The sequence below is a fragment of the Anopheles arabiensis genome, chromosome X (genome assembly GCF_016920715.1).
Source record: "Anopheles arabiensis isolate DONGOLA chromosome X, AaraD3, whole genome shotgun sequence".
Taxonomy (NCBI): Eukaryota; Metazoa; Arthropoda; class Insecta; order Diptera; family Culicidae; genus Anopheles; species Anopheles arabiensis.
In genome coordinates, this window is record NC_053519.1 from 21,872,296 (window position 1) to 21,944,384 (window position 72,089).

Genomic DNA, 72,089 nt, shown 5'->3' on the forward strand with positions numbered 1-72,089 from the left:
GAAGAGATCCGTGAATCGTCGTCGTCCTAGGAAAACCCCTGTGAAGGCTACGCCTCCTAAGGAGAAGAAAGCTTCTCAACGTTATGAGAAGAAAAACTCTCCTCCCCAGGCACCACTTCGTCTAGCACGTGCCCCTCGCCCCAGAAAACCTAACAATCCTTCGCTGGACGAGGATCTTCCATCACTCCCTTCTCCTTCCCTCCTCCGAAATATCCAGCCCAAGCCAGAGCCAAAAAAGAAACCTCGACGAAAGGTTCAGTCAGCTATCCATTGTTATGTTCTTTCTAATTAAATAAACACGATATGTTTGGTTGGAGCTTGGACGCTAAATCATGCGCAGCGCGGGCTGCGCATTCCTTTTTATTCGAAACTGACAGCATGTCAAAACGGATCGTTATCGCTTAATCCGTGCACAACGGTTTCTGATCATGGCAATATTGGTCATAATGCCATAACACCACATCAGAAATGATTGACTCAATGATTACAGCGCTGGCTTTTCCAGAACCATTGAAAAGCATAATTGCTATGACACGACCAATGTTGGTCAGCGCAATAAAGCAATGGCTTGGGCAATGGCCTGCTTTGAGTTCGTTGGTACAATTGGAACATTAACCCGTCCATGGCTAACATACTCCAATGGAATTGTAGAAGCTTTCTAGGAAAAATAGATATGTTTAAAGTACAGGTAAACAAACACAACATAGATGTATTTGTCCTATCAGAAACTTGGCTTTCCCCTGATAAAAAAGTCACCTTCCACGGATATAACATTATACGCCAAGATCGAAACACTATAGATAGGGTTAGGCGTGGTGGGGGAGTACTCATAGGAGTACGAAAAAACATACAATTCTTTCGAATACCCCTCCCCTCACTACTAATTATTGAATGTGTCGCAATCCAGGCAAAGATAGGCGATCTTGATTTATCCTTTGCATCTGTATATATCCCACCGGAAGCCGAGATTGAACTTGAGAAGATCAAAAAGGATCTTGAAATAATAGCATCTGCAATGAAAACACCATTTCTCATCCTGGGAGATTTCAAATCTCATGGATACGACTGGGGATGCACACGAGACGACTCACGTGCTCCAGTCATTAGGGACTTTTGCGACAACCATAGATTGATAATATTAAACTCCGGCGATGCTACTAGAGTGGCGGGGCTTCGGCGCGTGACAGTGCAATAGACCTGTCTCTATGCTCAGTGTCGCTTGCTCTGAATACTTTGTGGAAGGTTATCCAGGACCCTAATGGCAGCGATCACTTACTGATTGAAATTAAAATCACTACTGGAAGGCGCCCAATCAATAGCATACCGGTCAACTACGACATGACAAGGAATATTGATTGGACGAGATACAACGCACTCATGTCAGTGAGGCTGCCATCTGTGACATCCATTTTTGACCCACTAGTGGAATACAAAAATCTCGTAGACTGTGTAAACGAGTGCGCTCTTGCAGCCCAAACAAGAGAGCCCCGCCAAATAAGGACGCATACCAAGCCTCCCACTCCTTGGTGGGACAGAGACTGCCAAACTGCATACGTAGCGAAGCGAAAAGCATTTGGACAATATAAACTCCATGACTCCATTGCCTTATACGAAAAGTATAAGGCACTGGAGAGAACATGTAAAAACTTACTTAAAGCGAAAAAGAGAGGATTTTGGCGCAAATTTGTCAAAAACCTCCCGCCTGACACTTCGCTACGTGCGTTGTGGACAATGGGTAGAAGGATGCGAAACAGCACAATTACAAATGAGAGCGAAAGATTTTCAGGTGACTGGCTTTTTCAGTTCGCTGAAAGAGGCTGTCCAGATTTCGTTCCAGCGCAGAAATTTGAACAACATGCGCCTTGCAGTGATCCCAGCTTGGATGCACCTTTCTCCATGGTCGAGCTATCCCTAGCTCTCCTTTCTTGCAATAATTCTTCCCCCGGACTGTATAAGATTAGGAGTAGTCTTCTCCGAAATCTTCCAGACGTGGCGAAGAAGCGGGTATTGATGATATTTAACAAAATGATAGATCTCAATATAGTCCCGCAAGAATGGAGAGAGGTGAAAGTAGTCGCCATCTTGAAACCCGGCAAACCGTCATCAGAGCACGGGTCTTATAGACCTATATCCCTACTATCGTGCTTGCGCAAATTGTTCGAGAGGATGATTCTTGTTCGATTGGACAACTGGTTGGAGTCTAACAACTTGTTGTCCAGTACCCAATTTGGTTTTCGAAAAGGTAAGGGTACAAACGATTGCTTAGCGCTTCTTGTTTCAGAAATAGAGCTGGCACATACTCGTAAAGAGATGTTGGCCTCTGTATTTCTAGATATAAAGGGGCATTTGACTCAGTATCGATTAGCATACTAGGTCAAAAACTTCAAAACGCGGGGTTAAGTCCTAAACTAAACACTTACCTTTGCAACCTCCTTTCTGAAAAAGCAATGAATTTCGATAATGGTCTCGCTCAAACAAGACGGATCAGTTATTTTGTACTACCACAAGGGTCCTGTTTGAGCCCCATTTTATACAACTTTTATGTAAATGATATCGATTCATGTCTTGCCCCAAACTGCTACCTAAGGCAATTGGCAGACGACGGTGTTGTGTCAGTCGCTAGCAACGACATCGTAGGTCTTCAAAATCCTTTGCAAACCACGCTGAACAATCTGGAAATGTGGTCAAACAACCTAGGTAACGAGTTTTCCCCAGAAAAAACTGAAATGCTTATTTTTTCATTCCACTACGATACACCAAAAAATAGGCGTGAGAACGTGTACAAACCAAAGTTTGACATATATTTATATGGAGAAAAAATCGCGATTGCCCAAACTTTTAGATACCTAGGGGTTTGGTTTGGCAGCAAAAATGTGTGGAGGTCACATATAGAACAACTGGCAAGAAAATGTGCCAAAAGAATTAATTTCCTCCGAACAGTCACGGGATTCTGGTGGGGTGCACACCCACTAGATCTCCTAAGACTGTATAAGACAACGATTTTATCCGTCTTGGAATATGGTTGCATATGCTTCCATTGGGCATCCAAGACGCATTTAATAAAACTAGAACGCATACAATATCGTTGTCTTAGAATTGCGCTGGGATGTATGAAATCCACCCATAATATGTCCCTAGAAGTGATGTCTGGAGTGATGCCGCTAAAACTACGTTTTGAACAATTATCGCTTCGCCTTCTACTTCGTTCCACAGTATCTAATCCACTAGTGATTGATGATTTCAAATCTCTACAAGAGGCAGGTTCTAATTGCAAAATCATGAAGATATATCAGGATTTTGTATCTTTACAGGCTAACCCTAGTTCTTCACAAGCAATCAGCTGCGCCAATCTACCGGAGTCCTACAATTCCCTTTTGGTAACTGATTCCTCTTTGCAAGAGGAAACAAAGAACATACCAAACGATCTTCGCTGGAGGACAATTCCCAGCATTTTTGTGAACAAGTATGGCCATCCCAACGAAAAACAATATTTTACGGACGGATCCTTCTCAGACGTGGGCACGGGCTTTGGTGTATATAATACATCCAAACAAGCCTTCTTCAAATTGAGACAGCCATGCTCAATATTTGTCGCAGAGTTGGCTGCCATATTTTACGCGTTGCTTCTAACAAGCGCGAGCCCTCCGGATCAATATTATATATTCACTGACAGTCTCAGTGCAGTCGAAACGAAATCCGTGGAGGCAATAAAGAGCTCTGATTAGTTTGTTAAAAAAAATCTAGAAACACTAACCTCTTTGTTCAATAAAGCGTTTCGAATATCGCTTGCCTGGCTACCTGCTCATTGCGGAATCCCTGGCAATGAGAGGGCACATCTCTTGGCCAAACGAGGCGCCTCTGAGGGCGTTTCCTTTGAACGATCGATTCAGCCTCACGAATTCCTCCGCTTCCCACACCAATTATGCATGGCTCGTTGGCAGAGCATGTGGGATGCCGATGATCTCGGGAGATTTCTTTACTCCATTTCTCCTAGGGTGACACAACGTTCATGGTTTCAAATAGGCTTGGGCAATTTGATTCTTTTCAGTGAACGCGTGCGATGTAGTTCGTTCAGTATGATGAACTGAACGCGTGCGGTAGGTCAGTCGCTCAATTGGAGCTAAGTACCATTTAAAAAAAAAAATCATGTTTAATTTTATTGAGATTTTAATGCAAGAACTAAAAGTTATTGCTTTTAAGGCAGCATTTTCAATTATAAATACCGTCAGTCCGAGATACGAGGTTCATACATAACTAGGTAACTAGGTTTTTACATTAAACCATTTATGTATCACAATTCATGCAGAAAATTTGAAAATTTCTGGTTTTTAAGAGTCTCTCAAATTTTTGGTAAAACAGTAATTTATCTTGCATTTGAGAATCCTTTGAGCCAATTATATTAATTGCACACAAGAACTTAGAAAACATAGCTCGAGAACAAACTGTATATACTTAAGTTGATTTGTAACGAAAGCTAATCTAAACGAGTAAAATCTACAAGCTTTCTCTTTTATGTTGCTGTGCGCTTAACGAGTTCTTTTTGTGCGACTGAACTAACTGAACGCGCGTGCGGCAGTGTGCGACAAGAGTTCTTTTTGTGCGACTGAACTAACTGAACGCGCGTGCGACAGCGAGCGACAAGAGTTCTTTTTGTTCGGTAGTGTGCGACTGACCCCACTGAATACGAGTGCGGCAGTGTGCGACTGAACTAACTGAACGCGCGTGCGGCAGTGTGCGACAAGAGTTCTTTTTGTGCGGTAGTGTGCGACTGACCCCACTGAATACGCGTGCAGCAGTGAGCGACCGAACTAACAGAACGCGCGTGCGGTAGTGTGCGACTGACCCAACTGAACACGCGTGCGGCTGTGTGCGAATGACCCATTGGCTATGAATGTTCTTTCTCACTCAGTATCGGGTCAGTGTGCGGCAGGAGTTCTTTTTGTGCGGCTGTGTGAGATTGATCAATCTGACCACGCTAGCAATACAGGGTTTCGAATCATATTGAACGATAGCTCATAAACTACTGTGATATTTTTGTGGTTTCCAAAAAGTATGTTGCCGAGTCGACTGTCTGATTGCTACTAATCCTTTTATATTTTCGTCATAACCCTGACAGTCCTGCTAACACTAATACTAACGTAATCCTATGTACCCTTTTCCTATAATCTTACAATCTATAAATTTGCAGCCATTTAGGCGCCAACATTTCCGGTCACCAAAAACGAATGTTTTTCATATTCAGTAATGATTGAATTCATTTTCATATTCCTATTTGATTTCTTAAATTCCTCATCTTAATTCAACATAATTCAAATTATTGATTTCAATTTACGATTCTATAGGTAAAGGAGCTATTCTATGAATTGGCCTACGAATTTCCTTGCCATTTGCGCATTTCAACGTTACTACTCGTGTAACACCATCTTTTCCTGGATGTAAATCCACTACTCTTGCCATCGGCCATTTAGATACTGCAACATTGTCTTCTTGTAGAATTACTAATCTTCCTGGCTCAATCGATATCGCATTTTTGTTCCACTTTGCTCGCTTCTGCAATGTACTTAAATATTCGCGATGCCAACGATTCCAAATGTGTTGCATGTGTTTTTGTATCAGTCTCCAATGGTTTAATCTGTTTGTTGGCACATCTGCGATGTCTACCTCCGGGACCGTTTGTAAGTGATTCCCTACCAAAAATGCCCTGGGGTAAGTGCTTCCATATCATTTGGGTCTTCTGATATTGCCGTAATTGGTCGAGAATTTAGACATGCTTCTATTTCGGCTAATAAGGTTGATAAATCTTCAAATGTTAAATGCCCTGTACCTAACACGCGCTTTAAATGAAATTTCATAGATTTCACCGCGGCCTCCCACAGACCTCCAAAATGTGGTGCAGCTGGGGGTGTAAACTTCCACTTCATGTCTCGTTCGGCGCACCATCCTACAACCTCGTCTTGGTGTGTATCAGAATTTAGTAATTTGTACAGTTCGCGCAACTTATTGTTCGCACCTCGGAAGTTTGTGCCGTTATCCGAATGCAATTCCGTAACATGCCCTCTCCTCGCAACGAATCGACGCAGTGCAGCTAAAAATGCAGAAGAGGATAGATTTGATACAAGTTCGATATGAACTGCTTTTGTTACGAAACAAACAAATATTGAAATATAGCCTTTTGTGGGCACCGCCCGTCGGTGTGTGCCCTTTACCATTATCGGTCCTGCGTAGTCCACACCGCTAATTGAGAACGGTCTAGCTTGTCTCACCCTCTGCTCTGGAAGATCAGCCATTGGCTGCTGAATCAGTTTTGGTCTACAACGAGTACATTTCACACAGTTGAAAACTGTACGTTTCGCTACATTGCGCGCTCCCACTATCCAAAACCTTAACTGCATAGTGTTTATCATCAGTTGAGCCCCAGCATGACGAAGTATCTTATGGTACTTGTCGGCAATCAACTCTGCAATCCTGTGCTTTCCTGGAATAATAACAGGATGTTTTTGTTCGTCTTTTATGTCGGCGTTTGACAACCGACCTCCTAATCTCATGACATTATCTTTGTCCAGTATTGGTCTAATTGCTCTCAATGGTGATTTTCGCACTACTTGTTGCCCTTGTTTGATACACTCGTATTCAGTTGCATAGACTTCATTTTGAACCAATCGAATGATTGTCTTTTCAGCTCGTTTTAGTTCCCTCAACTCAAAATAAGATTTGCGATGGATTCGCTTACGATCGAAGAAACGATGACAATATGCGACAATCCTTTTTAGTTTTGTGAATGAACCTACTCTCTCGCATAGTTTGTTTATAAAACTTTCCTCTTTCACCATACATGTTAATGTAGTTTTCGTTTGTTTTTCTTCTTTCGCTGTCTCACAAGTGTTTCCTGACTCTATATTTTTAGGCCAATGTTCTGGGTCTTTGTTTAGCCAATCTGGTCCATGCCACCAAAGCTTATCCTCAACAACCTCTGCCGGATTTCTACCTCTCGAAACCGCATCTGCTGGATTATGAATCCCAGGCACATGCCTCCATTCAAATTCTTTTGTTGCATTTTGTATTTGTGATACTCTATTCGCCACGAATGTTTTCCAACGACTTGGAGACGATTTCAACCAATAAATTACTGTGCTAGAGTCTGTCCAACAAAATGTTTCGTATGGATCTTCTGTGGCCCTTTTGAGTTTCACCAATAGCTTTCCTAATAAATGAGCTGCGCATAGTTCTAATCTAGCTATTGTGTGTTTTGTAGCTAATGGGGTGACCTTTGATTTCGATACAAATAATCGCGAAACTATTTCCTCTCCATTCGTGCTTCTCACATATACGCAAGCTCCATAACCCTCTTCAGAAGCATCACAAAATCCGTGTATTTGAATATTACGTGCTCCTACTATCGTTACGCATCTCGGTACTTGTACTTCTTGTAAATGTGTTAACTGACTCTCAAACAATTCCCACTCTTGTCTAATTTGCTGTGGAATTTCTTCATCCCACCCGTATGAGTCACCATTTTCTCTTTTAATGACCAAACTCGTTGCATGAATTGTTTTGCTTTTGCTTTAACTGTATCCACAATCCCCAATGGATCATAGATTTTTGCGATTGTTCTTATAATCGATCTTTTTGTATATATCTCACAAGTTTCTGGTTTACTAATTTTTACACCTAGAGTGTCTAAGATCGGATTCCACACAAGTCCTAATGTTGTTACTGCACCCTCTCTTGACTTCAATTCAATTACCCTTTGTACATTATCTAATTCGGTTTCAGATGGTAATATATGGGGACAATTAGAAGCCCATTTGCGTAAAGGAAACCCACCCATTGCTAACGCTGCCTTGGTTTCTTCGCACAATTGTTTTGCTTCATTCTCTGAATCCGCACCAGAAATAAAATCATCCACGTAAAAGTCATTTATACGCGATGCTGCTAGTGGGTATTTTTTCTTATTGTCTTCTAGCACCTGGTTTAGGGTTCGTATCGCAAGAAATGGCGCTGATGCCGTTCCGTAGGTTATTGTATTAAGCTCATATGTTTTTATTTTTTCGCTTGAATGTGATCTCCAAAGTATTCGTTGGAACTTTCGATCCTCCTCATGAACCCACACTTGTCGGTACATTTTTCAACATCACCGACCACTGCTATGGCTCTACGTCGCCATCTTAATAAAATATCCGTAGTGTCTTGCTGTATTGTTGGACCTACTTTTAATATATCATTGAGAGATCGACCATTTGACGTTTTGCTCGATCCATCAAAAACTACACGACACTTTGTCGTTGTGCTATCTTGCTTGAAAACAGCGTGGTGCGGCATATAGTAACCGTCACTACTATTTTCATTTTCTCTGACACTCATGTGCCCCAAAGTGATATATTCTTGCATAAATGCGTCATATGCTTCCTTCACCTTCGGTTCCCTCTCAAATCTTCTCTCAAGTCCAATCAGCCGCCGTAAGGCTACTTCCTTGGACTCTCCCAATTCCCTCTCCGCCTTGAGTGGTAATCGCACCACGTATCTTCCATTCTCATCACGCCTTGTTGTTGCTTGAAAATGATCTTCGCATTCTCGTTCCTCAACGTTCCACAAATTCTGATCTTGAACTTCTTCGATATTAAAAAATGTGTTCATCAAAGAAGCTATGTCGTTTTCTCCCCCTTGACTAACAATTGTGCATGCCATTGATTGATTTAAATTATTATGCTTATATGCACCACTCACAATCCAACCTAATTCTGTTTCAAGTAGTGTTGGTAGCTCATGATCAAGCTTTATCTTTTTTGCCTTTATCATTTCAACAAAGGTGTCTGCTTTTCCTATAATCTTACAATCTATAAATTTGCAGCCATTTAGGCGCCAACATTTCCGGTCACCAAAAACGAATGTTTTTCATATTCAGTAATGATTGAATTCATTTTCATATTCCTATTTGATTTCTTAAATTCCTCATCTTAATTCAACATAATTCAAATTATTGATTTCAATTTACGATTCTATAGGTAAAGGAGCTATTCTATGAATTGGCCTACGAATTTCCTTGCCATTTGCGCATTTCAACGTTACTACTCGTGTAACACCATCTTTTCCTGGATGTAAATCCACTACTCTTGCCATCGGCCATTTAGATACTGCAACATTGTCTTCTTGTAGAATTACTAATCTTCCTGGCTCAATCGATATCGCATTTTTGTTCCACTTTGCTCGCTTCTGCAATGTACTTAAATATTCGCGATGCCAACGATTCCAAATGTGTTGCATGTGTTTTTGTATCAGTCTCCAATGGTTTAATCTGTTTGTTGGCACATCTGCGATGTCTACCTCCGGGACCGTTTGTAAGTGATTCCCTACCAAAAAATGCCCTGGGGTAAGTGCTTCCATATCATTTGGGTCTTCTGATATTGCCGTAATTGGTCGAGAATTTAGACATGCTTCTATTTCGGCTAATAAGGTTGATAAATCTTCAAATGTTAAATGCCCTGTACCTAACACGCGCTTTAAATGAAATTTCATAGATTTCACCGCGGCCTCCCACAGACCTCCAAAATGTGGTGCAGCTGGGGTGTAAACTTCCACTTCATGTCTCGTTCGGCGCACCATCCTACAACCTCGTCTTGGTGTGTATCAGAATTTAGTAATTTGTACAGTTCGCGCAACTTATTGTTCGCACCTCGGAAGTTTGTGCCGTTATCCGAATGCAATTCCGTAACATGCCCTCTCCTCGCAACGAATCGACGCAGTGCAGCTAAAAATGCAGAAGAGGATAGATTTGATACAAGTTCGATATGAACTGCTTTTGTTACGAAACAAACAAATATTGAAATATAGCCTTTTGTGGGCACCGCCCGTCGGTGTGTGCCCTTTACCATTATCGGTCCTGCGTAGTCCACACCGCTAATTGAGAACGGTCTAGCTTGTCTCACCCTCTGCTCTGGAAGATCAGCCATTGGCTGCTGAATCAGTTTTGGCCTACAACGAGTACATTTCACACAGTTGAAAACTGTACGTTTCGCTACATTGCGCGCTCCCACTATCCAAAACCTTAACTGCATAGTGTTTATCATCAGTTGAGCCCCAGCATGACGAAGTATCTTATGGTACTTGTCGGCAATCAACTCTGCAATCCTGTGCTTTCCTGGAATAATAACAGGATGTTTTTGTTCGTCTTTTATGTCGGCGTTTGACAACCGACCTCCTAATCTCATGACATTATCTTTGTCCAGTATTGGTCTAATTGCTCTCAATGGTGATTTTCGCACTACTTGTTGCCCTTGTTTGATACACTCGTATTCAGTTGCATAGACTTCATTTTGAACCAATCGAATGATTGTCTTTTCAGCTCGTTTTAGTTCCCTCAACTCAAAATAAGATTTGCGATGGATTCGCTTACGATCGAAGAAACGATGACAATATGCGACAATCCTTTTAGTTTTGTGAATGAACCTACTCTCTCGCATAGTTTGTTTATAAAACTTTCCTCTTTCACCATACATGTTAATGTAGTTTTCGTTTGTTTTTCTTCTTTCGCTGTCTCACAAGTGTTTCCTGACTCTATATTTTTAGGCCAATGTTCTGGGTCTTTGTTTAGCCAATCTGGTCCATGCCACCAAAGCTTATCCTCAACAACCTCTGCCGGATTTCTACCTCTCGAAACCGCATCTGCTGGATTATGAATCCCAGGCACATGCCTCCATTCAAATTCTTTTGTTGCATTTTGTATTTGTGATACTCTATTCGCCACGAATGTTTTCCAACGACTTGGAGACGATTTCAACCAATAAATTACTGTGCTAGAGTCTGTCCAACAAAATGTTTCGTATGGATCTTCTGTGGCCCTTTTGAGTTTCACCAATAGCTTTCCTAATAAATGAGCTGCGCATAGTTCTAATCTAGCTATTGTGTGTTTTGTAGCTAATGGGGTGACCTTTGATTTCGATACAAATAATCGCGAAACTATTTCCTCTCCATTCGTGCTTCTCACATATACGCAAGCTCCATAACCCTCTTCAGAAGCATCACAAAATCCGTGTATTTGAATATTACGTGCTCCTACTATCGTTACGCATCTCGGTACTTGTACTTCTTGTAAATGTGTTAACTGACTCTCAAACAATTCCCACTCTTGTCTAATTTGCTGTGGAATTTCTTCATCCCACCCGTATGAGTCACCATTTTCTCTTTTTAATGACCAAACTCGTTGCATGAATTGTTTTGCTTTTGCTTTAACTGTATCCACAATCCCCAATGGATCATAGATTTTTGCGATTGTTCTTATAATCGATCTTTTTGTATATATCTCACAAGTTTCTGGTTTACTAATTTTTACACCTAGAGTGTCTAAGATCGGATTCCACACAAGTCCTAATGTTGTTACTGCACCCTCTCTTGACTTCAATTCAATTACCCTTTGTACATTATCTAATTCGGTTTCAGATGGTAATATATGGGGACAATTAGAAGCCCATTTGCGTAAAGGAAACCCACCCATTGCTAACGCTGCCTTGGTTTCTTCGCACAATTGTTTTGCTTCATTCTCTGAATCCGCACCAGAAATAAAATCATCCACGTAAAAGTCATTTATACGCGATGCTGCTAGTGGGTATTTTTTCTTATTGTCTTCTAGCACCTGGTTTAGGGTTCGTATCGCAAGAAATGGCGCTGATGCCGTTCCGTAGGTTATTGTATTAAGCTCATATGTTTTTATTTTTCGCTTGAATGTGATCTCCAAAGTATTCGTTGGAACTTTCGATCCTCCTCATGAACCCACACTTGTCGGTACATTTTTTCAACATCACCGACCACTGCTATGGCTCTACGTCGCCATCTTAATAAAATATCCGTAGTGTCTTGCTGTATTGTTGGACCTACTTTTAATATATCATTGAGAGATCGACCATTTGACGTTTTGCTCGATCCATCAAAAACTACACGACACTTTGTCGTTGTGCTATCTTGCTTGAAAACAGCGTGGTGCGGCATATAGTAACCGTCACTACTATTTTCATTTTCTCTGACACTCATGTGCCCCAAAGTGATATATTCTTGCATAAATGCGTCATATGCTTCCTTCACCTTCGGTTCCCTCTCAAATCTTCTCTCAAGTCCAATCAGCCGCCGTAAGGCTACTTCCTTGGACTCTCCCAATTCCCTCTCCGCCTTGAGTGGTAATCGCACCACGTATCTTCCATTCTCATCACGCCTTGTTGTTGCTTGAAAATGATCTTCGCATTCTCGTTCCTCAACGTTCCACAAATTCTGATCTTGAACTTCTTCGATATTAAAAATGTGTTCATCAAAGAAGCTATGTCGTTTTCTCCCCTTGACTAACAATTGTGCATGCCATTGATTGATTTAAATTATTATGCTTATATGCACCACTCACAATCCAACCTAATTCTGTTTCAAGTAGTGTTGGTAGCTCATGATCAAGCTTTATCTTTTTTGCCTTTATCATTTCAACAAAGGTGTCTGCCCCGATCAACATATCTATTGAGCCCCTTTCATAGAATGTGGGGTCCGCTAATCGAACATCTTTTGGTAACTTCCAACCTCGTACGTCCATTGTTTCGGATGGTAAATCGGTAGCAATTTTTGGCAAAATTAAAAATTCTAAGCATGTTGTGTACTCAGTGGTGAGAGATCGAATGGTACCCACAACTGATCCTGCAACTCTCATAATAGCTCCACCCACACCAGCTATCTGTTCACTCACGCGGGCTCTCTTCAATCTGAGTTCTTGTGCCACTCTCTCCGTGATGAAATTTAATTGAGAGCCGTTATCGAGTAATGCTCTCACTTTGTATGGCTGATCGTTAACATCTAGAATTATAATTTGCGCGGTAGACAATATAACTGTTTTCTTCGAACAATTTGCTTGAGCCGTAGCAGTTAATCTTGACGTTGACGGAACCACTTCCACTTCAGATAATCTTCCTATCTTACACAGTTTCGAATGGTGCTTTCTTTTACACTGCTGGCACACATACGTCGATCTACACTCACGTGATGAGTGTCCCTTTCGCAAGCAATTAAAACATAAGCCATGTTTTCTTACTATCTCCTCTCGATTTATCACTGACGCTCTTTCGAATCTCTCACACACATACAAAGGATGCTGTTCGTTGCACAGTGGACACTTGAGATACCCTTTAAATGTATTGTTCGTTTGCTGTACTGGTAATGCCACATTCCTACCATCTCTTCTCGCCTGCCTGCCGGTCACCATGATCGAATTAGCCGAATATTGATTGCAAATATTTTGCGCAGAGCTCTTTAAAATGTTCACTCGCTGTTCCAAAAATTCCACTAGATTTGTGAATTCATCTGTTTTGAAATCCACCGAGTACTGCTCCCACGCCACTAAAGTTTTACTGTCCAATTTGTAAAACAATAAACTTGTTAACGGAGTGTCCCACTTGTCGACAGGCTCGTTCAAACGTTCTAACCCTCTGACTAATCTACTTGCTTCGTTCACGATACGTGCCAATTCTTCCGTCGAGTCGGTTTTCATTTTTTCTAGAGAATAAAATGCCTTGAAATATTCCCTTTTTAACACCTTAGAATTATCATAACGTTTTAACAAAGCTTCCCATGTCACATAATAATTATCGGCCGTTATTTGCATGTGTTCAAATTGATGCGCAGCATCACCCTTAAGCGCCGATAATAAATATTGCAATTTTAACACTTCAGGCATTTCTGTCGAGTCATGCACCATAGATGAAAATCTGTCTTTGAACGTAAGCCATTTTGTTATTTCACCATCAAAGCTTGGAAGGTCAACCTTAGGAAGGCGCAGATGATTTTGAGTTCCTGTACTAATAGTTGTGTTAACCTGAGTAGTGTTCAACCCACTCGACGCCCCAGAATGGGAACTATTTTTTAATAAAAATGCCCTTACTTCGTGAGACCGTTTGTTAAATTCACGCCGATCTTTTTGCATGATATCGAACGCTTCCGAATCATCTACCGTTTCGTTGAATGCTTTACGTAATTCCGTGAACTCACTAACCAACTCTTCTAACTGTTCCAACCGACTAGGTATCTGATATGCATCGATGGTTGCATCAAAGGATTTCGTAAACTCTTCGAAATCTTGCAAAGTGTTCATAATTTCTACCCTCTTTAAATTGAACATTTTCACTCGTTTATCTGCTGCTGGCATTTTGCTCCCAATAATTGTTCTTTAGGCACTTCTTAACACAATTTTTAATAAAACGCACAGCAATGAGTTCCGTACCCCTGGAAGTTGTCGACACCTGAACTAATACGCGCGCAGCTTTGGGTGCCAAGTATGGCGCTAGGATAGTCACTCACGCACACCCACTCCACTACTACGGTTGAACGACACTCACGCGTTCAAAAATGTTCTGCGCTGACACTAATTATCCACAAATATGTTATTAATGGAAAGTTCACGCACGCACTAAATTCAGCTATTCACCGTATTACAATTTCGCACCTTTCGTCGTCGCACAGTTCGTCTTTTGCTGTTTACCGACAGCCTACAGATACGCAGCTCCTTTCGTGGCTTCACGTCCTCTCTCTCTCACACACACAAACCAACGATGAGTGTCCGGCTCCTGCAGCAGTAGCATCAACACGAATGGAGTGGAGAACACACCGTTCTGCTAAGAAATCCAATATTTCTTTGCACTCCCACTTGTCGCTCGGTAACCAAATAGCATAAACCACAAAAATAGCAAATAATATCCGTAATTCGGATCCGGTTCGAAGGACCAATGAACGATAGCTCATAAACTACTGTGATATTTTTGTGGTTTCCAAAAGTATGTTGCCGAGTCGACTGTCTGATTGCTACTAATCCTTTTATATTTTCGTCATAACCCTGACAGTCCTGCTAACACTAATACTAACGTAATCCTATGTACCCTTTTCCTATAATCTTACAATCTATAAATTTGCAGCCATTTAGGCGCCAACACATATAATGGACTACTTGATCCACTCGGTGGAATGTTTGAAATGGTTAGGGGATGTATGCAACGTTGCTATGGAGGTTTGCAAGCATATAGGGGAATATGTCAAACACTTAGGAGAAGTGTGCAAACCAGTTATGGAGTTTTGCATCCAGCTATGGAGCGCTCGGATGTAGCGCTGTAGAAATTATTCATATTCATATTCTAGATTTTTTTAGAAAAACACCGCGTGATGATTTAAATGTTTGGGGTAATTAAACACATGTTTTGGTATTGTCAAGCAACATAATTGTTTATTTTTTAATAAAATTTGCTATTTAAACAATGTTCTTTGTAAAATTCTCTTCTCTACTATTTTACACTCTACTATTACTATTTTTATTGTGGCAACATTTTTCCTCATATTTAAACACACATATTCAAATAATGTTCATCATAGTCCTCCTACCTAGTAATCAAATTACCCCCTTTCTTTAATCACCCGCGTTAAATTTAGAACCAACTAAGAACCAGCCTGAAATACCAGAAAATATTAAAGCCTGTGTCAAACGATTTATAACAATACTTTGAACACACCCTTCAAAATCTTCATATTTAAATACGTCAGGAAATGTTGATGATGTGAAGAAATAGTAGAATTTAATGTTGAATCGGATTGGACGTAGGAAACAGTTACATAGTGAATAGTTATTGCGAATAAATTTTATTACGGATTAACCACTATTTCCTTCTGATGATCCTAAAACATGTGCTTAATCACCCCAAACATTTAAATCATCACGCGGTGCTTTTTAAAAAAATCTAGGATTAATTTCTACAGCGCTACATCCGAGCGCTCCATAGCTGGATGCAAAACTCCATAGCTGTTTTGCACACTTCTCCTAAGCGTTTGACATATTCCCCTATATGCTTGCAAACCTCCATAGCAACGTTGCATATATCCCTTAACCATTTCAAACATTCCACCGAGTGGATCAAGTAGTCCATTATATGATTCGAAACCCTGTATGTACATTCTTTCTCGCACAAAGTGCGATCGATCTTCTTGTGTCGTTGTGTGTGACAAATTCTGCCGACCCAAAACGAATGTTTTTTTTCGTTCAGTCTATGACACCGACATATATCTTGCATCTCTTTCAGACCACATTTTAGTTGGTTCTGTATGCGTGCGGAAGACCTACCCGTTCACTTTTTCGCGTGCGGCGATCAACCGCACACTATAATGAACTGAGTGTGCGGCATAGGTCTCGCACAATTGTCCCATGCCTAGTTTCAAAGCCTACAAGCAGATCGTGGATTCATTCGCATGACATCAAGACTCATGTCAAACCACTATGCGATGAATGCACATCTACAACGCATAGGGATCGTCGATACAAATGTATGTAGCTGTGGTAAAGGATTCCACGACATCGACCACGTCATATGGTCATGTGTGGAGTTTGAAACAACAAGACCCGCACTACTTTCGACGGTTCAAGCAATAGGGAGAAACCCTGAGGTCCCAATACGTGACATCTTTGGTCAAAGGGACTACGAATACGCGAGAATTATGCACAAATATACTAAAGAGGTTGGCATCACCTTATAATCACGTACCGAACTTATATGTTTAGAGACCCAATAAATGTATTGGTATGATCATGTATGGCTTAGGGTGTATGGGCGTTCGTGTGAATGGGTGGGTGTCTGCATGGGTGTGCGTGTGTGCATGTGGATTTTCTTTATATCCGCATAGCCATGTGGACACTTATTAATGTTCTCGCGCGTACATATTTATCCGGTTATGTATTATTGTACCTATTAGCGTATTTGTTAGTAGTAACTTTAGTTTGTAGTATATAGTCTACGTTGTATGTTAAATTATGTTTAGTGATCCTCGGGCAATCTGAACACATAACCGACGGTTGGGTCAGAAGCTCACCACCATGACGAGCTCAGAGTGGTGATTTAGAGCAACCATCCCATCGCGGAGCACTAGACAACTCGGATGCTGGAACCCATCGCTCACCTAACACCTGTAAAATACGGTGTCGATGCCAGATACACCGAATCCCTGCTCCTTTGGTTGGGAATATTGGAATTCCCCATAGACATTATGGAAAGAGAACGGCTGGCATACAACAGAATCCGAGCACACCCGGAATAAGGTGCACAAAGCCGAGCAAGGAAATGTGCTCCGGCCAGCCCATAGATATTAAGAAATACAATAGAACCAAACATTTTGTTAGATTTAAGTCTAGTCCATAATGATACGGCCAACCAGGCCGTCCTTACGAGAAATAAAAAAAAAACAATAAAGTCAAAAACAATTGTTTGCTCTGTATATATATATAGGGAAAAACTATGAATCAAACTATTATTGATCTTTATTTTCATAAAAGATGGACGGATGATTGATAGTTATATTCTTTGTCTTGTCCATGTGCCATGATGTTATTCGGCAAAAAACAAGTGCGGCCTAAACCTCCTAATTTGATTCATTTTTTTCCTATATATATATATATATATATATATATATATATATATATATATATATATATATATATATATATATATATATATATATATATATATATATATATATATATATAATAATTAATAATTAAATATATATATATATATAATCGCCACCTATATATATATATATAGGTGGTATATAATCGCCACCAATATATATATATATATATATGTTTTTGAAAAAAAACACACACAAAAAAACTTCATATCAATACATGAAGAAGACTCTTTTTTTTTACTCGTAAGCTGTTTTTTTTTTACAATAAAATTACATTAAAATTAATATTACAACTACTCCGGCGGCTCCAACTGGCTCCAACTGGCTCCGTCGGTTTCGACGGCCCCAACGGCTCCAACCGGCTCCGTCGGCTCCAACCGGCTTCAACCGGCTCCAACCAGCTCCGTCGGCTCCAACTGCTACGACGGCTCCGACCGGCTCCGGCTGCCGACTAGCGGCTCCGGACGGCTCCGCACGGCTCCAAACGGCTCCAGACGGCTTCGAAGTCGGCGTTTTGCACCTACCTTCCGGAACCGCTTCCAATTTTGGCGGAGTCATTCGGAAGCGATTTTGCTAGGTCTAGACTAGTTTAGTTAGGCTTAGTTTTTCATGAATTATTTTGTTTATTTGTTAGGGTTTATTTAGTTTTAAGTCTGCCTTATTTAGCCTTGATGGCGGATATTGTATTAATAAATGAAATGAAATGAAATGAAATGAAATGAAATGAAATGAGTTCCGGATTTTTGTTGAATTTACCCATCACTATTGTACATATGAAGGGTATATAAACTAAAATAATTTTTAGAAATATTTAAACATTTTTCATATTTTTTTTATTTTTTGGACAAAGTTAAAAAAAATTCTGAGGTATTTTTTGAATTTGAAGTCGATACGACTTCTTATTCCAAAGTTATTTTGGAATAAAAATGCGAAACTTATCCGAGAAGGCGGTCCGAAGGTCAAACATGCCGGCTAAAAAATGTGTATAAAAAAATTGGACGTTGTAACGTAAAACATATTTCTCCAGGGATTCTTTAAATTTCAAGACTGTACGACTTTTCTTTCGAAAGAAATCAAGAATTTATAGTGCAAATACTACCCGGGTAGGCGGTCAGTAACACTAGGGTTAACACGTTCAGTCCGATCAGCGAGTATGCGAGTTTCCAGTATGTCAAAAACAGGCGCGAACAACTGTTCTCTACTCACATGAGTAGCAGCGGTGCGAAAGCAAAAGAATAGTATTCTAAAAATGATGGCGGTTGCCAAAAATCTCATCGCACACACAACAGTATTGGTGAACAGGGTAGAGATGAAATTGTTGCAAAAAAAACTCAAAATTAACTGCTTGTGTAGTAGATGCCAGCGGAACGGAAAGTTCATGTTAATTAGCATCGGGCTGAACGTGTTAATCACGATGATATGAAAATAAAGACTAAATGTAAAATCTTTTTTTTTTAAATCTTATAAAATTTTTATTGAAATTTTGTGTTAGAAGTCTGCATAACCAGGCAGAGGGAATTGTTCACTGTACTGTTCCACTTCCTTGCGCAGATTGTTCACTTTTTCACTAAACGTGGAGTCTTCGTGTAATATACGCTTAAAGTCAGACAGTTTCGGACCAGAGACATTGGCGATTTCCTTCGATAGACGTAATCCACGATCGATAAATTCCACTACCTGTTGCATATCTTTCTCAAAAAGACCGCGCGTCGTAAGTGCCGGAGTTCCTAGCCGAATGCCAGATGGATTTAAGGCAGATTTATCACCTGGAACAGTATTTTTGTTGCATGCTATGGAGATTTCCTCTAAGATGTACTCGGCACGGGCACCCGTAATAGCAACTGGGCGTAAATCTACCAACACCAAATGCACATCTGTACCACCCGTCGCTACAGAATATCCTTTCTCAAGCAGTCCAGCACAAAGGGCGCGTGCGTTTTTTATCACCTGTTCCTGGTAGGCGCGGAATTCTGGGCTTTGCGCTTGCAACATACAGGTGGCGATACCTGCGATAGCATGATTGTGCGGACCACCTTGCAGGCCAGGGAACACGGCCTGATTGATACGTGATTCCAAATCATACATTACCTTTTCGCCGTTTGCCTTCACTGTGCGCACGCCTTTCCGGAAGAAGATTACTCCTGCACGGGGGCCACGTAATGTCTTATGCGTTGTGGTACTAACAACATCCGCATATTCGAATGGCGACGGAATCACTCCGGCCGCAACTAGCCCAGAAATATGTGCCATATCTGCGAACAAATATGCACCATTTTGGTTGGCAATTTCCCGGAACCTTTTGTAGTCCAGACAACGCGAGTAGCACGAAATACCAGCAATAATAACTTTCGGTTTGAAGAGGCGCGCTGTCTCCTCCATCTTGTCGTAATCGATCAACCCAGTAACTGGATCGACTTTATATGGCATGCTTTCGAAGAAGATTGATGTAGCAGATATTTTTTTCGTTTGAGTCATGAAACCGTGGGTTAAATGACCACCGTCGGGTAGATCAAGGCCCATGATACGTCCGTGCGGTTCAATAAGAGCAGTGTACACAGCAAAATTTGCTGGTGAACCAGAATACGGTTGAACGTTGCAACCCCATTCCTCGGGGCTTAACCGATAAGCTTCGAGGGCACGTTTTTGAGCCAAAAGCTCTATTTGGTCAATAAATTCATTACCTCCATAGTAACTACAAACATAAAGAAATTAAAAAAATTGAATTATATTTGTTAAAGTTATTACTTTCTAGATTCATTAGAAAAACTAATGGAGCATAGCATGAGGCGAATCTTACCGTTGGCCAGGCAAACCTTCTGAATATTTGTTATGCAAACAGGAGCTGAGACACTGCAGCACAGAGAGAGAAGTAAAGTTTTCGCTTGCAATCATCTCTAAACCTCTGATCTGACGCGTCTTTTCCTTTCTTATCAAATCCATAAGCTCCGGATCTTGATCCCACAAGGTCTCATGCAATAGTTTTGCATTTCCAGCCATCTGAAAGAAATTAAATTGTATTAGTTTTTCGCGTGATTAGGTACTTATTTGCGTTCCTCACGCATTTTGCTTTTTAAAACCAAAACAATATGAATATTTACTGATAGATGTTTGTTCATTGTTGCCAAAGTTTCGAAAAAGTTAAAATTGTAATAAAAAAACACAATGTGAATGAATCGATCTAAATTGCAAATCGTATTCAAATGCAGTCCACCAGAAGATCGGTGTAGCATGTGAGACACAATTCTCTTGAATGATTTGCGTTGTTCGGCGGTGAAACTTATAAGCTCATTTGTAGCTATTTACAAATCGCAGCGCGTCAGAAATAATCAGATTAAATGATGATCTCGCCCTCGTCTTGCACTGTTGCAAAGGGTAAAAAAAACTCTGCGAGAATGTCAGGGTTGTTATGGCCTGATAGGAAACTTTAGATTAAAGCTAAAGACTGGCAATATATGACTGTTGTTAAGAGGATCGTGTAATGCATAGTCTCGGCTAACACCCTTATCTATGTTTTTAAAAGTGAAATGCTTGATTTCTAACCTCATTTTTATACATCTCAAACATGTATAAGACGTCATGCGGTAAAAGAACCTTTTTTTATTTTCTAACATGTCTCACTCGCTCTGCAAAACTTAGCGTCATGCGTAAGTCATACGGTGTCAATAAATGTTTATGGAAAAAGCAACAAAAACATATCATTTTATACCAAACGTAAAAAAAGTATACAGTGGTGGGTATTTAAAATCGGACACTTTTATAGAATGCACCTCGAAGTCTGGCCACTCTTCCTACTATGCGATCCATATATCAAGTTCCTAGAATTATAAATCGTCATGAAAACCGTACAGTGGGCTTTTTTATTACCTTTTTACACTGGAATGTGAAATGAGAATCAAAAATAAACTTTTATGCGGCAATAACGTGGAGTAAATAATGACATTCTTCATGGTAGGAAAAGCGTCCGAATTGGAAGTGCCCGATTTTGAACACCCACAACTGTAGCTATTCGCACGAAAACAACGAAAAACGTCGACCGGTATTATCATTCTACAGGGTTTTCAATGATATTATTGAGATGTTCAATGATATTATTGAGATGTTGTTGATTCGTATGACCATATTGACTCTTACAGCGAAATATTGGATTGTTCGAACGCAGGCGTTGACATGTTCGATCCAGTACTTCGAGACTTTTACGTTAACCATCCATATGTTTTTCAACCAGTCGGCGCCCCAGCGCCAGTAAAACAAACATACCCATGACAGGCATTCCAAAAATGTGATGTATAAAAGATTTAGTTACACTGACCCTCCCACAATTTTTATATATATTCTGTAGAAAATATTAACACTCTAATCGCTGATTCTGCACAGGCTTTCGACGGAGAGCACAAATACAGGTACTCCACGATATACGCTATTGATGCGGACCGGAGGCAATAGCGTATCTCAAATATTAGTTAGTCGAAATTGGAGGTTTTCAATCAAATTATACTTAATTTTCTTATAATTTAGCCACTAGTATAGTTATATGATCTGATTTCAACTGAAGATTACAATTTTGTAACTTTTAAAATGGTTTTGAAAATTCGTCCAAGAGGCAAGAGGAAATTTATTTTACATTAGACATTCGATGTGTTAAATTAGTACAATTTGCTCAAATAACTGTCAAATTTAGAACAAATCATACAGCGAAATCGCGTATATATCGAGTTTGGCGTATATCGGGGAATATCTGAACAAAATACGAGAGCGGTTAGAACGTTTCGTTTGCTTACGATCGTTCTCTCTCATTTTGATCCTCAGAGACAATGCCATTTCTGCAATATACGCTCTCTTTTTCTTCCCGCTGCAATACTTTGCTGATAGTTGCTGAGGGCACAATCACAAAGAAGGAGAATGAAAAAAGCCGTGGATCGAAAACAATCCATGCAGCGCCCAGAGTGTTAAGAGAATTATGATAACAATTGGCATATATATTTACAATTTTCCTATGTACAGCCTGTTCCCGAGGAATTTGCGTAACTCAAACCCTCGCAAGTCAAATTTCACATTTTTTCAGCAAGTAAATACATTTGATTACTCGATATTTATTTTTCAATTTAGTACTATTATATGGTTAATCGTTCACGTGATACGATTCGTGCAGAATTCGTTTTTTTACCATCTTCTATGAGTCAACCCAGATCCTGGCATACGCTGAGGATATAGACATCATTGGTCTGGGGCTCTCCTATGTAACAGAAGCCTACCAAGGGCTCGAGCAGGCGGCAGAGAACCTCGGATTTCAGATAAACGAGGCAAAGACCAAACTGATGGTGGCAACGTCAGCGGGCCTACCAATAAATAATCAGAATCTACGTATCTTGGGTCAAAGGTACCGACAATAGCATGTAAGCTGAGTTGCGCGTAAGGATGATGGCTGCCATCCGGTCATTCTACAGCCTGAAAAATCAGTTCACCTCAAAGAACCTGTACGGTAATATACGGCCTCAGCACAATTTTTCGATCGAAAAAAATTCGATAGGCGCTCACGTAAAACTGACAGTATAACTATTTCTTTTATACCCCTACATGAAGTTGGCCCCCCAGGAAAACAATTTTAAAATATTTTTTTATCACCCAAAATATTGAAAAAGAACCAAAACATTTACCAACTTGCTTTTAAATAATGTTTTTCAAAAACATCAACCTTGATTTATGACATTTTTCTGATATTCGATAATTTCCGCAGCTCAATGTGTCGCGGATTTTTCCCCATACAAAGCGGAACGATCGAATTTTTGTAGCATAGTTCATTTTGCTCGTGAGTGTCATGGTATACCAGTTTTCAAAAAGACCAGTAAAATGAACACCTTGGCGGCGAAATGAGTGTCAAATGACACCAAAATGACAGCCGGATCGATCGAATTTTTTCGATCGAAAAATTGTGCTGAGGCCGATAGTAATACTATATAGTCCTAGCGACGGACGAAGCTGTAATTAATTATTAATATCATTTAAGTTGCATATTTATTTCAATATACATAATATATTATATAAAATATAATATATTTATACATATTCATCCTGGAATCGTTAATAACATTCATTCAGTACACGTAAATTGCAAATAACAGTCTGTTCCAGAGTTAAGCGATTCTTGACTTCCGCGAATTCAGAGATACGTGTTTTTTTTTATTGTTTATTTGACATAACAATTGTCAAATCAGTACTGTTTGCTTCAAGTTCAGTAAAAAATGAATTGTTAATAATAAATTTAATCCACCTTAAAGCGAAAGTTCCGCATAAATGGTATAAAACAAGTGATATAAAAAAGTATACGAAAGTTTAATTGAACATTGAACAAAAAACTACTGAGAAATCAATTATATTTTAATCGAAAACCGCGGAATTGGACTTGCGCTGAATTCGAGTTACTCGAATTCCTCGGGAGCGCACGAACCGCGTAACTCGGGAACATACGTACATACTGTATACGACAATTGGTTAAACGATGGTACATCGAAATGGCCATTCAAAGTGATGGCCGAAATGAGGAAATGATCATGCGGCAGCACAATTGTAAGAAATAAAAACTATTTGTCATTGGATAATCTCCACATTAAGGCAGCTTTGGAAAAATCACTATCGTAACCTTATACTAAAAAACTGTAGTTATATACTACATGTATATATATATATATATATATATATATATATATATATATATATATATATATATATATATATATATATATATATATATATATATATATATATATATATATATATATATATTTACATATACATATTTACATATGTAAAAACATACAATGATAAACATATGTTCCACTCCGCTTCCAACTTAATCAATGCACACACGTGCTTATCCGGCTCTGATTGTTGGTGATGTTGGTGGGTTGAATGATGTTTAATATATCTTTACAACGTAGATCGGGATTATTGAGAACAAGGATCACGAACATAACTTTTACACGTGCTTGTTTTTGCACGAATGTGATCGATTAACTTTGGTGAATCATCACTTAACTCATAATTATAACAATGTAATAACCATAATGATAACCACTTACCTTCGAGGAAGATTTTCGCGATGCCGAACTAAAACAGGACTTATTGCTATATCCCTCACGAGGCGTATTCGACAAAGAACTGGTATAGACGGATGCTTCTGGATAATTTAGATGTGGAGACACTCTTGCTCGCATTATCGTTGACAGGCAACGCACACTGAATGCTGGAGCGAGCGAGAGATATGCTCTCACTGCACTGATCATCATGTTAAACGACTTGTGCGAGAGATCTATTTTATCTTCTCTCGTTACGTGTGCGCCGACACTAATACAAGAGAACTCTGGGTTGAGCTCAATACCACAACCCGTGCACCTGACTTAAGTTTGCCAAAAAGCTTGAAGAACTGGCGGCCTTCTTGAGACGCTGTCAGATGTTTTCTGCACCGCATCGTTACGCACCGAGAAGGCAGGTCGAACACAACATCACTCTCACTTTATCATCGTTGTCATTCGCCGAAACCTTAGCAACCACGAGGTTATCAGTACCGTGATTGGGAGGATGTTCTCGATGTTTAAAAGTAGCCATAGCCTTAGTCGAAACAGCACATCACAGCTTAGGAAGTAAACAGTATGAAAGATTTAGATTCCATCGCATTGCTAGTACCATGAGTAATGGTAATAGTGTAGAAAAACAAATTGTTTTAGCCACTCTTATGTGAAATATGGTATCTATTTACCATTAACAAAACATCCCACTCTATAAGACAAATACGAGAAATAATGTGTTTGTAGGTCGCCCAATTTGACAACGGTTGTCTGTAGAATGCGCATCTTCAGGTTCATAAAACAAAACATATCGGTAACTATCCAATATGCGCCTTTGCGTGGGAACCAAAAAGTAAGCGTATCTCGAGTTTTCGTATACAGTCATTATCCGATATACGCTATCGTACGGGACCGAGCACAATAGCGTATCTCGAGTTTTCGCGTACAGCGGATTCCTATGGAAAAATAGTTTACAATACCGGTTCGAGGGTTAAAAAATATCGCCACAGAATTATGCATTAATGTTTTTTGTTGTAAAACAGGTATCTTTTGCACAAATTTAATGCAAAATGCTTAAGGAACATTAGTATTTGCAAAAAAAAAACATAGAGCTGTAAAATTTAGAGGAATCGCGTACTGCGAATACGCGTATATCGTATCGTAGAGTATCGCGTACTGCGGATAATTGCTGTACAGTCTGTTCCCGAGTTACGCGGTTCTCGACTTACGCGGATTCTAAGATAGGGGCCCTTTCCGTTTGAAGCTCGTAGGCTGAAATTTCAGCCTGTCAGCTGTTTGCATTGTATAGCAGTTTTCGAGCAGCTATCTAAGTGAGTATAATATACAGGTGGGCTTATCCCAAGGTGTATGAATTTAGAAGACTGATTTTTATCGCTTCTGCTTCTTAATGAAGATTTTAAGAGTGTTTTGAGTATTCGTCTAGCCTCCAGAAAGCTCGTTGGAGCAAAAGTTTTCACTCGTTCTGTCAAAAAGTGATATTCAAACTTGGTTATAAAAAAATGCTATGAGACCACCTGGACTACATGCAATTTGATTCCAGATTCGATCACCTGATTTATTTAATGCACCTTGGGATAAATGTAAACAAAACCGTGTTTTCGAGTAGGTACTCGAATCTAATTCTAGCTTTTGGGCTAAAATTTTCTAGACTGAAAATCGCAGGCTAGTTTTTTGTGTGGTTTTGTATGGATTGTTTACATGATTTCAGCCTCCAACTGTCAAACTCCATACAAAAAACTAACTAGAATCGTGAAGGCCCCCATAAACGGTTATCTAAATTTGACAGATCAAATATTAAATCAATACAATTTCCTTCAAGAATTGTTCAATGCAGTGTAAATTGCATTTTTGTTAGTAAATTTAATCCACTTAAAAGTAAAGAATATCAGTAAAAAATTTCAGTATTATACTTTTATACGGACGTCACACGAGGCGTAAACTCAAAAAGTTCCCAAGCGCCACAGATTCAGCTTAAACGACTGGAAAATTGAATATCCATAGAAAAAAAATGAAAGCTCCACAGCTTCATTGGTTTGATCAATAGATGGCGTATTACAACTCATCATTATATTGCTATCCTTTTCTTGCAATGTGTTCCGACAAGTTTCATCTTATCATGACCTACACAGTCTTGTAACTTTCTGAGCAAAAATCTATATGAATTGTCGTGTGGTCAGATACGCGGGTATCAACACCAATGACCATTACTCAAATCTCACTTGCTTCAGTACTGGTGGTTTCGGTTGGAGTTTAGTATTTAAACAATCGTATCGTCGTTCTAGTTCTAGCGATGCATAACTTCAATGCGAAACCATACAATAGTACAGAGGAAATGAGCAAGCTATCCTCCAAGCGATGAAGCTCAACTGGTTGGGGTATCCCACCAACAGAGAGCGCCACCAGCTTTTTCGCTATTTTTAGATTGCATGAGTCATTTGCCGTCTGCTAAACGAAGTCTTTCTATATTCCGTTTAGGTAGAGAACTTGAGTCGTTTAGAAGCCGTTTAGTGGATTTGTGGCACTTGGGTTTACGCTTGATTTGTATGGGAGAGCGTAAACTTCCTGTCAAATTATTATAGGGTTGAATGCCTGAAATCCAGATTACGCGAAAGATTACACTTCGTGTGACATCCGTATTACAGCCAAATATTCTTGATATCAAATGATTTTTGATTGAATTTAGTTCATTTTTATAATTTATTACTTATTTGATGCAATTGATCTAGAATATTTAGCTATTTCTGCCTTTTAAGTGTTTTTAAACTTTTAAAAACATTGCAAATTATTTTTCATTTGAAAATTGATTTAGAAAATTGTACTCGAATTCGCGTAACTCGGGGAAAGACTACAGCAATTCTCCGATATCTCCGTAGCTTGAATTATAAGGCCTTTAAAGACGAAGGAAAATATTGTCATTAGGCGAGAGGCCATGAGAGCAAGCATAATGTATCTAGAAGATTGATTTTTATCGCTTTTGCTGGGCGACATTGTGGGGGACATCTGTCACTCTCTGCATACAAATTTCATTACCCCGCACCAGCCCTCCCCGATTTTTATACCGGAGCCCCCGGAAGAGAAATGTCAAGTCGAGAAATGTCATTTTGCTCTGAACAACTTCACCTTGTCATTTATAACACTTTGCATGAGAGTGACAAAATGCTGACAAATTTTTCAAAACGTGAGCTTTTGTCACTTTTTGAGCTTTTGTCAAAAGTTTGTAACCTGGAGCAGCCAGAAAATAAAGTTGACAAAATTTGACGTTCGTGAAAAAGCGTAAACAAACAGCTATTTGGCACAGTTGTGACCCATTGCTATGGTAATAATGCTAAAATGCATGATTCTAATTGATTTATGTACCTATCTAGTACTTCTTAAACAAAATGTCGATGATATTAAGATGTTGGAGCTTTTTGTCATTCTTGTGTATGCTTTTGGGGTGGCCACGAGAAAAGCTCTTTTTTGCAGTTGAAAAGCAATTTTGACAAAGTTGAATTTTTTTAAACATTTTGTCACCTCTGTGGCCACGCATTGATTCGATTTTGCAATCGAAAAAAGGCTTGTCAAGATTTTTTGCATGAAAGGACAGCAATAATATAATGAGTTAGAATACGCCATGTATTGCGCAAAACAGTGAAGCTATGGATCTTTATTTTCCATGCATATTTGATTTACCAGTCGTTAAAGCTTAATCTGTGGTCAGCCCTTGCTTTTACCGAAAACAATCGATAAAATTTTGGAGGTCCTATAGTAAACCACAAAAATAATCTGGACACACTGACAAAATTTGGCTCTACAGACTACCACCTCATCTCCTTGATGTATTTGGATTCTACCACTTGTTTACCAACAACCTTTGGCAGCGCTATAGACCCACCTGAATCTTAAGCCCAAAGTGGGTTTATTATACAGGTGGTCTTATCCCGAACAAATTGACAGCCGTACTGTAGAAAAATGAAAACGAAATAACAGGAGGGGATTCGATCATTTGTTGATGTATGCGTGTGAATTCCAATGGCTTTTTTGAATGATGTGTCGTAGTGTGGGTGAAAAACTACGTATCACAAACGAATCCCCTCATGTCATTCGTTCGTTCAATGTGGCCTTCCCGCCAAACCTATAAGCCCACCTAGTCCCTATACCCACTTTGTTTTAGCCTGTCAGCTGTTTGCATTGTATAGCAGTTTTTGAGCAGCTATCTAATTGAGTATAATATACAGGTGGGCTTATCCCAAGGTGTATGAATTTAGAAGACTGATTTTTATCGCTTCTGCTCCTGAATGAAGATTTTAAGAGTGTTTTGAGTATTCGTCAAGCCTCCAGAAAGCTCGTTGGAGCAAAAGTTTTCACTCGTTCTGTCAAAAAGTGATATTCAAATTGGGTTATGAAAAAATGCTGGATCTCATGATCACCTGGACTACATACACTTTGATTCCAGATTCCACCACCTAATCTATTTAATGCACCTTGGGATAAATGTAAGGCGGCGCTCTAGCAGCAATCGAACATGACATCCGACACGAACAAACCCATATAATCATATGGTGGTGCACTGTCAGACACAAACAAACAAACAAGACAAGCGTCGAGTCGAACATGTCAGTTGATTCTGTCTGTGATGTTCGATACCCACCTGTGCTGTGAGTACCTTGGCTGTCAAACGCTTCACAGCTACAGTAGATAGAACTCGATTTGGGACATTTTTAAGTTTGTTTACGTAGTTTGTCTCTTTTTCTTCTTAAAATTGCGTGCAAAATATTTAAAATAGCTATCAATAATTAGTGTCAAACTTTTCAATCAATTATAACATCAAATATAAAGGATTGAAACGTATTAAACTATTGTGTGTACATAATCCATGTGTATGCACTGTATGTGTTTTGGCATGGACGTTTGTTTACATTTTTCAATATTAAATTTGAATGATTTTTATGTTAGTATAGATGTGAATAACTAGTAAATTATGAGTTGAATCTTCCCCCTGTAGGTGGATATTCATTTAAACTATGAAAATGCTTCATTTTCGAGACGAAAAGAAAGGCGTATTGCAGTGCATCATGACAGGTCTATAAGACATCGAACAGCTGACAGAGCACCTATCGAACAGAGTCGTGTTTGTTTGTTTCGTTCGATTGGTCCCAGAGCGCCGCCTAAACAAAACCGTGTTTTCGAGCAGGTACTCGAATCTAATTCTAGCTTTTACTGCCAAGCTACACGTACCGGACGACATCGGACGATGCCATAAAACGTAGGACCGCAGACAAGAGATTCACGTCGGGCCGGGCCGTGTCGGATCACAGCGGGCCGATTTTGTATGGGATTTGCCAGTTGGCATTAACGGTTTTATGGCATCGTCCGATGTCGTCCGGTACGTGTAGCTTGGCCGTGATGTCAATAAAACGCACACTGCTGCTGTGTCATTTCATACACCCGATTACCATGACCAAGGTTAATATATAATCTTCCAGACAAAAATTAAACTGGTTTCAATGCGCACACAAACAAACAAAGCACATGTAGTTACGCTAGCTGTCAAAATCCATACTTTTATCAGCAAAAATGTAGCGCGCAACAACATTAGGCCCGTGTCTGTGCTTCATCGCATGCGATTTTATCGCACGTGCTGTCAAACGCTTTTTCGTATAATATTGCGATTATTTGGATGATTTGAATAATATAACGATTGTGAAAAATTAATTTGAGATTGTTCCTACAAAACACCACACATTTAGTTTGACAGATAAAATCGGATGCGGCGTCCGACGAAATCAAAAAATTTTGATTCCGTCGTACCAAGGTGGAATATAGAGGAGGTGTCTTCTTAGCGTTTGGCATGTTGCCATTTTGAGATTCAGTTTGACAACAGCCGTCGATTTTTGTTTACAGGCAGCAGCTGCATTATAACGTGTAAAATGTCGATTTATGGAGTGTGGATGCAAAATACAATTTTTTATTGCTAAAAAAATGTTAATTAAACGAAAACAATACATTTATCCTATCCAAATACCAGCAACATTCGTCCCATTTGACAACTGCCGTCGATCCTGGTTTTGTGCTTTTTTCTAAAGCCTCGATGCCCAATTGTTCTACATGACGACACCTCCTTTCTACCCACTTTGCGTCGCACGACGAAATCGCACGTCCGACGTTATCTGTCAAATCCCATATAAAATTTTGACAGGCCTTCCGATAAAGTCGCATCCGATGGAGCACAGACACGGGCCTTAGACCCCTGCCTTACATGATTTCAGCCCCCAACTGTCAAACTCCATACAAAAAAGTTGACTAAAATCGTAAATGGCCACACATTTCAAAAGCCCTGTAACTTCGTATCCAAGAATAAGATAAACTGCGTATCTGGGGGACACCTGTTTATAATAATGTCAACGCGTTACGCTGTATTTCGCTAATGGATGATAAATAATAAACTCGGAGAAGGAGACGGTCGTTCTTTTTAACGTTACACATTTTTCGATCCTATTATTTCTAGCAACACTGGCGATATATTTCTGAGCAACATTGTTGCGTGCAACAGTATTCGTCCAATGTCAAATTTCAGAAATGTCAATTTGCTCTAAACAACTTCAATATATTACGAGCATATTCGAGCTCACAAACTGCTCGATTTTTTCAGTCGTAAATTAAAAGAATCTCTCAAAATACATTTAGGGTAACTGTACCAGTTTTCGGCAGTGTACCTATTTTCGGCAGGGTAGCTAAAAACGTGAAATTCTGCACAAAAAAATAAAAAAATTTCACAAAATACAATTTTGTAGTGGAAGTGTACTTATTTGATATTCACATACGAAGTTTCACATCATTTCATTACGTATTTTTCAAAATATCAAATAAATTGTGCTTTTTTTCGGCAGCTTTGCTGTCAGCCAATCGTTCGGCAGGTTTTGTGATTAAGAGAATCAGAACAGTAAAACAATCAAAAAGTGGTGTATATTAAAGATTTTATGCTTATTTAATTTATTCTAACTTGTTCGGAATTATAAAATCACGATAAACAGGTTATTTTTCACTTTAAATGCTGCCGAAAATAGGTACACAGTAAATGTTCATTTTTGACAGCTTAATGTTGTGGGCTCCTGCCGAAACTCGGAACAATAACACACTTTGAATTTGGCTGAATATTCCTTTTAAAATTGATCAGAACACTACAATGCGTATGTCGACACATAATATGACCTTTCTTATACCAAATATCACCAATTTTACGACAAAAAATGCACTTACTTAAGAGAAAAATAAATATTTGTAAGCCAGTTCGCACCGTACGCTATAACCATCAAACTGTCAATGGCTGCTCTGTTTAAACGTCGCATCAAAATGGCTGTCAAAACGGGCCAAAATAAGCAACATAAAATTAATAATTAAAGTGCTTTTTAACACCAATCTTACGAAAGTAAGAGTGTTAAATTGCTTTAAACATTTTTTTGTACATATTCACATTGATACAAACATTTTCTGACCCGTATTCGCGCTGCCAAAAATAGGAACACAGCCTGCCGAAAATAGGAACAAACTGCCGAAAATAGGAGCAAAATCAATGTTTGCATTTTCACGAATATTTATGAAAAAGGGCTTTGAACCGGCAAATAAAAAATATTGTAACATACTATGATAGTTTATCAACCAGAATAACAACACTTTCAAGAAAAATAATGAAAAATATTGATGTGTGAGCAATTTTTGTGAAACTGCTGCACTAGCCTGCCGAAAACTGGTTCAGTTACCCTATACGGACGTCACACGAGGCGTAAACTCAAAAAGTTTACGCTTGATTTGTATGGGAGAGCGTAAACTTCCTGTCAAAAGATTTCAGGGTTGTATGGCTGAAATTCAGTTTACGCCAAAGTTTACGCTTCGTGTGACGTCCGTATTACTTTGGGAATAAGTTAAGTTTTGTATTTTGGGTAACCGTCCAAATAGACATACAGCGAAAACGACGCGCGCGACAATTTTGCTTCATCCTAAATAATCGAATTATCTAGTTTTTTTTACAAGCCAGATTAATGCCAAACGCAAAAAATAGATTTGAACACATTTTAACCTATATTTGTGTGTTTTCAAATAAAAAACAAGTTGGTTGACTGAGGCACGTGTCTGTGCTCCATCGCATGCGATTTTATCGCACGTGCTGTCAAACGCTTTTTCGTATAATATTGCGATTATTGGGATGATTTTAATAATAAAACGATTATGAAAAATTAAGTTGAGATTGTTCCTACAAAACACCACACATTTAGTTTGACAGTTAAAATCGGATGCGGCGTCCGACGAAATCAAATTTTTTTGATTCCGTCGTACGACGAAATCGCACGTCCGACGTTATCTGTCAAATCTCATATAAAATTTTGACAGGCCTTCCGATAAAATCGCATCCGATGGAGCACAGACACGAGCCTGAGTCAAATGAGCTACTTTGATCTACACCGAGTGAAATTTTGAGCTATTTTTCGTCACGCGCGACATTGTCGCTCTATGTCTATTTGGACGGTAATGCGTAGAAATGGTTATAAGCGTATCTCATTGTTATTCGTGAATGTATGAATCTTGTTGTACATTTGTTTCAATACTAAAGCCAGCTCATCGATATTTTTGCCTTAACACAATTTTATCATTGTTTTGCCTCGATGGTGTATTACTTTGTGGTGCGTTACGTTGAACCGTTATAAACTAGAGTGTAACTTTTGAGGAAGCAAACGTGTCAACTATCAATTCTTCGTAAAATGTCTATATTAATTTTGGTGCTATTCAGTAGTACAGTAGTTCTACAAACGAACGCGATTATGTTCCGGCTAGCGCCTAACGCACAAAAATGCCTGAGAGACGAAATGCACGGCAATCAAATTGTTGCTGGTGAATATGAGATCACTAAAGCACCTGGCCAAAAGATTGATTATGTGGTATGTTTTATTATGTTCTTTCATTTTTATTTTATCTCAACATTTTTTTATATTTCAGGTTCGTGATACCAAGGGGCACATATTGGCACAAAAGGAAGACATTTCTAAAGGAAAATTTTCGTTTACGTCAGAATTATATGATACATTTGAAATCTGTTTCATTTCTCAAGTACCGTCAAGTAAGTATGATCGTTGATATTCTTGATATTAATCGATCTTCAATTCAACGAACCACGTATTGATTCGGACTATTCCTACACAAAACTAAATACTAAATTTGTTTACCACAGTTCAGTAATATTTTACTGCATTCGTTTTGCCTGTAAGTTAAGTAATCGTTGATTACTGTCGAAATATTTCTTTCAAATTGAGTATCTATTGATGCGCTTGGATTGCCGGTCAATCAGTTCTTGTTTGTATATGTTTGTACAGTCATTATCCGATACACGCTATTGTACGGGACCGAGCACAATAGCTTATCTCGAGTTTTCGCGTGTAGCGGATTCCTATGAAAAAATAGTTTACAATTCTGGTCCGAGGGTTGAAAAATATCGCCACAGAGTTTTGCATTGAAGTTTTTTGTTGTAAAACAGGTATCTTTTGCACAAATTTAATGCGAAATGCATTAAGAACAATAAGGAAATTCTAAAAGAGTTTAAAATATTTCATTTAATTAAAATATTTGCAAAAAAATGTATGGAATTTGACACCCGCAGCGGGTGACAGTTTGAAACCGCATGCGTCAGAATCAAACAATTTTATATTTTTCCGCACGCACGCCCGCAGGCCCGCAGTAGCGATTACCACTGCCTTACACTGCTTCTAGACGACCAACTTATGTACCGCGACAAATTTTCTGCGAGCTCTTTGTTCTAAAACAACATCTCAGTTTTAGAACAAAATCAGAGTCAACCGTGATTGTCGCGGGTTTGTGAAATTTTCACAGAAAGGCAACGCTCGCGTTTCGCGACATTACGATCAAAGTAAGCCATACATTCGTGTTAAAACAAGGATGGTTTGACAGATAGAAAGAGTCGCAAAAAATTGTCGCGCAAGATTTTTTGGGTCGTCTAGAAGCAGTGTTACAGCAATTATTCGCAGTACGCGATACTCGATACACGCGAATTCGCAGTACGCGATTCCTCTAAATTTGACAGCTTCATGTGTTTTTTTGCAAATACTTTAATTGAATGAAATATTTTAAGCTCTTTTTGAATTTCCTTATTGTTCTTAATGCATTTTGCATTAAATTTGTGCAAAAGATACCTGTTTTATAACAAAAAACTTCAATGCAAAACTCTATTAGCGCGTGGCCATGGAGGTGACAAAATGTTGAAATTTTTTTCAATTTTGTCAAAATTGCTTGTCAACTGCAAAAAAGAGCTTTTCTCGTGGCCGCACCAAAAATATACACAAGAACGACAAAAAGCTCCATCATCTGAATATCATCGATATTTTGTTAAAGAAGCATGAAATAGGTACATAAATCAATTAGAATCATGCATTTTAGCATTATTACCATAGCAATGGGTCACAACTGTGCCAAATAGCTGTTTGTTTACGCTTTTTCACGAACGTCAAATTTTGTCAACTTTATTTTCTGGCTGCTCCAGGTTACAAACTTTTGACAAAAGCTCAAAAAGTGACAAAAGCTCACGTTTTGAAAAATTTGTCAGCATTTTGTCACTCTCATGCAAAGTGTTATAAATGACAAGGTGAAGTTGTTCAGAGCAAAATGACATTTCTCGACTTGACATTTCTCTTCCGGGGGCTCCGGTATAAAAATCGGGGAGGGCTGGTGCGGGGTAATGAAATTTGTATGCAGAGAGTGACAGATGTCCCCCACAATGTCGCCCAGCAAAAGCGATAAAAATCAACCTTCTAAATACATTATCCTTGCTTTCGCTTTATTACGATATTTTTCAACCCTCGAACCGGTAGTGTAAACTATTTTTCCATAGGAATCCGCTACACGCGAAAACTCGAGATACGCTATTGTGCTCGGTCCCGTACGATAGCGTATATCGGATAATGACTGTATATGTTATGTTGTTTGATACAGTTTGTATACAGGTGTTCTCGGAAATACGCTATTACTGCAGACCGGATGCAATAGCGTATCTCGAATATTAGCGTAAGTCAAATATAGAGTTTTTCAGACAAATTATAGCTAATGTTCGTATACTTTTGCTTGATGTGGCAGGGTTTTAGTCACTAAATTAATTATTCGATCCGATTTCAACTGAAGATGGTTTTTAACACGTTGTGCGCTACGCGTATTTTGCACAGCTTTCCGCTGTGCCGGCAGTTCGTCATAAGTCGACCGCGAGCGAGCAGCGCACACGGTACGGCGGAATAATACAATGCAAAACTGATAAGCGAGTACAGAGCCAGACCATGCACTCAATAAACATTTCTTTAGAAATCAAACAATCAAATCTCCAAAGCGATGTCTGGATACCTTTGGCAAAATTCACAACTAACTGATGTGGTCAGAGCAATTTTGATCACATCAGAGTGAGTTTGTGTTTACGAAGAGTTCCAAATTTAAGCTATCGGTCAAAATACTTCGCATGTGTTTGAATTGTTTTAATAAAACTCATTAGAAAATCAATTTCTTTTAAAATGCATTCATGTTTCATTTTAGATCATACAGGAAAATAAAAAAATGTCATTACAATACAGGCCGACGATGTTCTTATGAAGAATATGCACTGTCGGTCCCTAAGAAAAAACTCTCCTATCAAAATGGCTATGGCGATCCGAGCGGACCTCCGCCGGCACAGGGGAAAGTTCACTGGCGGTCCCTAGGGAGCGCCATAGCGCTGAACGTGTTAAAATGGTTTTTAATATTCAACAAAAAAGGTATTTATGGTAAATGTACCATATTTCGGCAGGCTAGTGTTGCAGTTTCACAAAAACTGCTCACACACCTACATGATTTTTGTTCATGAAAGAGGTGTAATTTTGGTTGATAAACTATTGTAATATGTACACTGCTTCCCAGATGGTCTGAGTCGCCGGCAAGCAGGTACTTCGTTTTCGTCGCATTGATTCTCAATCCAATTCTTGCTGCTTCGCGTTTGAGTCGGGTGTACCCCTCACACACCTTCGCTGTTGTCCTGCCTGATGATATCGATATCAAGAATTAGAAGAGTCCGATATGGATCGTGCCACGGATGTCGTTGTCTAGCCCCGCGCTTCGAATGACACCTTCAAGGGCGATGTTGAAGAGTAGACAGGAGAGTCCATCACCTTGCCTCAGACCCCTGCGAGATTCGAACGATTCCGACGTCAAGTTCGATACTCTTACCTTGTACTGTACCCCATTCATGGTGGCCTCTAACAGCCGAATCAACTTCCCAGGAAAGTGGTACCGCTGCATGATGCTCCATAGCTCCTTCCGATCTATGGTGTCGTAGGCCGCCTTGAAGTCGGTAAACAGGTAGTGCGTTGGGATCTGGCGCTCTCGGCACTTCGGGAGGATCTGCCGTAGAGTGTAAATTTGGTTTGTGATGGATTTGCCTCCAACAAACCTAGCTTGGTAGCTGCCAACAAAATTTGTTGCAAGGGGTGCAAGTCTGCAGAACAGGATCTGGGACAGGATCTTGTAGGCGACATTCAGAACAGTGGTGGCTCGGAAATTCGAAATTTTGTAGACTGGATGAATAAATAATATCTCTTGCAGTGCTACTATTTCGAAACCGCGGGCCCATACTTCATCGTATGCTATTCGGGTCTTCACATCCGATGAGAAGGTTTTGCAGTTCCATGTCCCAAGCTTCCAATCGTAAGACCTTTTTCGATGCGTGGGTCTGAATCGATTGGTCCGATACGATGCTTCTTCTTGTTGGCTATTCCTTGCATGCGGTTTTTAACGAGGGTGGCTTGCAAGGCCCCTCTCCTAATCTCTAGTCTCGTCGTAGGGCCTGGGCCCGCTGGCATTTTAGAGTCCTGCAGTAAGCCAAGACGGGAGAAGCCAGCGCAGCCCTTCGGGAAGAGACATACGCTGGGGGGAAGCCGCTCCTGACATGGAGTACAGACGTTTCCAGGTAAAGTCATGAAGATCAATCATCTACTCCTCTCTCAATTTAGCCATGCTACCCATCCTCTCAAGGGGTTGGGTATACCCTAGCTTGGATAATTGAGAGGCATGTTACCGTTCTGTACGACGGGGACGTATTTTGTAGGAGTAGGATGTGGAGAGCCTATGTTAATCTTCTAGAAGCTTCAGACCCACCCCCTTATCAGCGAAGTATTTCTACAACACTGCCACCAGAACTTTCCATAAAAGGTATCAAATCAAATGCTGGATGTGCGAGAAATGCCGTGACTCGAGATCAGATTTTTTCTCATCAATTTCGTGCTTGATGAATACACTGAAAGATGAGTTGAAAAATGCAATACGGAGTGAACTTGATCAAAGGATATCTCAGTTGGATCCAAATAGAGTGATGCCGCAAGAGCGTGAGAAAATCGCTCCGACTGTGAGTAAAATCTCTCTCACCGATAAAACATTCCACACATCCACCGATACTCCTATATCACCAACACCAACTCCCGTCAAACAGAACTCACTACCACACTCTCAATCGCGTATGCTCTCTGATAATGAACACATAAATCCAACACAAGCAATTCTTCACACCGGCACTGTCAATGATCACATCAACACAGAGACCATACAATTCATTCCTGCACCTGAGCCAAAAGTTTGGATGTTTGTAACTCGGATTGCACCCACTGTAACTGAGGAGAACATGAAAATGTTCATACTAGGAAGGTTAAAAATTTTAAAATTTTAATTTTAACTTAAAATGCACTGACTGTTCGATGAAGTGTGTCAAGAGATCGCGTTACAAGCTCACTAAAGTATGTGTCCTTTAAGATCGGCATTCCATCGGAGTTTGGCGAGCTCGCTTTCTCTCCTTCAACTTGGCCATGCGGATTTGTTTACCGCCAGTTTGAATTTCACCAACGTACACAGAAACAATTCACACCAATACTCCCGGTATCTTGCTTTCCTGCTTCAAACAATTCAACTGCCAGAAGTTTCTCAACTACTAATTTTATGCATAATGATGTCAACTGCATAAATGTGATCCCACCAACACACACAACACAACATAGTCCATCACCGAGCCATCATCTTAAACATGCAAACTCACCTGAAACTCACCTGACTCAAAATAATTCCTCCGGTTCGACTTTTTTAAGCTAACATTAAGTCATTCAACTTTACCTATGGAGCCAGTACTAAACACATTCAATATCTTTTATCAAAACGTGAGAGGCTTACGTACTAAAACCTCTGAATGTTTTGCTAATACTGCAATCGCCGACTGGGATGTTATCGTTCTTACGGAAACGTGGCTAGATGACAGCTTTCCATCTGAGCTTTTGTTTGATAACAACCGCTTTAATACATTCCGTACGGATCGTTCTGCAGCAAACAGTAACAAATGTAGAGGTGGTGGTGTCCTCGTTGCGAACAATGCAAATTATGCTTCCTCTCTGTGCTCGACAAACACATCTACAATTGAATGCCTTTGGGTTCGAGTAAAAGTTCTTAATGTTTCGCTAATCATCGGTTCATTTTATTTGCCTCCTGATCAATCAGCCAACATGGACACCATAAATGCATTCTGTAATTCATTGCACTTAACGAGAGAGAAATATAAGAATAAATTTTTATTCTGCTCGGGGACTTCAATCAACCTAATCTTAAGTGGGATATCAACGGCAAATTTCCGACACTGAATCTTATGCTTACCCGACTATCCCCTACCAGGCAAGCTCTACTCGATGAACTAAGCTTTGAAGGTCTTCGCCAACTTAACACTGTTCTAAACCACAATAACAATAAGTTAGAACTAGTGTTTGCGAACGACAAAGTTACTGATTACATGAGGCCAATCGAATTATGCATCGAAAGTATTGTTGAACCTGATGGACATCATCCAGCTTTACTTACATACTTCACGCTCCCGCATTACAGTGTACCGTCATCTCAACCCTCACGTCAAGCAGATTTCAATTTTAGACGAACTAATTTCACTGATCTCGTTTCTGCACTTAACCAAATCAACTGGGACTCTATCGCTGATTATGACGACATCAACAACAGTGTGGCTGAATTTTCTTCTCAAAGGAATGAACTGTTTGAACAATTCATCCCACGGTTTAATGTTCGTGCACATCCACCATGGACCGATTCTGCACTACGTTTGGCTAAACGTCGAAGATCACGGGCCCTTAAAAAACTGCATCGACTAAAAAACAGCACTAATCAAATAAATTCTGCTCGCGCCTCAAAAATATATAAGCAGCTGAACCGAACCGCCTACGCCAACTACGTCAGGAAAATTGAAATCAATATCAAAAGACATCCCACATCATTCTGGAAATTTGTTAAAGATAAGGAATCCTGTGGACGACTTCCTTCCTCGATGCAGTTTGAGTGAAACACCATTACCGGAGATGAAGAGTTTTGCAATGCATTTGCCTCATATTTCTCTTCTGTGTACACCAACAATTCCTCGGTACCGTCTAACTCAACATCGGCTTTATCCTTCATAAATGATGAGGTTAATTTGTGCACACCACTAATCAACGATGATGAGGTGGAATCTGCTATTTCGTTGTTGAAGCTTTCCTACGCACCTGGGCATGACAATATTCCCAGCGCAATTCTCATTAACTACAAGGCTGCTCTCATTCCCATACTGACCAAACTATTTAACAAATCCTTGCAATCGAAATGCTTCCCGCGTCTTTGGAAATCATCGTGGATGTTTCCTGTTTATAAAAAATCTGACAAAAGTAATGTGTGCAATTATAAAGGAATTTCAATGTTATGTGCGTGCAGTAAACTGTTTGAAAAGATAATGTCTCGTCATATGCTCCAAGCCTTTTCACCATTAATTTCTAATGTTCAACATGGCTTTATGCCGAAACGATCGATTGAGACCAATCTAATATACTTACTTAACTTTTGCCACTCCTATATTGACAAGGGCTTACAGGTTGACGTCATTTATACTGACTTCTGCGCTGCTTTTGACAAGGTCAACCACTTTCTATTGCTATCTAAATTATCAAAGTATGGTGTTCACACAAATGTTGTTGAGTGGTTAAGAAGTTATTTAACTGATCGTTGCATTAACGTTAAGATAGGGACTAGTTTATCTGCCACATTCCATAATTTATCTGGTGTTCCTCAAGGGAGTATATTAGGACCTTTACTATTTATTATATTTATTAACGATGTCGTGTTTGCTATTCCTCATGTTAAATTGTTATTATATGCTGACGATCTAAAAATGTTCCTACCTGTTAAATATTCTGACGACTGTGAAATGTTACAAGACTCGTTAAACTATTTTTCTGCATGGTGTTTTAATAATGAAATGTTACTTAATGTTAGAAAATGTAATTGTATAACATTCTCAAAGAAAAAATCCTATTATTTATAACTACAAAATCAATGAAGACAGCGTTCCACGTTTTTCTCAGGTTCGGGACTTAGGAGTTATTTTAGACAGTAAGCTTAGTTTATCTAGCCATTATCAAACTATCGTCACTAAAGCTCTTAAACTGTTAGGATTTGTCTTACGTGTCTCAGCCGACTTTAAAGATCCTTTCAGTTTAAAAACATTATACTGTTCTTTAGACCGTCCCATCCTGGAATTTGCCAGTGTAGTTTGGTGTCCCCATCAAATCACATACATAGATACAATTGAAAAAAATCAGAAAAAAATGACACGTGTTATGTTTCATCGTCTTCCCTGTTCAAACCAAATTCCACGTCCTTCGTATAATGTTCGGTGTTTACTATTTGGCTTAGAGACTTTACAGCATAGGAGAACTACGGCTCAGATAAATTTTATGCATAAATTATTAATTGGAGATTTTGATGCACCTGACATTTTAAATTTTATTTGCTTTTCTACTCCCTCTAGAGGTCTTAGAAGTAGAGAGCTACTAAGAAGCCCTTTTAGATCGACTGGTTTTGGTGCCAATGATCCACTGCTCAAAATGATTGATGTGTATAATAGGTTAGGGTTATCAGCAGATTTCAATCAATCCGTTAGTCAGCTGCGTCAGCATATTCAAGTTAGTTCTAGGGCCATACTTCAAACTTGTACTCTGTAAGCTTTAAGTCATTTAGGCATACTGCCCGATACTTTGGTTCAAATAAATAAATAAATAAATAAATCAAGAATTCCAAAATTTGTTATTGAGGTGTGCAGTGATCAAATGTCTGGAATTTAATGATTTCGCTCTTTTTTCAAATTTACGAACGTATCAAATCTTTTATGCCAGGTTGGATGGGGAAAGTTTATGAAGTAGAAATTATAGATAATGGCTGGTATTATTGAATCCGTATGTAGCGGGAACGTACGACGCTCACAAGAAATTTTAAGGATGGCAACAGATTTCTTGTGTCCGGCCCTACAACGTCGCGGTAAAAAACTATACCAACCATCTGGTACGTTAGGAAAATGAGTGTCGGGACGTACGCCGCCGCTACGAACGTATTCAATGATACCAGCCAATGTTTTTGAAACCAATTATTTGTGTTTAGAAACTGGTGTTAAAAATGTTGATGCGATAATTCTGCCTAGTTGCTTAACGAAGTGTGAGACAAATAAACAGATCATCACCACTCTTACAGAAGGACTATGCATGTCCCAAGCGAAATTTTTCGGGGATAATGAACACAAACTCATGCCATCTCTTTCTACTCATCAGCCCTACTTTCTCACACGCAGTGTTGTGAATTGTCGACATTTTTTTATGATATTCGCAGTAAGCGGCTGTCAAAATCATTTTTCGTTCATGATATTCATGGTTACCATGACACGACTTTTCAAGAGCGACAATCATTTGTGCAATAACAATCAATGCTTTTGCGATGACATGATTGCAAAAAGAGTAGAATGAATGTCATTTGACATTTTTTTGCTCGATACAAATCGCTGAAATGTGATGTCGGCTGTAGGTGTTCACATAAAATTTAAAAAATTTTATCTTTTAACTTTCCCAGTGTAAGCTTTTAACATAGCATCGATTACATTAATTTTACAGATTGGTACATTTTTCAGGCATTACAAAACAATTTATTGACTGGAATTTGAAGGAACTTGGGTACAGAAATCCACGAAATGTTGCTTATAAAACTGCTTGGTAGTTTATTGGCTAACACAAACAGCACCCACTTCCAAGATTCCCTGCCACCATGGCCCCGTATAAAAAAAAGAATACATGGAAGTGTTTTTCAAGGTTTTTCAACTTTTAATTTTTCACTCCTTTCTGATTTTTCTTTTTTATCTTTGAAATGTCTCAATGTGGTTTGTTAAAATATATGTGAGTTGTAATTAAATGTTAGCGTGAGTTTAAGCTTACATTTGCATTTTTTGGACTTGCCGGTTAAAAAAATGTTCTAGGAGGGTTCGTTATATTTTTATTTTATGATGCCGATATTGAAAAAGATTTCCTACAGAATGAAATTCTTATGTAACAAAGGCCAATTCAATTAAAAAATGGTTTTATTTATTTTTTTATTGTTATACTTATTCTGTTATATTTTTTCATTATATTAAGTGTAACAATATTAAACCCCAATTAAAACCCCCTTAAAGTAATTACATATCTTCCTTATTCCATTCATATAAATCAGGTAGAATTTTTTCAAGCAAGGGCTGGTTCAGCTTGATCAGTAAAATGTTTTCCAACGTATCATCGTTCATTCTGGTCCGTTTATCAGATAAAACCAAACCAAGTGCGCTAAAAGCACGCTCCACAGATACCTGGTTTGATGGTACTGACAAAAGTCATGTCGCTACTTCATATAGTTCAGGATGAGTGGATTTTCGCATTAACCAAAAATTCCAAACATCAAAATGCGAGTTTTGATGGGCTTCTGCGTCCAATGATATCAGCTGCCGTAGAATCTTGTTCGCGCTCGTTTGTATTTCTTCAGCATTTTGTTCTGGCAATGATCCTCCGTAAAGTTCAGTAAAATACAAATCAAAATCACTGGAGCTATTTGGTGTCCCATTCGGAGCATTAGATGGTGATGATGATGAAGATGGTTGAACCTTAGCTTTACATAGATGGATGCGTTCCGATGTAGAGATGATGAAGCTCTATAATTATACGTAAATATCATTTTTTTTATTTTTTATTTTTTTATTCAGGAGTAACGTAAATATCATTTTAATATGGAAACAAAATTAATTTAAATATTGAGTTATTTGTGGTCATCTTGGATCCACGTTACACGTATCAACTTATTGCCTAACGCATAAGACAACTGGATTTGTACTGCTTTAATTTGTGTCACAAACATATTTTTTAAAGGCTAAGTAATTGTAATTAAAATGTTGTTTTATGTAATGTAGAATGTAGAAATTAGAATGAAGTCTGAAATATGTTACTCACGCGAATTTCTTCTTTTTCTTCTTGATTAAAAAATTTAGAGTTCAAATAATTGAATCTTGGGTCAAGTAGAAGCGCGGCCTTAAAAACAATACTTTCTTTAAGATTTTTTAACCGATTCTTAAGGGCTTTTGTAAGCGGTTCAACGAAACGATTTCCTGGATTTTTTGTATGTTTGGCTTGCATGGCTTTTGTTGAAATATAGACAGGCTCAAACGCCGCTACATATTCTTTTATAAAATCCCATTGTTCTGTTAAATCTGAAAAAAAAATGAAATGTTGAGGTATTGAAAAACTTTTTCGTTTATATAATAAATCTCACCTAATTCCGAATGCTGCTGACCCAGTTCGTTGAAGAAATCCTCCTGTTTAAAAAAATGGTTTAACATTTCGAAAATTCCTCCCCACCTGGTTTTTGAGTAGAGCGGTGGGAGAGATTCATTGTTAAAAACAGTCTTGTACATAATTTTCCGGCAGTTATTTGATATTGCAGTACATTTACGAATCTCTCCATCGAATGTCTTGACCACATCTACTACCGAAAGCTGCATGGTATGAACGGCACATCTTACAAGAGTGATATACTGGTAAAATTATTTTTCAATAGCTTCTGTCAAATCTAAATAATGTTTCGGAAGTGAACAGTTTTCTTCGTCCTCAAGTGGGTTGAACATGACCTGGGCATCTGATTGATGATGCTTAACGTCAGCGATCATGTTCGCACCATTATCACAGGTGACCGTGAAAATTTGTTCTAATAAAATTTCGTATTGAGAGAGTATTTCTAGGATCTTTGTTTTCAAAAATTTTCCGGTGTGTCTATTATTCAGCTCAACCATTCCTATTGAATTTAATTTAGACAAAGAGTTATTCATACTTCATCAAAACTTTCACGATAGGTAAAACATGAAATTCGCTGCAAATCGCATGCGTATTTTTAAAAAGATTAACTTGAGAATGAGGATTATTACCAATTGTATAAATGACGACATCCTTTTGTAGTTCACAATAATATTGGATGTTGATCCCCAATATGTGGCGTCCAAGACGAGTTGCGCAGTCAATTTTCAAGCATAACAGTTTTCCTTTCAAAATTGTGGTAAGTTCCTGGCGAATGTTTTGAGCAGCAGCTCCAAGATGACAAACAATATTAGAACGGTTGAGGTTCATCTTCAACGCATCACAAATAGGTTTCAGGATCAACCCTAAGCCGTCCCATTCGACGCACATCATAGGTACGTTATGGCAACATATTAGCTTCATCATACCTTTAGAAACGACAATTTAGAGAGCGTTTAATATTTAAATAACATTTAGTTAGTACTTATTGTTATTAATAAAGCTTGAGTAAATATTATTTGACGTAATCGCCACACAAAAAAAAATAAATATATTAAATACCTTCCAGGAGCTTTTGCCGGTCAATGGCTACCGGAACTTTGGAAATTTTCCTCTTCTTTATGGAGACTTCACCGTCCTCTTGCAGCAATCCTCGGGATTTTGCCAAATCTGGGTGCACCGATCGTATATGGCGTATAAAATTACCCGGCTCATATTTTTCATTCTTTTGCCTATATTTACAACCATTTACTTCGTCGATAGTACAAACGAAGTGTCCATTTTCGAAACCAACACAACCTTCTGCTATAATTTCACGGAGTTTCCGCTTTTCTCCTGATGTTTTTGACATTTTTATTTAAGAATATTAGAATTGGAATGTGTTTCTTTACTACCTTGTTTCACTCAGAATAAGCTTGTTCTGTTCACTAACGCCACTGATTTTAGGACGACAAACGCAAAGCCAACTGCGTTCAACATGACCTAAGTTGCTTGTATCCCGGAAAAATCACAATCAAATGAATACTCCAAAAAAAATATCATCGTGTCAAATGATATTTTTTTCCATGATTGTCGAACGAAAGCGTGTATCTAGAATGCGCTGCCTCAAAAAGTATCATTTTGTAAAATTTTGTGTCGACGACTATCACCGTTCGCAACACTGCTCACACGTATCGATGAACTTTTACACATCTCTTTGTTCATTGTGCTATATTTGAAGGGTTTAAAACTGAAAGATAACGATTCATGTTCATGAAGTAGTTATGGTCAAATGGTAATGGTGTAATGTTTGTACCATGGTCGACATGAGTTCAATTCCATTTTTATTATTTTCATTGATGATTTAAAGTTTTGATTTCTTTTTAAAACATCCAGCTTTGATAACTTCAGACCCCTTTACTCGTTGTTAGAAATGCGTGTTTAATAGTCAATCTGTTATCTTTATTGTTTTATTTATTTCTTTTAATTCATTTAGTATCAGTACCCCTTCTTACAAAACTAGCAAATAGCACGATAATGAATAATAATGTGGTGGCGCAACTGGCAAAGTGATTCGAAGTAGAATTAGCAATGTGATTGGTAGCATCAAGGATGAAGCATGAGCATGAATTGGAACATGAGGGGAGGGAGTGAATCCGAATGTTTATTTCTATTTTAGCTCTTTTTGCATGGGTTCATCCTTCAATTGTGTTCACTATCCCCGAAAATGGTATGTATATCGTTGATGATTTCGGGGATAATTCGTTAATGAATTATCCCCGAAAAGACCAGCGAAAACCAGCGTGGTCGGGAGCTTGGAGTGATAAAATTAGTGCCCACCTGTGCTGTGAGTGCCTTGGCTGTCAAACGCTTCACAGCAACAGTAGATAGTAGATTCAATTAAGGACATTTTCTAACAATGCGTAAAGGGGTCTGAGGTTATTGAAGCTGGATGTTTTAAAAAGAAATCAAAACTGTAAATCATCAGCATCAGCGCACTTCGCTTACCAGAACCGTGTGCGGTAAGCCGATGCGCGGAATGTGGAGGAAGAGTGCAGAACGAGGCGAGGTATCGAGGCGAGAACGTACCGTAGTTGGTTTAATTGCGAATGAATTGTATCATTCGTTCACTTTGTTAGGAAGAGATGGTCAAGTTACACTTATGCAAGGGACGGGTGGAACTACGGGACTTTACTTGCGCGATGGATCGGTTTCCAGGCGGCGTTAAAACGCTGCGGGAGTATTAACCGATTAAGGTGCAAACTTGCACTTCTTCCGTAGAAGGGGTATTGCTGATCGGTCAACCGACTGAACAGCTGATAACCAAACGTGGTTACCAATTGGGCAGAGCCTTCGGCGGCTTCTGCTTAATGGGGAGAAACACTAAACACGAGTGATCTACGTGTCTGGTCTAGTGAACTGTCTCACTGTTTCGAATAAGCTTTATTTATAATGCATTCTTAAACAGTGATGACACAATGTCTTTTTACACTTATTTTATGTTTACGACTAATATTGACCTACTTTCATTATGTGGTTGCTAACCTTCCTGTTTTGAGGTTTGTTCATCAAAATATAAAGTCAATGTCCGGCTGTTTGTTTGTCCCTTGGTGTTATTGTTGCGCAATCGTTTTGCAGCCGTTCTGAGTTGCGAGGCGCGTTTCATGTTACCGTCGCGTTATGTTTTTATAAGTTGTCGGTTCACGCTTCCTGTCCTACGGTTTGTGTGTGCTAAGCACTTATTGCATGGTAGGTTTTCTGTCTCACCTGATTTGATTGCTGGTTAATTTGAATGTGTTTTTAGTTGGATGGTTTTGGTTAGCAACGATTATGTTGAGGTGGCTTTAAGAGTTGGTTCAACTGTTAGCAGTAAATCTGCTACACCGGTACAAACATGTGGATCAAATGCAGTGCGCACGGATGTCTCACCTAACGCGCAGTATGTTGCAGTCATGTTGCGCAATGAACCATCATCTTATTGTATCTTACATCTTACATACCGCTACATCTGCCTCTTATTGTCATGCGTTTTACTTGTCCCGACTCAGCCAATATTGCGAAGTAGTAGATTTGAGGGAGTAGTAGATTTGGGGCGGTCCCGTGGTACGTGGTCGTCAACTCGAACGACTCAATAACATGCCCGTCATGGGTTCAAGCCCATGGACCGTATCCCCGTAGCAAGGATTGACTTATCTCCCGGTGAGACCCGGGCAAAGCACTGAATGGGTTAAAAAATCATATTTTATTCATTTTTTTTTTCAACATAGAAGTTGCTACTAAATCAGACTTGGTGATTTTTTAGCAATTCAACCAAACACAACAATGAAAGAACTAGTTCCTGATTTAATACTTATCATAATGCATTACATAATGCTAATTTCTTTGAACTAAGAGTTCCACTCGTTAACTCGTTTAAACCTTCGTATAAAAGCGAAGCTTTTACTATTAATAGTGCTTGGCATCGACTATGGAATAAGTATTAGCTATGTATAGGACGTAATGATGATCTTTTACCAAATATTTTATTCAGTAAATTTATGGATTCGAAAAATTACTAGAATAGTTCGCTGTGTCAGCTGTGTGGTACTGAATAAAGTTTCGTAAACCAGTACAGGCCAAAATATCCCCGTGGGACATTTATGCCAAATAGAATAAGTAATAAATATAACACACATTCTACGAACAAATAATGAATGGGCCACGCGCACGAGTTGCGCCATGAGTCTAATGGGGAGCGCTGCTCAACCGTTATTAATTAGTTATTTTGTACGCTCGACACACACTTAGTGCGCGTCGCTAATTGTGCGCTTTATGATGTGCCTGACTACATTTTTGATCCCAGGACGTCGACCAACTGCAGTGCAACTGCCGCGGCAAATTCAGGGCTTGACGCGAATGTCTATCTATATTAAATAATTTTAATAGTTTATTTCGTATTGGCTCGGATTTCAAAAGGCTTGGTGCGAATTTTGCGGTTTTGAAAATGAGACTTCTGTAACAGCACTGAATATTATTTACTAACGCAAATCTATGTTGCTTCAGATTGGTTTTACTGTTGAACCTTTTGTTTTTTTTTGACGACACCAATATTTACATAAATATTTGTTTATTTGTTTATTACATAGTTTTTTATGTCTTTCCGAATTTTCAGCTTATAGAGGAATTGAACAAGAAGTGGCACTGGATGTAAAGAAAGGGATTGAAACAAAGAGCTACGAGGGGGTAAGTTTATCATCTCCTGACATTTGTTTTTTTTGTATTCCTTGCTATAGTACATCCGCATATCTATTACTAGCCAATACATTGCATTGTGCAAAACAAAGGAGGTAGAAAGAAGGAGATAAGAATAGCCCAACAACAGCTCGAGATTAATTGTGAAAGGGTTATAACATAGTAGCTGAGTGTCATATTACCCGGATTATTTCGGTGTCCATTTTAATTTCATGAGAGAGTATTTGTTTCCCCTTTGGTGTTATTATGATATTATTGACAGGTTCAGCCCGCTATAGAATGATTCGAGCATACAATTGACATGTTTGGTACGCTGACGTCATCGGTCACTAGTTGTTTCTTGACGAACGTGCCACCTCGGATTTGCAAAGGAGCGGTACGAGTGAGGTACAACCAAAATGTTATACCGTCACCGGGGAACAGTATCGGACAGAATGATAGGACCCTGGTTTTTTCAACGCAGCATGCACCAGTTGGGACAGGTTCAATTGTGCTCTTGATCCGAAGTACTGCTTCAAAACTTTCAAGCATGGCGGTGGTAGTCTCATGGTGTGGGGATGCTTCTCCTACTATGGGATGGGTCCGTTGGTTCGAATCCACGGTAATTCAAATCGTTTTGGGTATCGAGACATTCTTGATACTCATTTGCTATCACATGCTAGGGAAAACCTTCCTCGGTCTTGGATGTTTATGCAAGACAACGATTCTAAGCATACTTCCGGGACTGTCCAAACTTGGCTTGCTGACAACAATGCCAAAACAATGAAGTGGCCTGTCCTTAGCCCGGATCTCAATCTAATTGAGAACCTCTGGGCAATATTAAAGAAGAGGCTGGGTAAAAACATACCGGAAGGTATGGATCACCTCTTCGAAAACATGCAAGAGGTGTGGAGGAAAATTCCACCTAAAACGATCAAGATTCAACACCGACCGACCGAGACACCGGAAAACATTCAAACACACACACACACACACACACACACACACACACACACACACATACACACACACACACACACACAAACACACAAACACACACACACACACACACACACACACACACACACACACACACACACACACACACACACACACACACACACACACACACACACACACACACACACACACACACAAACACACACACACAAACACACACACACACACACACACACACACACACACACACACACACACACACACACACACACACACACACACACACACACACACACACACACACACACACACACACACACACACACACACACACACACACACACACACACACACACACACACACACACACACACACACACACACACACACACACACACACAAACACACACACACACACACACACACACACACACACACACACACACACAAACACACACTCACAAACACACACACACACACACACACACACACACACACACACACACACACACACACACACACACACAAACAATCCACACATAAACCTGTCCCAACGGGTGCAGGTGCGTTGAAAAATCAAATGTCCTATCTTTTTGTCCAATACTGTATGAGTTCATGAGTGCGGCCCGCTGCCTATGAATTGTACAAAATACTATTCCAATTTTTTTTTTTGTCAAACTTTAAATACCTGTTTTTGGGCCCCTTTCTGTTTTTAGATCGTCGGCTGAAATTTCAGTATATCAGCTGTTTGCATTGTATAGCAGTTTTCGAGCAGCTATCAAATTGAGTATTATATACAGATGAGCTTAAGCCAAAATGTATGTATTTAAAAAGCTGGGGTTTTATCGCTTTTGCTTCTGAATGAAGATTTTAAGAATGTTTTGTGTATTTGTCAAGTTACCAGAACGTCTGTTTGAGCAAAAGTTTTCACCCGTCCCATCAAAGAGTGACATTCAAAATTGGGTTATAAACAAAGACTGTGTAGGAACGAAGTCAAAAATTAGCCAAAATCGGATTGGTCATCGAGGATGCCATTTGACAGCAGAACGACATTGAAAATTCATCATTTCCTCAAATATTTACTCATCATTTCCTCAAATACTGTTACTACAGGCAAACATACTCTTCCTGTAAAATGTTTGAACCATTTAACATTTTTCTTGTAATAACCAGACCGATTTATCTCTTTACTCACAAAAAAAATTTCAATCGAAAAGGGCTCTTAGATGTCTAACTGCCAGAAACGAACTTTTGGCTACTTATCAAATCGTTCTACAATACGGGATCTCGTTCCTACACAGTCCTTGGTTATAAAAAATGCAATGAAACCACCTGGACAACATACACTCTGATCCTAGATTCCACCACATGATCTCTTGAAAAGCACCTTGGGGTAAATGTAAACAAAAACCGTGTTTTGCCATTTTTTCGAGCAGTTACTCGAACCTAATTCTGGCTTAAGGCTAAATAATCTAGACTGAAAATCGCTGGCTAGTTTTGTGTGTGGTTTTGTATGGAGTGTATCACCCATGATTTCAGCCTCCAGCTGCCAAACTCCATACAAAAAACTGGCTAGAATCGTGAAGGGCCTCACTGCACAGCGGGCAACGGCCATACAAGCGCCGGGATGAAAATCAATTTCTCGTGCTATTTACTGCAGTTTATCTTCATTTAATATAATTGCTCTTACTATACAGGGCAGTCCTATACTAAAATCATCAAGACAGTGAATACAACTTAACTTAACTTAACTTAACAGCATCAAAAATAATTGTTTGTAATTAAAACGATGGCGGAATAAGTTTTTTTTTTACTAAAAATGGTTTCTAAGTATAACGCTTTTTTCACGGTTGGCTATGAAAGAGTGATACTTTGGGCTACTTTTTGTCGGCCGAGACGTTGTCGCTCTATGTCTATTTGAACGGTCAAACAACAACACATCTGGTTAGTAACCAGCCAGAGGTCCTTTCGCGGTGGGCTCAGTACTGCATAGAATTGCAGCTGAACTGGTGAAGAATGGAGGTGCATGACTAGAAAAGAGATTAATCAAATTGTTACTGAGGTGTGGGATAGCGAATCGATGCCTTGTGATTGGAATCTCGGCATCATCTACCCCGTATACAAGAAGGGAGACAAGTTGGACTGCAACAACTACAGAGGTATTACGGTGTTGAATACCGCCTACAAAATATTCTCCCTGATCTTTCAGGATCGCCTTGTCCCGCACGTCGAAGAGATAGTCGGAAACTATCAAAGAGAATTCCGAACCGGAAAATCAACCACTGATCAGATCTTCACCATGCGGCAGATCTTGGAAAAGATGGCTGAATACAGAAATGACACATACCATCTTTTCATTGACTTCAAAGCCGCATATGTTAGCATCTTCTTCTTCTTCTTCTTTGGCTCAACAACCGATGTCGGTCAAGGCCTGCCTGTACCCACTAGTGGCCTTGGCTTTCAGTGACTAATTGATTCCCCCCCATAGCAGGATAGTCAGTCCTACGTATGGCGGCGCGGTCTATTTGGGGATTGAACCCATGACGGGCATGTTGTTAAGTCGTACGAGTTGACGACTGTACTACGAGACCGGAGATATGTTAGCATAGCCAGGGTAAAACTGTACGACGCTATGAGCTCATTTGGAATCCCGGCCAAACTGATAAGGCTAGTTAGAATGACTATGACCAACGTCACATGCCAGGTGAGGGTGGATGGAAAACTCTCAGGACCTTTTGCTACCACCTAGGGTCTGCGCCAGGGGGACGGGCTTTCCTGTCTCCTATTTAACCTGGCACTAGAGAGGGCCATCCGTGACTCGAGGGAGGAGACTACGGGAACCATCTTCAATAAGTCAACCCAGATCCTGGCATACGCTGATGATATAGACATCATTGGTCTGCGGCTTTCCTACCTGCGGCAGAGAATCTCGGATTGCAGATCGTTTATCTGCAGATTGAGGCAAAGACCAAACTGATGGTGGCAATATCAGCGGGCCTACCAATAAATAATTGGAATCTACGTAGGCGTGATGTACAGATAGAGGTGAACGCACTTTTGAAGCCGTCCCAGAATTCACCTATTTGGGATCAAAGGTCAGTAACGACAATAGCATGGAAGCTGAGTTGCGCGCAAAAATGCTGGCTGCCAACCGGTCATTCTATAGCCTGAAAAATCAGTTCACGGATCAGGATAACGGACTGGCAGACGAAGGCGCGAGACCGTGAGCGGTTTCGGACACTCCTGAGGCAGGCCAAAACCGCAAAGCGGTTGTAGCGACGGATAAAGAAGACAACAACAAATGTTAAAATCGCTCGCACTAGTTTCAAGAAAAAAGTTAAATAATTTTCGGAGTCGGGGATGGTCCCAGCTAGTGTTGGCCGTTCCGTTCCGAACCTAGTAAAAAAGTTCCGTTCTTTATGCAGGCCGTTCCGTTCCGATACTTTATACAAAATCGTTCCGTTCCGTTCATTCCGTTCTTTCCGTTCATTCCGTTCCGTTCCGTTCATTCCGTTCATTCCGTTCCGTTCTGTTCATTTCGATCTTTCCGTTCATTCCGTTCCGTTCGCTCCGTTCCGTTCCGGTCTTTGCCGCTTCAATATTGTTAGCAAGGTGCTATCGTTCGTGCGTTCCGTTCTTTGAAAAAAACCGGCTTTGTCCGGCTGTTGCTTGCTGCTTGCAAGATAACTGTTAACTCTTTCTCGCACACAGTATGTGTTGCTTGTGCACTCACAGGAATATTCATCGCACTTCGTCGCGTATCGTTTATAAAAATCGTGATAAGCGAAACCACAAATGGTGTTGCATTTGGTATTATGGTGCAATTTGTAACATCTATTATAGTTTTTGTTATAATTTAGCTTGTCTTAACTAGACAAATAACTATTATAAAATTTAAATCTGTACTCATATGGCAGAACGGGTTGGAAAAGATGTATTATAATATGCGAGTATGAACAACGAAAAATAAAATGTATTTTTTTTATGCCACGATATCCACTTGATCTTGGCACTCGGCATGATTCCAATATTTGGCCATTCGATTCGGAGCATTCTGTTCCATTCGACAACCGTTTGAGTGCCGTGATCTTGTAAACGATTTGTGTGGAAAACTATTTGTTTTAAATATTAAGTGAAATTGAAATAATAAGTCTATCTCGTGATACAATCGTCAACTCGTAGCACTCAAAAACATCGGCATGGGTAAAAGCCTGATGGATCGTGCCCCCATACGCTGGGATGATTATCCTGCTATGGGCATTTGATAAGTTACTGATAGCCAAGCCTATTAGTGGTACAGGAAGGCTTTGACCGAAAATGGTCGCCGCATCTAAAAAGTTAAAAAAATGCTAGATAATAAATGCATGCTTTATATTAGCACAGCTGGTACAGCTTACTGGGCATAGGTTGAAACAACCCATTTAGATTTGGTGTCAGATATGATTTCTGATTGAAGAAACGCCTTTTCATATCCTGGATAATAAGTAACAACCCCCCCCCCCCCCCCGATGACAGTTTGGCTTCTAAGCTTTGGGTCGGTTCTTTTGCACCCCAGGTTCACGTTCCGTTCTTTTTGAAAAATGAACTACTTCCGTTCCGTTCCTTTTTTTTTATTCGAAATTCCCAACGCTAGTCCCAGCTAATTTCATCGTCAAACCGTAGGAAAAATGGCGATCTTTGCTATGATATACGGCTCACAAGTAAAATCGAGCCTAAGTATAAAAATATTCATTCTCCAACATGAAAATATCCAAAAATTTGGCAGTGATGTTTGGTTTTCAATCATTTATGAACTTTTAGAACAAGTTTTTACTAAATATTCAGACAAAATATCGAAGTATGACGAAACACCTTTCCAACGACACATTAATTATCAAAATATAACCATCATATTTAGTCTTTCCCCGAGTTACGTGAATAATGCGTTCTGGGGACATTCGCGTAAGTCGAATATCACGTTTTACAGCCAAAATATACTTGATTTATAATTATTTTTTATTTAATTTAGTTCATTGATTTAATTTATTATTTATTTAATGCAATTGTTCTAGTTTTCTCAGTTCACTTATTTCTATCTTTTTAGTGATCTTAAACTCTTGAAAATATTGCATATTATTTTTCATTTGACAATTGAGTCAAAAATAAATATTCGCGCAACTCGCATTCGCGTAACTCGAGTGTCGCGTATCTCGAGCAAAGACTGTACTAAAACGTGATGGTTTATGTTAAGTCAAAAAATAGCTCAAAATTGGGACAAAAAAACATTAAATTTGTACTTTGATGGCCTATAGGCCTAATGCCAAAAGAATGAGTTCTACCTGCCGGGGTCGAACGTTCCCGTTTGTATGGGGAGAAATCCGCGAGGTTTTGCGCTGCGGATTTGGAACGAATGTTGTTTTCAATGTAACGTTTTGCTTTAAATTTTGCTTTAAATTTTGCTTTAAATGATTGAAGTGCATTGAACTTAGAGGTATGTAAAATTTTGGAAATTGTTTGTGATCTATTTTCATTAAAAAAGTTTTCATCAGTTTTGAAAATTTACATAAAAAACATAAAATATATCGGAATACAAATATACATACAAATATCTATAATAAAAAGTAATATAAATATATATATATATATATATATATATATATATATATATATATATATATATATATATATATATATATATATATATATATATATATATATATATATATATATATATATATATTTATATACACATATATATGCACATATATATTTACAAATATATTTTCATATATCACAGAAATATTTTTATTTATATATATCGATAAAAATATTTACATGTTTTTCATGTAAATTTGTTACACTGCTGATAACTTTATAGAAAAATATCGCAAAACATTTTCACCATGTAAATAGCGTTTATAACTCTTTTAAATAAAATCAATAAAATCAAAGTATTTTTATACCTTTTTAATAAAGTAAATCCAATCCTGACGTCCCTCCTAAATTTGAAATAACTTAAATTCAAATTTAAAGATAGTGAGTAAAGTTGCCTTATAATTGATAACAAATCATCCAATAATGATGTAACGAATGAAATCCAATATCAACGGCAAATAAAAATCAAAATTCAAAACTTAACCATCCTTGAATCGTAGATATAAACGTCTTTAAATGCTTGACAGTTGTATCTCATGATTCTTATTCTCTCATGAGCGTCGAACGGATTTCGTCGTTCGAAGCCGGTACTCGCCCCGTATGTCTGATCGCTCCAAGCTACCGACAACGTCTGTTTATGTTATGTTGTTCATAGTTTTTGTTTTAGTAAGATTTAGTCAGCCAGTTTAGTCAGTTCTTGTAACAAAACGACAATAAACGTGTTTTTTTTTATAAATAGAAATTATTGTTGTAAACAGAAATGAGCTGGTAAAATAGCACACCGAATAATTTTCCTGCAATGATCATTCCACCTAAGCGATAGTTAGCGCTGTGCACCAGCGTAATGTCGCCTGACATCAAAGAGTTAATATAATATGTAATATAAGTAACAAATATTGTGATAATAATAAATATAGCAAATATAACAATTATAACAATTATAACAAAAATAATATGTATAAATTTAATGCTTATTACTTTTTTGCATGTATTTTTTTCTTGAAGATTGGCGAAGCAGCAAAATTAAAACCGCTAGAAGTGGATTTGAAACGATTAGAGGATTTGTCTGATGCAATTGTTCAAGATTTTGCATTGATGAGAAAACGGGAAGAAGAAATGCGCGACACTAACGGTTGGTATAATACAACAAAAATGTTTACACAAATTTAACTCAAATGTTAATCTACTTCTTTTTCCAGAATCAACAAACAGTCGAGTCCTTTTCTTTAGCATTTTTAGCATGAGTTGTTTGTTGGGGCTCGCAACATGGCAGGTGCTATATTTGAGACGCTACTTTATCGCGAAGAAATTAATTTAAACATGTATACAGTTGGACTGTCTTACATCTTGATGTGGCTGCATTAAATAAAAAATTAATTGAAATAACAAGTTGCATTATTCACATTTGAAGAATATTTTAGTTCACTTTATTTTTTTATAGAGACTTTGAGCCGATTGGACTCATTCGCCTGTTTTAATCGGTAAATTAATTCTGTACTTAAAATCGAACATCCTTTTTGGCAAGCCATTTGTGGCTTGCAATTATCTTATACCTCGGATAAAAGCTCGGGTAGTCTCGGATTATTTAAAACTATCCGTTTATTTTAATAAAAATGTTTGCCTATTTCACATGTGGCTTTGGTTAAAGTTCTTTATTAAGGTAAGTAATACGAAAGAATTTGGGCCTGGATTTTTGCAATAAAAAGTTGTGGGTGAACCGGGTGTGTCCGATACCAAGTCGTGATAGGATTCTCTGGTCTTAGTGTGATGGATGGTCTTTCCATGGTGGTGTTGTGTTCTTGATGGTTCTCATGAAAGAGCGGCCGCTGCTAACCCAATAACGATTCCAGCTATTGACGATGATGGTTTTGCTTAGGTGAATGAAATCACGGCGTGGAAGGGTGTTATGGCAGCAGGTCTTAGCAGCAGTTATTACGTTCTGCGTTGGCTAGTCGGCTCACTATTTCGATTCCCTGGATACCTGTGTGACTAGGAATCCAGCAGAATGTGACTTAGTGTGAATTCGGTATATTGCAGAGTTGTTGGATGTTCGGGTCGTGGGTGGTTCCAGATTCAAGTGCTTGAAGAACACTTGCACTGTCTGTAAAAATTTACGTTGGGTTTGTCAAGGTCTACACAGAGACCAGGGCAATAGCTTCTGCGGTGAAGATTGAGGTATGGTCTGGTAGTCGGATGGCGCTATTGTCGCTACTGGAGTAGATTCCACAGCCAGAGGAACCATTTTGTACTGATCCGTTTGTGAATATGAGATGGTGGTTATGATATTTTTGCTGAACGAGTTATGCAAAATGACGGTTAGTAATGACACTATTCTGCTCTGTAATGGGATGGGATCCGAAGCCCTCCGAGGGATAGCATAGGCTCTCCCATCCAACTCCTATTCCGACACGTCCTCGTCGTGCAGAGTGGTAACATGTGCCTCCATATATCCTAGCTTGGGTACACGGGCTAGATCCAACCCCTTGGGCGGATGGTGGCATATGGCGAACCAGGAGGGGGGTGGGTATCCCGGGAAACTGGGTGCCTGAACGTCGGGGGGGGGGGCAACCCGACGCAAAATAAAACGGCCACGTGGGCGCAGGGCCAGTCACCCAGTCTCACGTAACAACTGACTACAGAAAGCATCAGAAGGATACGAAACGGACTTAACGATACCGACCCAACGCAATGCCCCCGGACAACGATAAAAATGGGCTCATGGAACGTACGCACTCTTAGCAAAGCCGGAGCCTTGAAACAACTTGATGACGCCCTAGCCACACTGAGCATGGACCTCGTAGCTCTACAAGAGATTCGGTGGCTAGGGAACGGTGTGCACAACAGGCGTGGTAAGCAATGCTACGACATTTACTACAGCTGCCACGACCGCCACCACGTGCTCGGAACGGGTTTCGCCGTAGGTCCCCGGCTGAAATCCGTAATCATAGATTTCAAGGCTATAAACGATAGGCTATTCACCCTGCGCATGCGAGGCAAATTTTTTAATATAAGCCTCATAAACGTTCACGCCCCTACCGAAGATAAAGAGGAAGAGGAGAAGGACCTTTTTTACGGCCGCCTCGCTAGAACTATAGATGCGTGCCCCAGGCATGACCTCAAAATCATCCTGGGGGACTTCAACGCAAAAGTCGGTAGGGAGCCAATGTACCGCCAATACACTGGCTGTCACAGTCTGCATGAGCACAGTAACGATAATGGTAGTAGATTGGTCCAGTTCGCCGCAGCGAACAATCTGGTTGTAGGAAGTACCAAATTTGCGCGGAGGGACATCCACAAAATGACGTGGGCGCACCCGGATGGCGAATCCTTCAACCAGATCGACGTGTTAATAAGCCGCCGACGACAGTCGAGCCTGTTAAACATCAGAACTTATCGAGGAGCCAATATCGATTCCGATCACTACTTGGTTGGCTTAGTGATACGTTGTAGAATCGCCCGCCCCCGCGCCAATGGGGGCGGAGAAAACACGCAGCCTCCGCTCAACACGGACTCTCTAAGGGACATTACTGTCCAACAGGAATTCAAAGCCGCTTTAGACGAGTCTATACTACCAGAAAACAGATATGAAACTACGAGCGAGAGGTGGAACGCTCTAAAAACAAAAATAATAAACTGTGCAAGAAATATACTCCCACCACGTCGTGGCAACGCCAAATCTGGCTGGTTCGACGATGAATGCAGACTAGTGACCGAACGTAAAAATACTGCATACCGAGCAATGCAGCAACGGCATAGAACGCGGGCATGCGCAGAGGAATATTCACGGCTCAGACGCGAAGAGAAACGAGTTCACCGCTCCAAGAAGCATGCTTTGGAAGAGCCAAACATGCGGGAACTTGAGCAAACCAGAGAGGCGTACGGACCGACACGAAAGTTTTACCAAGCGATAGCAGGTCACCGAAACAACGTTGTACCTAAGGTAATCTGCTGTCGCAACAAGGATGGAGATCTGGTTAGTAACCAGCCAGAGGTCCTCTCGCGGTGGGCTCAGTACTTTGATGAATTACTCAACGACCAGTTAAACGAACAGCTAGAAGCGCCACTAGCAGATAGTGTCATGCTACTGCCACCTAGCATAGAAGAAACACGAAAGGCTATCCGTCGGCTGAAAAATAACAAGGCATCCGGAACCGACGGAATTGCAGCTGAACTGGTCAAGAATGGAGGTGCACGACTAGAAAACGAGATTCATCAAATTGTTACTGAGGTGTGGGATAGCGAATCGATGCCTTGTGATTGGAATCTCGGCATCATCTACCCCGTATACAAGAAGGGAGACAGGTTGGACTGCAACAACTACAGGGGTATTACGGTGTTGAATACTGCCTATAAAATATTCTCCCTGATCCTTCAGGATCGCCTTGTCCCGCACGTCGAAGAGATAGTAGGAAACTATCAAAGAGGATTCCCAAACGGAAAATCAGATCAGACCACTGATCAGATCTTCACCATGCGGCAGATCTTGGAGAAGATGGCTGAATACAGAAACGACACATACCATCTCTTCATAGATTTCAAAGCCGCATACGATAACATAGCCAGGGTAAAACTGTACGACGCTATGAGCTCATTTGGAATCCCGGCCAAACTGATAAGGCTATGATAGAATGACTATGACCAACGTCACATGCCAGGTGAGGGTGGATGGAAAACTCTCAGGACCTTTTGCTACCACCAAGGGTCTGCGCCAAGGGGACGGGCTTGCCTGTCTCCTATTCAACTTGGCGCTAGAGAGGGCCATCCGCGACTCGAGGGTGGAGACTACGGGAACCATCTTCTATAAGTCAACCCAGATCCTGGCATACGCTGATGATATAGACATCATTGGTCTGCGGCTCTCCTATGTAGCAGAAGCCTACCAAGGGATTGAGCAGGCGGCAGAGAACCTCGGATTGCAGATAAACGAGGCAAAGACCAAACTGATGGTGGCAACATCAGCGGACCTACCAATAAATAATCCAAATCTACGTAGGCGTGATGTACAGATAGGTGAACGCACTTTTGAAGTCGTCCCAGAATTCACCTATCTTGGGTCAAAGGTCAGCAACGACAACAGCATGGATGCTGAGTTGCGCGCAAGGATGCTGGCTGCCAACCGGTCATTCTACAGCCTGAAAAAGCAGTTCACCTCAAAGAACCTGTCGCGACGGACGAAGCTGGGACTATATAGTACCTATATAGTACCAGTACTCACATACGCCTCTGAGACATGGACACTGTCCAAATCTGACGAAGCCCTCTTAGCCGCGTTCGAGAGGAAGATGCTCAGAAGGATACTTGGCCCCGTATGTGTGGAAGGACAATGGAGGAGCCGCTATAATGACGAGCTATACGAGATGTACGGCGACCTCACTGTCGTACAGCGTATTAAGCTCGCCAGGCTCCGGTGGGCTGGCCATGTTGTACGCATGGAAACGGACGACCCAGCCCGTAAAGTCTTTTTAGGCCGTCCACAAGGACAGAGGAGGCGTGGTAGGCCCAAATTGAGGTGGCAAGATGGCGTGGAGGCGTCCGCCATTAAGGCCGGGATAAGGGACTGGCAGACGAAGGCGCGAGACCGTGAGCGGTTTCGGACACTCCTGAGGCAGGCCAAGACCGCAAAGCGGTTGTAGCGCCGGATAAGTAAGTAAGTAATGACACTATTGCAACCAGCCCGAAGCTGATGTTTGATGAACCAATCTATTTGTGGTGGGCGGTAGTACCAGGGGCGTACCGAGGAGAGTGTTTATGGTGTTAGTGTGGTGAATTCGGCATCTGCCCTTTGGATAAGGGTATTGGCCTTGATGTTTTTCTCCATCATTCGTCCTGCAGCTGCTACTATCTTGTCGGTTATGATGTGGTCCAAGGGTTGAGTTAATGTATGTTATGGGTTTTAGAGTATGATATTTGCTATTGCAGCTGTGAAGTATTTTAGAGTGTGAAATTGTGTCCTGTCCAACGTGACCATTTCTGAACTATATTGACTCCTTCTTTACAATTGTGCGTGATTCGGTACTATTGTTGCATGCTGAGACAAGAACTATATCATCAGTATACATAAAAGATTTAATGTTACTAGGCATGGGGTGGAAGAGGGATTCAACACTAATTAGGAAAAGAGTGGGAGAGAGAATGGCACCTTGGGGGACACCATTCTTTTGGACATGCAGGTCAGAAGATTGAGTTCGAATTAAAACTTTAAATGTGAGAGAGATCGACTGTCAAACCGAGTGGTTGTGCCTTTGCTGTTTTGCCGTGTTATTACCTGATTTTCAACATTTGCAACATTGGTGCTGCTGGGTTGTTTGTACTGGCTAGTGCGTGCCTTCGATTGATATTAAGTTGCACTGGAGTTCTTGACTCCTGTTATTTCGACATTTTTGCCGAAATATTGTTTGGCTTCGTTCAGTGCTCAAACTGCAATGCACCCACCGATAGTGCTAATTCGGTGTCCTGCGCCGGTGTTTGTGATTACAAGCATCATACCCATTGCATGGGTTTGTCCCGTGATTCTACTCGTGAGCTTGGGCGGAATAATCAATTATTGTGGTTGTACAAAACATGTAACGTGTTTCGCAATGGCACAAACTCACTTCTCACAAGTGAGATAGCAGCCCTACTCGAGTTGGTGAAAGCAGATATTCTCACCACGATTGACTCATCTCTCTCTTCTCTTAGATCGGCTATCAAGAGCGATTTGCTTCCCGAGATCCTCGCTCTCGCTGATAAGCTAACAGCCATATTAGCTAAGCCGTCTGTTTCTCACGCATCGCGAACGCACACGTCCACTAATGCATCGTCACTCAACGCCACTAATACCAGAACGACTAAAACAGCATCCACTCGCCGTACATTTACCAACGGAGCTCACTGCAGATATCCAACAAGTAGCGAACGATACTAACATTGAGGAAGCTTCTGATAACTGCAACCACTACAATCATCGTACTAAGCCGACTAGTGATATTAGCGCTTGAAACTGCCGAACAAATACAAAATCATCTTCTGATCCTGTTTTGAACATTTATACCACGAACACTGGCATAGCTGAGAAAGTATGGTTATACTTCACGAACATCAAATCGCATGTCTCCGCTGATGATATGCGTGTGTGGCTTAAAGCTGTGCTGCCAACCGACAACATAGATGTTTACCGTCTCACGAAAAAGGGTGCGAACCTTGATTTGATGTCCCTTATATCGTTTAAAGTGAGTATTCCTAAATCACTTAAAGATCTCGCGCTTCAATCTACTATTTGGCCAGATTCACTTACTGCTCGTGAGTTTGTTGATCGCGGCCTACCAAAGCAACGTATACATGAAAGGGCCCGATTTGACCCTTCTGCGCTTACTTCGCATCGTTCAAGCAGTGCAAATTGCTCTTCAGCTGCGCCAAAAACCACCGCTCATCCGGATCATTTTTTGGAACATCGATCGCCATCCCCACAGCGCGGGATTCAATCACTATCCCAGATGACCGAGATCCTAGAGGCTATCCAACTGGAGTTTCCTCCCACACCCCCTCAGTTATCACCGGGGGTGGGGCTTCAATCACAGAACAATCTCAGCAACACGAACCGCTCACCACAGATCAGCCCGTTTGCCAAACGGATAGCTCACAATTAATATACCCCTTCGTGATCTATTACCAGAATATTCGAGGCCTTCGCACCAAATATAATGAATTGCGCCTTTCTGCGAATGAATCAGGGTTTGAAATGCTTGACCATACTGAAACCTGGTTAAATGAATCGATTTCATCCAACATGGTCCTGGATAGTGATTCTTACATTATATACCGTTGCGATCGCAGCAGGTTAAACAATGAACGATCTCGTGGGGGTGGTGTGCTGCTTGCATGTTCCAGTCGTTATCCGTCTGTGGCACTTAACATGAATCAACCTACGCTTGAAGCTTTATGTATTCGTGTTTCTTTTCCTAAGTTTTGTCTTTATGTGGGGATTGTTTATGTGCCACCGTATTTGAGCAGCGACCGCAACTATTTCGAATCCCTTTCTGCTTTCATCAGCGATGCATACATGCAAATGAAACCGAATGATCATCTTATCCTTCTTGGCGACTTCAATCAACCGGCGTTAGGGTGGTCGCCTGCAGCCGCAGTAAGGTCAGATTCATCTTTACCTATGAGACATTATGTGCCACATATCTCTTTGAATTCATCCAGTTCCTGCTTTTTGGATGTGTTAAATTAGCATGAACTGTATCAACTGAACGGGGTGCATAACCATTTAAATCATTATCTGGACCTGGTGCTCTCTAACTCTGCTGCTGCTGCTTGTTCTTCTGTGTATCCTGCTTCGTCACTGCTCCTGCCCCAGGATGCCCATCATCCTGCTCTGGAAATTGCGTTACCGTCTTCTTTATTTAGGGCTAGTAGGGTTAGGAATGAATTGCCTTCTGCTCCTAATTCATTGAGTGTTCGTTTTAATTTTCGTCTTACAGACTATCGTAAACTTAATTCTATTCTATCTCGTGCCGACTGGTCTTTTTATATCAATGTACATCGGTCGACGAGGCTGTCCTATCGTTTAATGCTTTGTTAACCTCTGCACTCCTTTCATGTACACCTTTTATCGATCCCCTCCTAATCCTCCCTGGTCCAATCGTACTCTTTGCAACCTCAAAAAGGATCGTATGAAATTTCTTATCAGATATCGTCTGAACCGATCTGCTTTCAACTTTCGTTTATTTAAGTACGCTGCCTCTGCGCATCGACTATACAACAGGGCTCGTTTTGAGGCGTATTCGAGTAGACTGCAATCGCGTTTCCGTTCTGATCCAGCATCCTTCTGGCGATTTGTTAGGGTACGAAGAGGGTGCAATACGTTACCTAACGAAATGGTACTTGATTTTCTAACTGCCTCTACTCCTGTTGAGATTTGTGAAATCTTATCTGCTCATTTTTCCCAAATGTTTGAGCCACCGGTTAGTGACCCTAACCTTATCGAGGGTGGGCTACTCTACACGCCAGAGAACTTAATTAATCTCTCCGATATTTCAGTTAGCTCTGAAACAGTTGTACAGGTGTTATTTGGGTTGAAACGTTCTTTTACTCCTGGTCCAGATGGCATTCCTGCCTCTGTTTTAATAAACTGTAAGGACGTGTTTGCCCACACCTTGCTAAAATTTTCAACCTTTCACTTTCTCTCGGGGTCTTTCCTGCTCTTTGGAAATCCTGTTGGCTTTTTCCGGTACACAAAAAGGGATGCCGTAGCATTGTCTCTAATTATCGTGGGATAACTCAAACATGTGCCACAGCCAAATCTTTTGAGCTATGTATCTTTCCAACCATACTTCATAGTTGTAGTTCAGCTATTAGCCCTAAACAGCATGGGTTTATGCCTGGTAGGTCTACTTCAACTAATCTCATGTCTTTTATTTCCAATATTTTTAGATCTTTTGAGGCCGGTACCCAACTTGATGCAATATACACCGACTTTCATGCTGCTTTTGATAGTTTACCTCACTCTTTATTATTAGCTAAATTGTCTAAACTTGGTTTTGGTGATGGCATTATTAGCTGGCTGTCCTCATACTTAAGTAATCGATCTTGCAGGGTTAAAACCGGGTCGTACTTATCCGAGGAGTTTTTTGTACGTCAGGTGTCCCTCAGGGTTGTGTGCTTAGTCCACTTCTGTTTTCTTTGTTCATCAATGATGTCTGTAATGTTTTACCTCCTGATGGTCATCTTTTTTATACAGATGATATCAAAATCTTTTTACCTGTGTCTTCTTCTTCTGATTGTATGAGACTTCAGCATTACCTTAATGCATTTGTTCATTGGTGTTCTTTCAACTTACTTCGCTTGTGCCCTGATAAATTTTCTGTTATTTCTTTCTCTCACTCTCTTTCTCCTATTTTATTTAACTATACTCTCTCTAACTCGTCCATCTCTCGTGTTATGTCCATCCGTGACCTTGGTATTATACTCGACAGTCATCTTAACTTTAAACTGCAGCTTGATGAGGTTCTACTAAAAGCTAATCGAACCCTTGTGTTTATTTTACGTTTTACCTCTATTTTTAGAGATCAAAGCTTCCTAAGAAACCTTTATTGTGCTCTGGTAAGGCCTCTTCTTGAATATGCTAGTATCATCTGAAATCCTCCTACTATTGATGGCTGTTCGAGAATTGAATGCTATTGAGGAAATCGTATTCCGTTTAGCCTACGTGCGCGCGCGAGAGAGAGAGAGAGAATGAGAAGGAGAGAGAGAGGGAACTTAATCGTTGTCGCCGTGCGCTGCTCAACGAGAGAGCGCTACGCGCTGACCGAGAGAATTCTTATCAGCTTAATCAGTCGCGTTCTGAACTCTGACCTGATCAGTAGCGTTCTGATTCCCGTACCAACAAGTCGCGTTCTGAACTCTGACCCGATCAGTAGCGTTCTGATCCCCGTACCAACAAGTCGCGTTTTGACCACAGACCCAAAAAGTTGCGTTCTGACCAATCTGTTCTAAAGTGAAATAAACTTGTGAATTAACAACATCTTACAAACATATACAGTGTTCGGACTAGTGATGCGCGTTGCGTTCTGAATCTGCCAGGTGCGATCCGTTCCAGCATGCAAGCATCCGGACCGCGATCCTTATTTTTCAAAGCAGGTTCAAACTGAACCTGTTGCTCCCACCGTTCTTTGCGATCCGTCCTGAACCGGCTGTTACCAACGATCATATCGATCCGATCTGAACCGGCTGCTCTCAGCGTTCTTTGTGCTATGTGCTGGGCCGGTTGGTCTCAGTGCTCTTTGCGATCCGGCCTAGAACGCAAGACATTCTACTCTCTTTGTATTGATGAGCCGGTTTGCCGGTTCAATTTGAAACCTGTTTATCTCAGCGTTCTTTTCGATCCGGTCTGGAACGCACGATCATCTGCTCTCTTTCATACGATGGGCCGATTTGGAACGTACAAAGAAAGCAGGTAAAGTCTGAACCTGTTTCTCTCAGCGTTCTTTTCGTTCCGGTAAAGAACGGCGTTCTCTTCGATTTTGCTTCTTTCTAGTATGGACACACACAAACACATTCTGTCTATATGAGTGATAACAGCGCAAGCCATACTCTCTCAGTCAAAGAGATAACGGTACAACACCTGAACCGTGAAGCCAGAGAAGGATAGAGATTTGTAATTGGTGGGAAGCTAATCGCCAAAATTTAAAGAGACAATCCTGCACTAGCGGTAAGCCCAATGAAAGAAATGTCTCTCTTCTGCCATATGGATGTTATCAGTATAGGTGCGTTATTTGGACTGTATTGTGGTAGTCAATGAATTGCTATGTGTTGGGCGCTAAGCTACTTCGTTGCGCATGCATCTCCAATGAACTCGTTTGAATTTTTACCTGAGATCTTTGTGCAACTAAATATTGAGGGTGCATGACACGTTTAGCCTTCCGCAATAATTTCTTTAAAGCCGTTTATCGCCCCGTGAAACAGCGCTATTCTTATGGACAATTAAAGTGCACTACCGAACACTTTCACACCGGTAGTTCACCGTACATCCGTACATACGAAATTTAAAAATCCGATTAAACTTATAAGCTTTTTGATTTTGCATCAAAATTTCATATGCGTTGCAACAAATTTTTGATTTACTTCTTTATTTAGAAGTATAAAAAGGGAATAATGATTAATTGTAGTAAAAACAACAAAACTTAAGTTAAGCGTTTATATTTTAGTAGAATAATAGTTTTACACATTCAGTAAACTATTATTTAGCTTTGTTTTCATTGAAACTGTGTGATTACTGCACAAAAAATATATTACACAATATTCAATGAATACGTTCAAGTTAACCATATATAAAGTGAGCAACTGAAAAAAGCGTAATCATCGCAGGTCATCTTGAACCTGCGTTCCGCGTTCCGTTCTTTTTCTCCAGATTGGCAGGTTCGTTCCGTTCCTCAATTTTCGGAACTATTCCCATCACTAGTTCGGACAATTAAAAGTGCATATCACATCTAACCCCAAATCCCCCACAAATGCATTCAGCGCCTCTTCACCAGGATTGCTTTTCGTCGTTTGTTCGGTGCTGCCTCACTACCTCCTTATGAAACGCGATTGCAGTTATTCAATCTTCACTCTTTAAGCTTGTAGCAGATTTACTGCTAACAGTAGTTCAAACACAACTTAAAAACATTTTAACAGAATTACAATTAAGAGTTGAACCAACTCAAAAAGCCACCTCAACATAATCGTTGCTAAACAAAACCATCCAACTAAAAACACATCCTGTTCAGGCTTAGGCACGGAAGCCCTGCCAGTTGATTCATGTTTAACGAAACACGAAGATCATTCGTTGAGTTCGGAGCGTTCGGGCACGATCGATTAGTTTGTAAGTGTCATATACGTCTGACAGCTGTCCATCGACAGAAACTGCTAGTTGGGTAGCAAACAGCTGTCAGTGAGAATAAACGGCACTCTGTGTCTGAACTACGAACGAAACACATGTGTCTTCCTTCCACGAGTTATAACAATTGGCGACGAGTGACAAATTCTGAGAACCCTGGAACGCTAGCGCTACGCAGTTAAAGAAAAGCTGAAACAATCGGGTATAAGTGGAGACAGTGTCATGATCGAAGAGAAACCAACAAGCAGTGGTACAAAGCAGAACATCGCACAGAGTGAACAACGCACCACAATGGCAAAATTCGATATGGAACCTTTTAACAAAGGGCTCATGCAATGGGCCCGCTGGGTGAAACGCTTCGAAGGAGCAATGTCGGTATTTGAGGTTAAATCGAATAATAAAAAAGCCATGCTTCTGCATTACATGGGTGTTGATTCATACAATTTATTGTGTGATCATATTTCTCCGGAAGAACCAGAAGACAAAACATACGAACAAATAGTGAAGTGTTTGGATGAGCTGTTCGACCCGAAACCCCTCGAAATGGTGGAACTATGGAAGTTTCGTCAACGACTTCAGACTGAAGGCGAAACTGTAACGGAGTTCATCACGGCTTTGCAAAAAGTGGCGGTTAATTGTGATTTCGGGCAATATTTGACAAAGGCGCTCAGGAACCAGCTAGTTTTTGGTGTACGGAATCCAAGAATACGCAACCGGCTGATTGAAGAAAGAAATCTAACACTGGAAAAAGCTAAGCAAATTGCTTTAGCCATGGAAGCCGCCGGAGATGGCGCTGAAGTGCTGAATAGCAGAAGTGCTGAAGTGCTGAATAGCAGAGGTGCTGAAGTGAAAGAAGTAAACATCGTGAGCAACACAACGAAGAAAAACGTCGAGTGTTATAGATGTGGAGAATCACATTTTGCATATGTATGCAAGCACAAAAGAACCGTCTGCAAAAAGTGCGGGAAAATTGGACATTTGCAGCGCGTCTGTCGCACGAACAATAGAAGCAAAAGTGTGAGGTTAATTGATGAACAACATCAAGACAGCGAGGAGAACGAAGAGGTAAACTCAATTTTGATCAACAATTTATACCAAAATGCAAACCATACCGCAAAAATATACATAACACTAAAAGTCAATAATACTAAAATTCAATTTGAAGTAGATTCAGGATCCCCGTTTTCTATTATCAGTATGAACGACAAACAAAGATGGTTTAAAGATATCCCTATTAGAGAATCAGATATAAAATTACAAAGCTATTGTGGAGGATCTATAAAGTTATTTGGTACAATTAGTGTTATAGTGGAAAATGCTAAAACAAAATTAACACTATTTGTGGTAGAGTCTAAAAGAGGACCTATTGTAGGAAGAACATGGATGCGAGATTTGAAATTTGATTGGAACGAATTATTAAGTAAGGGGAACTCGTACGTAAATCAAATTGTCACCCATTCTAATACTAATCAAGAAGTGATAAAAAAATTAAAAGAAGAATTCGAGGTAGTCTTTCGTAAGTCATTAGGAGAGATTTCAAATATTCAAGCATCTCTTATCCTAAAAGAAAATGCGTTGCCAATATTTCTAAAAAATCGTACTATACCATTTGCATCAAAAGAAAGTGTCGAGAAAGAAATTAACGATTTAGTAAATCAAGGAATTTTAATAAAAGTCAATCGCAGTGAATGGGCTACACCAATAGTACCCGTAAAAAAATCAGGAAACCGTGTACGATTGTGTGGAGATTATAAATTAACGGTGAACAAAAACTTGGTAATAGACGAGTTTCCTTTGCCCACAATAGAGGAGCTTTTTGCTAACATGGCTGGGGGAGAAAAATTCTCGAAAATAGATTTAGCGCAGGCATATTTACAGATGACAGTTAAACCTGAACATCAGGAATTTTTAACACTGAACACTCACATGGGACTATTCAGACCAACACGGTTAATGTACGGGGTTGCTTCTGCCCCAGCCATATTCCAAAGAGAAATCACACAGATTCTCCAAGGAATTCCAGGCGTTTCTGTATTTTTAGATGATGTTAAAATAACAGCTCCTGATGACAAGACCCATGTGGAAAGACTGCGCACTGTTTTAAAACGATTTCAAGACCATAATATGAGAGTGAATGAAAGCAAATGTAATTTCCTTGCAGATTGCATAGAATACTGTGGATACAGGATCGACAAGTACGGTATTCACAAAATGAAGGAGAAAATTACTGCCATTCAACTAATGCCAAAACCAAGGAACAAAGATGAGGTAAGAGCTTTTGTAGGCCTTGTGAATTATTACGCGAGATTTATCCCAAATTTAAGTGAAAAGATCTATCCCATAAATAATTTACTTAAAAACGAAATTCCTTTCGAATGGCATGAAGGTTGCCAGGACGCATTTGAATGGATCAAAAAGGAAATGCAATCTGAACGGATCTTGGTACACTACGATCCTAGCTTACCAATAGCTCTAGCAGTAGATGCTTCGCCCTACGGAGTTGGCGCCGTTTTAAGTCACATCTATCCAGATGGCAAAGAATATCCAATTCAATACGCATCTCAAACACTATCACCAACCCAACAAAGATATACTCAGGTGGATAAAGAAGCATATGCGATTATTTTCGGAGTTAAAAAGTTTTACCGATATCTTTATGGAAGAAAATTTATCTTAATAACCGATAACAAGCCAGTTTCTCAAATTCTATCACCACAGAAAGGTTTGCCAACGCTATCAGCAACTCGCATGCAACATTACGCTGTATTTCTAGAATCATTCAATTTTGAGATTAGATATCGACCATCAAAAGAACACGGAAATGCTGACGGAATGTCACGATTGCCAATCCGAGACATTCAGCTGGAGGATACAGAAGAACCCGATGAAATTGAACTAAATCAAATAGAAAATCTTCCCGTATCAGTAGAAGAACTTAGTAAAGAGACTAGCAAAGACATAAATGTTCAATTACTAATAGACGGATTAAATTCAGGGAAAACAGTATCCATTAACGATCGTTTTGGAATCGACCAGACACAATTTTCTCTTCAAAAGGGATGTCTTATGAGAGGCGCTAGGGTCTACGTTCCACCTCAATTACGAAATCGAGTCTTAGACGAACTTCATGAAGGCCATTTCGGCATATCACGCATGAAATCTCTTGCTAGATCTTATTGTTGGTGGAAAAATATGGATAACGACATAGAAAGATTATCAAAAAACTGTGTTTCTTGTGCAAAAGTAAGAAAAGATCCTCCTAAAGTACCAACTCATGTATGGAAGCGTCCACAATCAGTTTTTGAAAGAGTACATGCGGATTACGCTGGGCCATTTATGGGTATATATTTTCTTATTCTAGTAGATGCGTACAGCAAATGGCCTGAAGTAAAAATAACACCGGATATGAATACAGACACTACTATAGACAAAATGCGAGAAATTTTTGCCACTTTTGGCTTGCCATCAATTTTAGTGACCGATAGAGGTACACAATTCATGTCAGAAAAATTCCAAACATTCTTAAAATCTAACGGAATAACCCATAAAACAGGAGCTCCTTACCATCCCGCAACAAATGGTCAGGCAGAAAGATATGTACAAACAATTAAAGATAAAATTAAAACTATGCAATGCCATAAATCTGAAATTCCAAAAAAGTTACAAAACATACTGCTAGCGTACAGGAAAACAACTCATCCAAGCACAGGGGAAAGTCCCTCGCGGTTAATGATAAACAGACAGATACGGTCTCGGCTTGATGTTATGGTACCAAAAATCGAAAAGAAATCCAATCCCGAAGTAGTACACAAAACGACAAGATCATTTGCAGTAAACAAAAGAGTAGCAGCAAGAGATTTCTTTTCCCAGACCGAAAAGTGGAAATTTGGAACGATTACAAAGAAGCTAGGAAAACTGCATTACGAAATACGATTAGACGATGGAAGGATGTGGAAAAGGCACATAAACCAAATGAGATCTGGTCCTGAAGAAATATCAATCCACCATAGTAGTAACCAAAACATAGAACCTTGGATAGATGAATCAGTTTATCTGCCAGATAGGATGGAAGAGTTTCAACTCCCTCATGATTCAGAAACGGAGATGGTTAGATCTGATAATATCAATGAAGATTTAGCTTGTGGAGAAGAATCTCAAACTCAAGTTAGGAGATCAACAAGAACTCGACAACCACCAATTCGATACCGTGATTAG

The 72,089-nt window shown here is 39.8% G+C and overlaps 4 protein-coding genes across 6 annotated transcripts in view; 3 read left to right on the forward strand and 1 right to left on the reverse strand.

Moving 5' to 3' along the window:
- Positions 1 to 18,903: 18,903 nt before the first annotated feature.
- Positions 18,904 to 25,332, reverse strand: LOC120906216 (serine hydroxymethyltransferase). Of its 3 annotated transcripts, XM_040317725.1 has the most exons (4): positions 25,211 to 25,332; positions 24,534 to 25,086; positions 20,255 to 20,454; positions 18,904 to 20,149 (listed from the first exon to the last, which is right to left on the reverse strand). In XM_040317725.1, the coding sequence occupies exons 2-4, from the start codon at positions 24,738 to 24,740 to the stop codon at positions 18,946 to 18,948; spliced, it is 1,611 nt and encodes a 536-aa protein (XP_040173659.1). In that variant the 5' UTR covers positions 24,741 to 25,086; positions 25,211 to 25,332; the 3' UTR covers positions 18,904 to 18,945. The 3 variants fall into 3 exon arrangements, with proteins under 3 accessions (XP_040173659.1, XP_040173661.1, XP_040173660.1); XM_040317727.1 differs by lacking the exons at positions 24,534 to 25,086; positions 25,211 to 25,332 and adding an exon at positions 20,516 to 20,741; XM_040317726.1 differs by lacking the exons at positions 24,534 to 25,086; positions 25,211 to 25,332 and adding an exon at positions 20,556 to 20,739.
- A 7,761-nt stretch (positions 25,333 to 33,093) lies between these two features.
- Positions 33,094 to 56,926, forward strand: LOC120906058 (transmembrane emp24 domain-containing protein bai). The gene is made up of 5 exons (XM_040317461.1): positions 33,094 to 33,451; positions 33,510 to 33,630; positions 48,864 to 48,934; positions 56,522 to 56,648; positions 56,716 to 56,926. Exons 1-5 carry the CDS (start codon positions 33,275 to 33,277, stop codon positions 56,832 to 56,834), a joined length of 615 nt encoding a protein of 204 aa, XP_040173395.1. The 5' UTR covers positions 33,094 to 33,274; the 3' UTR covers positions 56,835 to 56,926.
- A 10,935-nt stretch (positions 56,927 to 67,861) lies between these two features.
- Positions 67,862 to 72,089, forward strand: part of LOC120906715 — a 4,420-nt gene continuing 192 nt past the window's right edge. The window contains exons 1-2 of the mRNA XM_040318600.1: positions 67,862 to 68,939; positions 70,036 to 72,089. The exon at positions 70,036 to 72,089 is cut by the window's right edge and continues 192 nt beyond it. Coding sequence (XP_040174534.1) covers positions 68,097 to 68,939; positions 70,036 to 70,044 — 852 coding nt within the window. The 5' untranslated portion in view covers positions 67,862 to 68,096 and the 3' untranslated portion in view covers positions 70,045 to 72,089. The remainder of the gene's footprint in view (positions 68,940 to 70,035) is intronic.
- Positions 69,509 to 72,089, forward strand: part of LOC120906714 (uncharacterized protein K02A2.6-like) — a 2,773-nt gene continuing 192 nt past the window's right edge. The window contains exons 1-2 of the mRNA XM_040318599.1: positions 69,509 to 70,142; positions 70,261 to 72,089. The exon at positions 70,261 to 72,089 is cut by the window's right edge and continues 192 nt beyond it. Coding sequence (XP_040174533.1) covers positions 70,296 to 72,089 — 1,794 coding nt within the window. The 5' untranslated portion in view covers positions 69,509 to 70,142; positions 70,261 to 70,295. The remainder of the gene's footprint in view (positions 70,143 to 70,260) is intronic.

What these genes read in the sequence shown, in the direction of transcription:
- LOC120906058 (XM_040317461.1), top strand. Translation starts at nt 33,275, where the DNA reads ATGTCTATATTAATTTTGGTGCTATTCAGTAGTACAGTAGTTCTACAA. An exon ending in CATTTCTCAAGTACCGTCAA is followed by an intron (nt 33,631 to 48,863) that starts GTAAGTATGATC and finishes CCGAATTTTCAG; the next exon opens with CTTATAGAGGAATTGAACAA. An exon ending in AGAAATGCGCGACACTAACG is followed by an intron (nt 56,649 to 56,715) that starts GTTGGTATAATA and finishes TTCTTTTTCCAG; the next exon opens with AATCAACAAACAGTCGAGTC.
- LOC120906216 (XM_040317725.1), bottom strand. Translation starts at nt 24,740, where the DNA reads ATGATGATCAGTGCAGTGAGAGCATATCTCTCGCTCGCTCCAGCATTC. An exon ending in CGCGAAAATCTTCCTCGAAG is followed by an intron (nt 20,455 to 24,533) that starts GTAAGTGGTTAT and finishes AATTTCTTTCAG; the next exon opens with ATGGCTGGAAATGCAAAACT. An exon ending in GAAGGTTTGCCTGGCCAACG is followed by an intron (nt 20,150 to 20,254) that starts GTAAGATTCGCC and finishes TTATGTTTGTAG; the next exon opens with TTACTATGGAGGTAATGAAT.